Source organism: Dendrobates tinctorius, unplaced genomic scaffold (assembly GCF_039654945.1).
Source record: "Dendrobates tinctorius isolate UK_male_01 unplaced genomic scaffold, ASM3965494v1 ptg000017l, whole genome shotgun sequence".
Taxonomy (NCBI): Eukaryota; Metazoa; Chordata; class Amphibia; order Anura; family Dendrobatidae; genus Dendrobates; species Dendrobates tinctorius.
In genome coordinates this window covers 14391548-14463636 of record NW_027361685.1, presented here as the reverse complement: position 1 = coordinate 14463636, position 72089 = coordinate 14391548, and the positions used below count along the sequence as shown (strand labels likewise).

General features: G+C 46.0%; 1 protein-coding gene and 1 long non-coding RNA gene across 2 annotated transcripts; one reads left to right on the top strand and one right to left on the bottom strand.

Moving 5' to 3' along the window:
* Nucleotides 1-40119: 40119 nt before the first annotated feature.
* LOC141082299 (uncharacterized) lies at nucleotides 40120-59881 on the bottom strand. The gene is made up of 4 exons (XR_012230493.1): nucleotides 59677-59881; nucleotides 57648-57731; nucleotides 47225-47317; nucleotides 40120-40465 (listed from the first exon to the last, which is right to left on the bottom strand). It is a non-coding gene; the product is annotated as an uncharacterized lncRNA (long non-coding RNA).
* Nucleotides 59882-66697: 6816 nt separating this feature from the next.
* LOC141082294 (uncharacterized) lies at nucleotides 66698-68010 on the top strand. The gene has a single exon (XM_073566247.1). The coding sequence runs from the start codon at nucleotides 66833-66835 to the stop codon at nucleotides 67955-67957; it is 1125 nt and encodes a 374-aa protein (XP_073422348.1). The 5' UTR covers nucleotides 66698-66832; the 3' UTR covers nucleotides 67958-68010.
* Nucleotides 68011-72089: the final 4079 nt, after the last annotated feature.

Sequence of the window (72089 nt, the reverse complement as noted above, 5' to 3'; positions counted from 1 at the left end):
CAAGCAGTAGATTTCCCCCACATATGGGGTATCGGCATGCTCAGGAGAAATTGTAAAACAAAATGTATCGTCCATTTTCTCCTGTTACCCTTGTGAAAGTAAAAAATAATTAGGTCTAAATGAAAATTTTTGTGAAAGAAAAGTAAATGTATATTTTTTCCTTCAACATTCCATTCATTCCTGTGAAGCACCTGAAGGGTTAATAAACTTCTTGAATGTGGTTTTGAGCCCCTTGAGGGGTGCACTCTTTAGAATGGTGTCCCTTTTGGGCATTTTCTGTCATATTGACCCCCAAACTCACTTCAAATGTGAGGTGGTCCCTAAAAAAATGGTTTTGTAAATTTTATTGTAAAAATCAGAAATTGCTGGTCAACTTTTAACCCTTATAACTTCCTAACAAAAAAAAATTCATATAGTTGATATAGAGGCTACTGCGCAGGCGCCGCCATCGCCGGTGACATTTTGCTGGATGTAATTTTTTTCTAAGCCTCACAATAGCCACAATATTATAGGCATTATCAACAATAATATCAATGTTATTATATGCATTATGTAATAATGGGGGCAGGTCAGTGAGGGGTCAGCGACCTGTCATAAGCCAATACAGAGGAATATGTAATCAGAGCACCACATAAAGCCCCGCCCACAGCCCCGCCCCAGAGCACGAGAATATCATTAACTGAAAACTACAAATACAGATTACACAACAGTAAACCAGAGTTGCCCTCATTTATGGTGGATCATTGGAGCTACTATGGATCCTGAGCAGAAGATTAGAGAAAATAATATCGCTCCCCATTTCAGGAGAGATTGTGCAGTAATCTGAATTCCTTAGGATCAAAAACAATGTAATTGGTTGTAAATTCTATAGAAAAGGGCTTTCACTGCCCAAAGTCATTTGAACAGTTTTGGGTGGAGGAGAATGTTGTGGTCTAGAGGCAAAATGGTGATCATGGTAATATGGCAGGACTACACCACCGATAAAGCAGCCACAGCCGGTGACTGAGAGGAATCTGTGACTTCTCTGCATTCAGTGGTCACTACTCACCTGGGTAGTCATATGTGGGAATCTCCTCTTTACACCGCTCATCACCCCTCACATATGTCTCTGTAGTATTAATATGGGTCAGATCTTCACCCTGAAACAAATATTGTAAAAGTCACCGACAGATGGAGAAGTCCCATCTATGATCAGCTCTAATCCTGCCATCTCCACCGTTCTCATTACACAAGTATAAAACATATAATACTGGTGGATAAAACAAGACTGAGCACAAGACCTTCACAGCCGTCTACACATCACAGGGGAGATCTCCTGACACCTTCTCTCCATCTACCTGATGATCCTGAGGAGCACTGGGATCTTCTTGGTTACAGTCCTGTGGAAGAAGAGGACGGGGACATCTCTCTGGTGTTGTCCTCTTACTGGAAAGATCTGGAGGAAACACATACAGGGACTGAATTCATTCTCTACATACAGATAATTATAGGCTGTGTGTATTTAGTCCTGTCTATTACCTGGAGATGTGAGGGGCTGGGGAACCTCCATTATGACGTCCTTGTACAGATCTCTGTGTCCTTCTAAATACTCCCACTCCTCCATGGAGAAATAGACAACGACATCCTGACACCTTATAGGAACCTGACACATACAATGATACCGTCATCCCCCCCGATCCCTTCATAGTGTTACTGTATAATGTCCCAGCATTCCCAGCAGTGTCACCTCTCCAGTCAGCAGCTCAATCATCTTGTAGATGAGTTCTAGGATCTTCTGGTCATTGATGTCCTCATGGATCAGAGGGTGAGGTGCAGGCCCCGTGATTGGGCTCAGGGGTTGTCCCCATCCCTCAGACACAGGGTCCTGACAGCGATCACTAGAGGTCTTCTTCACCACTGTGTAATCCTGGTAATGGAGAGACACATTAATAAATCTCACTACAGACATTTCCGGAGTCCTCACCTCTCCAGTTCTGTCCATCTGTTATTCCCATAGATAAGAATGATGTAATGTGACGTCATCAGAATCTCTCACCTCTCCAGTGAGACGGAAGAGGATCTCTAGGGTGAGGTGTAACATCCTCTCCGCCATCTTGTCTCTGTCCATATCCATCCTTGATGGGTAAATCAGGAAAATTCTCTTTTGTAGAAGATCTTCACTGAGAGGATCCGATATTGTAGAGACCTGAATGAGAAGAAGATGATCCGATGTAACATCATAAGAATCCTGTGTAATAATACAATTACTGGAGATAATAAGGGAAACATATGAGGAGATTTATTATCTTACAGGGTTTAGTTTTCTTCCCTGACATCTACTAATAAAACCTATATATTTAGGCCACAGACAACAAGCAGTTTCCTCCTCGGAGTCGGCAGCTGAACACGTTCCTCATAGACTCATCTTCCATAACGCTAATTCTTGTCTCATTACCGACACTGGAATCGGCATTAGCAATACTGCAGGAGATATTCATTACACGCGACATGAGAAATAACTCCTTCATGATGAGGACGACATCTTCATCTTCTACTGCGGCTCTAGAGACAGATTTGGCCAGAGTCGGTCACTGCCTCCATCCCCACCGGCCGTCTATATGAAGGTTTCCCGTCTTCCCCGCACTGGAATCTTCTCTCACGTTAGATCTCAGCTCTGAGTCACACACAGAAGTTTGAGGCTTTTAGAAAAGATTTTTTGTTTCCACAAACACAACGGACAGAAATGATCTGATCCCAAAGTCTCCATGTACAGTGATTTATGGGGTTTATTTCTGGCCTTAGTCTTTCCTATATTACAAGAAAAACTCCAGAAAAAGCCGATATTAACACCTTTCCTACATTAGACGTACTATTCCGTCCATGTGACCTGAGACCTAAGTCCCAAGGACGGGATAGTACGTCTAGCGCGATCAGCTGCGGTCACGGGGGGAATGCAGCTGATCGTGGCCGGGTGTCAGCTGATTATCACAGCTGACACCCGACACTATGTATCAGGGGCGGTCACGAACCGCCCCGACACGTTAACTCCTGGCACACTGCGATCAAACACGATCGCAGTGTATCGGGGGTTTAGGGAAGCATCGGCAAGGAGGAGGCTCCCTCCATGCTTCCCTGAGACCCTCACAGCAGCGCGATGTGCAGCACTGCTGCGTGGGGCTCCTTCCCTGCAGGTCCCCGAATCCAAAATGGCGGCGGGGACCTTCGGGGGCCTGCAGGGAGGCGGCTTCCTCATGCCTGCAAAGCGCCAGCATGAGGAAGAGTGCAGCACTGCCTGTGACAGATCGCTGATCTCTCACAACGATCTGTGATGTGACAGATCAGCGATCTGTCACATGACATTTATGTCCCCCCGGGACAATGTAATAAAGTTAAAAAAAAAAAAGTTTAAAAATAATTTATAAAAAAATCACTAAATAAATAAAAAAAAAATATATATATATATTCCCTAATAAATTCATTTTTTGAAAAAAATAAAATAAATAAAAGTACACATATTTGGTATCTCTGCATCCGTAACGACCCGCCCTATAAAACTGTCCCACTAATTAACCCCTTTGTTGAACCTCTTAAAAAATAAAAATAAAAAACGAAGCAAAAAATAATGCTTTATCATCATACCGCCGAACAAAAAGTGCAATAACGCGCGATCAAAAAGACGGATATAAATAACCATGGTACCGCTGAAAACGACATCTTGTCCCGCAAAAAACGAGCTGCCATACAGCATCATCCGCAAAAAAATAAAAAAGTTATAGCTCACAGAATAATTATTTTTTATATAAAATTGTTTTCAGTGCATAAAAGCGCCAAAACATAAAAAAAGAGATAAATGAGGTATCGCTGTAACAGTACTGACCCGAAGAATAAAGCCGCTTTATCAATTTTCCCGCACGCGGAACGGTGCAAACGCACCCCCCAAAAGAAATTCATGAAACGCTGGTTTTTGTTCATTCTGTGTCCCAAAAATCGGAATAAACAGCGATAAAAAAAAGTCACGTGCCCGAAAATGGTACCAATAAAAACGTCAACTCATCCCGCAAAACATAAGACCTCACATGACTCAGTGGGTCAAAATATGGAAAAATTATAGCTCTCAATATGTGGTGATGCATAAACTATTTTTAGAATAAAAAGCGTCTTTTAGCGTGCGACAGCTGCCAAACATAAAAACCGCCATAAATAGTAAATCAAACCCCCTGTTATCACCCCCTTAGTTAGGGAAAAATAATAAAATAAAAAAAAAAATGCCATTTTCCCATTAGGGCTAGGGTTAGGGCTAGGGTTAGGGCTAGGGTTAGGGGTGTGTTGGGGTTAGGGTTGGAGTTAGAATTGGGGGTTTCCACTGTTTTGGCACATCAGGGGCTCTCCAAATGCAACATGGCGTCCGATCTCAATTCCAGCCAAAAAGGTCAAATGGCGCTGCTTCCCTTCTGAGCTCTGCCATGCGCCCAAACAGGGGTTTACCCCCACATATGGGGTATCAGCGTACTCAAACAAATTGCACAATAACTTTTAGGGTCCTGTTGCTCTTGAGAAAATAATAATTGGGGGTAAAAAGATCATTTTTGTGGAAAAAATATGATTTTTTAATTGTACAGCTGTACTTTAGAAACTTCTGTGAAGCCCTTGGGGGGTTCAAAGTGCTCACCACATATCTAGATACGCTTCTTGGCGGGTATAGTTTCCAAAATGGGGTCACTTGTAGGGGGTTTCCACTGTTTAGGCACATCAGGGGCTCTCTAAACGTGACATGGCATCCGATCTGAATTCCAGCCAATTTTGCATTGAAAAAGTCAAACAGCGCTCCTTCCCTTCTGAGTTCTGCCATGCGCCGAAACAGTGGTCCCCCCCACATATCAGGTATCAGCGTACTCAGGACAAATTGCACAATAACTTTTGCAGTCCAATTTCTCCTGTTACCCTTGGTAAAATAAAAAAAATGGACCTGAAGCAATTTTTTTGTAAAAAAAAGTTAAATGTTCTTTTTTTTTTTTTAAATATTCAATAAATTCCTGTGAAGCACCTGAAGGGTTAATAAACTTCTTGAATGTGGTTTTGAGCACCTTGAGGGGTGCAGTTTTTAGAATGGTGTCACTTTTGGGTATTTTCTATTATATAGACCCCTCAAAGTGGCTTCAAATGTGATGTGGGCCGTAAAAATAAAATGGTGTTGTAAAAATGAGAAATTGCTGGTCAACTTCTAACTCTTATAACTTCCTAACTAAAAAAAATTTTGATTCCCAAATTGTGCTGATGTAAAGTAAACATGTGGGAAATGTTATTTATCAAGTTTTTTGTGTGCCGTATCTCTGTGATTTAAGGGCATAAAAAATTCAAAGTTAGAAAATTGCTAAATTTTCACAATTTTCGCCAAATTTCCATTTTTTTCACAAATAAACGCAATTTATATGAATGAAATTTTACCACTATCATGAAGTACAATATGTCACGAGAAAACAATGTCAGAATCACCGGGATCCATGGAAGCGTTTCAGAGTTATAACCTCATAAAGGGACAGTGGTCAGAATTGTAAAAATTGGTCCGGGCAGTAACGTGCAAACCACCCTTGGGGGTTAAGGGGTTAAAATGTTTCTAAAGAAAAATTGGCTCCAACAATTCTTGTAAGAAGAAAAAGATAAGCAAAAAGCAGAAGACACATGTGCACACACTGCGGATTGGTCTGCGGATTCTTATCTGCGGTTTTACCTGCGGTTTTGCCACCTGGACAATGGAATAGGTGGCAAACCGCAGCAGAGTCCGCAGAAACCATTGACATGTCAATTCTTTCTGCGGATTCAAAACCGCAGCTTTTCCGCAGTTAAAAATCTGTAGCATCTGCACAGCAGAATGTAAATCCCATAGGATAACATGCTACTGTCCACTGTCTGCAGAACTGCTGCAGATCCGCAGCGGCCAAAACCGCAGCAAAAACCGCAGCAAAAACCGCAGCGTGTGCACATAGCCTGAGGCTTCAACAAAAACCTGGACAGTTTAACCACTTGCTGCTGTGAAAAGCAAACATGGCATCTAAGAAGGTGTGACAGAGTTTGGCTGAATGCCCCCCGCCCCCAAGTACTCGATAGTATGGGGCGGCCTAGTTACTCCGATACTTACATGCCTAATAATGGTGTCTGGGCTGCAATGTATGAAAGTCTATTAGGCCGGGCCAGAGGCAGCGTCCAATAAGTTACCTTATAACGCCCCCATATACAGCAGACTAAAGTTCTATGAAAGCTCTGATTTCGGGGGGTTTGGCCGACCATATAATGTATTTGGGGGCCTCCCGACAGATGATGTCAGGGCAGAGAAGGATCTGGCATCCTGAATTTCAGAGGATAATCCGTTTGTTCTTCCTGTAGATAATCCTCCTCTAGAGGAGTCTGGAGGCGACTCTCTCATACAGACCACAGGAAAGCTGGAATATTTGTGTGTATGGGGGAGTCGGGAGAGATCGCCGTCTGCCAAATGACCGTTTAGCCAACTCTGATCTCATGTGTATGGGGCCGTTAGTATTACACTGACAGGCAGTGATGATACACGGCACTACAGTAGTACAGGGCATCACCGGAGCCATCAGAGGCTTGTATGTTGTGTGATCGCACTGATCAGAGGGGTTTAAAAAAGGTTTAAAGTGGAAAAATATCACAGTTTCAGTAACAAGAAACATCCATCACTATATGGAAAGCAGAGTCACTGCACAATGTTAGTTACGTCACGTCCATAACTACTTTATTATACTCTATTATCCTGTACACAGTGGAGTAGATAGAAATCACAGATCCCACAGCAATAGCTGGAATTGGACCCTCCAACGCAAAGAAAAAAAAAATCTATCTCTCTATATACACTGTTCAAAAAAATAAAGGGAACACTTAAACAACAGAATATAATTCCAAGTAAATCAAACTTCTGTGAAATCAAACTATCCACTTAGGAAGCAACACTGATTGACAATCAATTTCACATGCTGTTGTGCAAATGGAATAGACAACAGATGGAAATTATTGGCAATTATCAAGACACCCTCAATAAAGGAGTGGTTCTGCAGGTGGGGACCACAGACCACATCTCAGCACCAAAGCTTTCTGGCTGATGTTTTGGTCACTTTTGAATGTTGGTTGTGCTTTCATACTAATGGTAGCATGAGACAGACTCTACAACCCACACAAGTGGCTGAGGTAGTGCAGCTCATCCAGGATGGCACATCAATGCGAGCTGTGGCAAGACGGTTTGCTGTGTCTGTCAGCGTAGTGTCCAGAGGCAGGAGGTGCTACCAGGAGACAGGTCAGTACACCAGGAGATGTGGAGGGGGCCGTAGGAGGGCAACAACCCAGCAGCAGGACCGCTACCTCCACCTTTATGCAAGGAGGAACAGGAGGAGCACTGCCAGAGCCCTGCAAAATAACCTCCAGCAGGCCACAAATGTGCATGTGTCTGCACAAACGGTTAGAAACTGACTCCATGAGGATGGTCTGAGGGCCCGACGTCCACACATGGGGGTTGTGCTCACAGCCCAACACCGTACAGGACGCTTGGCATTTACCACAGCACACCAGGATTGGCAAATTCGCCACTGGCGCCCTGTGCTCTTCACAGATGAAAGCAGGTTCACACTGAGCACATGTGACAGCCGTGACAGAGTCTGGAGACGCCGTGGAGAGCGATCTGCTGCCTGCAACATCCTTCAGCATGACCGGTTTGGCAGTGGTCAGTAATGGTGTGGGGTGGCATTCTTTGGAGGCCACACGATGTTGGACTGTGAGCACAACCCCCATGGAGACACAATTGTGCCTTTACCTGGAGATAAATTCCCAGTGGGGGCAATTTCCAAAATGCAATAACTTAAGTGGGGAATTCAGCTCTTTTCACACTTAAGGGATCTGTATATGGAGTCTACAAACTACAGTGGGGAAAATAAGGATTTGTAACGCTGCCAATTTTGGGGCTAAAGTCACATTTTTGTGAGGAAAAAAGTAAAATTGTCATTTTTTCCTTCCACATTGCTGAAATTCCTGTCACACTGTCCGAATTCAGATATTGTCCTGTCAGAAAGGAGAATACAGGGAGCGAAAGGGTTAATAGGACTCACAGGAGGAACCGGCCCAGAAAGCTGAAGATCCAGGAGTGTCCGCCACATATATGACTGCTCTGTGCACAGGACCTGTGATGAGGTCACAGGAGGGGAGGAGTCAGGGGTCACATGATCAGGGGCCTCAGTGTGTGCAGGACTCAGTGTGCTGGAGGGCTCCCGATAATCAGCTGCGTGTGTCGTGCTGTGTGATAGTCACAGCACCTGCATGGAGGGCGACACATGCCGCTGATTATCGGGAGCGCTCCAGGGATCCGGGGTCCCGATGCAGCTATTCGGTAAGCGATATTAGCCAATAACAACTTCTCCGACGATATTCGCTCATCTCTAGTAATAACAGCTCAAAGAAATTCACCAAACTCTTCATTAAGTTTAATAGCGAGACCCTATTAAATATTGAGCACCAGCGGGATGAAGCATTGACAGTGGCATGTAAAAGTGTGGGCGCCCCTGGTCAAAATGACTGTTATTGTGAGCAGTAGTAAGATGAAGATGAAATGATCTCTAAAAGGCCGAACCTCTACAGCTGTATAATGAGGCCCAGGCTTTATAGTGAAGGGACAGGAGTGAGGGCCTGTTCCCAGGAGCTACAGTCTGAGGAAAGGGCTAAAAAGCCTTCACTAGACCCCTGTACAGCTGTATAATGAGGCCCAGGCTTTATACAGAAGGGACAGGAGTGAGGGCCTGTGCCCAGGAGCTACAGTCTGAGGAAAGGGCTAAAAAGCCTTCACTAGACCCCTGTACAGCTGTATAATGAGGCCCAGGCTTTATAGTGAAGGGACAGGAGTGAGGGCCTGTTCCCAGGAGCTACAGACTGAGGAAAGGGCTAAAAAGCCTTCACTAGACCCCTGTACAGCTGTATAATGAGGCCCAGGCTTTATAGTGAAGGGACAGGAGTGAGGGCCTGTTCCCAGGAGCTACAGTCTGAGGAAAGGGCTAAAAAGCCTTCACTAGACCCCTGTACAGCTGTATAATGAGGCCCAGGCTTTATAGTGAAGGGACAGGAGTGAGGGCCTGTGCCCAGGAGCTACAGTCTGAGGAAAGGGCTAAAAAGCCTTCACTAGACCCCTGTACAGCTGTATAATGAGGCCCAGGCTTTATAGTGAAGGGACAGGAGTGAGGGCCTGTTCCCAGGAGCTACAGTCTGAGGAAAGGGCTAAAAAGCCTTCACTAGACCCCTGTACAGCTGTATAATGAGGCCCAGGCTTTATAGTGAAGGGACAGGAGTGAGGGCCTGTGCCCAGGAGCTACAGTCTGAGGAAAGGGCTAAAAAGCCTTCACTAGACCCCTGTACAGCTGTATAATGAGGCCCAGGCTTTATATTGAAGGGACAGGAGGGAGAAAAGTGGGGAAAGGAGCCAGAAGAGCCGGACTGCCATCACTAACCTGCAGAGCCGCACTCCACATATATGGCTGCTCTGTGCACAGGACCTGTGATGAGGTCACAGGAGGGGATGAGTCAGGGGTCACATGATCTCCGGAGTGAAGACGCTCCATGGAGGCTTCTCCTCAGTCAGTGACATTCCCACCATTATTCGCCCCTCACTACTGGCACAATTACCCCGCTCCGCGTTTTCTACACAGTGTTATGTGTGGAATGTAACGTGTGATTTCTCTGGAGGGAAATAGACCCCACACAGGAGGGAATTATCACCAGTTACCGGCCGTCTACTATATGGCGGCATATGATTGTGCTATCGACTCCACACCAGGAGATAAAATGCCCAAATCTCGGTTATTTCCCCCCTTCCAGAGTCCGGCTGAGGCCGGGGTCACACTTGGGAGAATCTCGCCCGAGTCTCGCACCTCAGTGCCCTTGTGGTTTATCCTCTGTAGGGGAAGCGACACCGGCTGTCAGGGACAGGGGGACCCAACATAAATCCGATATTCATTGTAAGAAAACCCAACCTGATGCCGCCATTCGGGGTAACCAATGCTCCGGCAGTCTGTGACAATGTCAGTAATTATATTTTTCTCACTGATTGGTAGATTTGTGGTCATTTTCCTGGATGATATAGTGAGTTACTCCCGTCCTCTGGAGGAGCATGCTGAGCATGTCAGACAGGGTCTCCAGGTTCTGCGTGACTATTTATTTGGTAACCTGGAGAAATGACAATTTGTGGTCCAGCAGGTCCAGTTCTCAGGACATTTGGCTTCTGCATTGGGGTCTCAGATGGACCCCGTTACGGTCCCAGCAGTCCCTTCATTGGTTTTATCCAAGTTACCTTTTTATTTATATAGCGCCAACATATTCCGCAGCACTTTACTGGTTGCACACATTATCATCGCTGTCCCCCCTATCAGTATGTCTTTGGAATGAAAAACGCCAACAAAGCACAAGATGTCAAAGTTCATGAGAAAGTCCGTCACACACAGATAAATTATAGATCATGAGAAAACAGAACACACTTACATACAATAATTATATTATAAAGTGCCTATGAATGAAGTGAGGTCACCTAAAAGAATGAATAAAAATATACTGTATCTTTCGGACTATAAGCCGCACCGGGCCATAAGACGCACCCCAAATATTCAGGAGGAAAATAGGGTAAAAGTTAATGTGTCAAATGGGGGTCTGTCCCACAGTCTGAATTCAGTAAACCCGGGGGGATCGGCAGCGCTGGTGGAGCCGGGTCACAGGAGGTGTTCGGTGATCCGGCGATGATCTGACTTACCCCAGGCTGGTGCAGCAGGAGCCTCTGTAACATTTGTAATCTCACTGAGGCCATTTGGAGTAAGGGGGTTTAGTTTATAAATCCAGAAGATTTCTTCCCGACGTAGTTGTCCAATGCGATTCTGATCCTGTGGGGGAATCTCCTCTGTGGGGAATATTCTCAGTTGTGTGGAATCTTTCTTGTGTTTGATGGTGCAGTGACGTGAAAGCCCATGTTGGAGAAAACCCTATGGAGTATTGGGACGGTGTGAGTTCAGCCTTTTGTGGAGGGGTTGGGTCGTCCTTCCCACATATAATTTCTGGTATGAGCATATAATCACGTATGTGACATAACTGGTGGGACATGACATGGGAGTTTTGGTCGGGAAAATTTCACCAGTAGAAATAAGGGTGAATTCAGAGAGACCATGGCAGATCGAGTCACAACAGAGGCAAGTTTTCAGATTGCATGTAATGATTTTATTCGGGAGACAGGCGATTTTTAGCAAATCTTCCTTCTTCTCTTTTATGTTTCTTGGTGCTAGGACATTTTTCAATTACGGAAGTCTTTGAAATGTCAAAAAGGGATTGCTGGGTAATGTTTTTCCCATTCCAGCTGTCTGACATGCTCATGATGCTCCTGCAGAGGACGTGAGTAACTCAATATATCATCCAGGTAAACTACCGCAAATCTACCCATCAGTGAGAAAAAAAATGAAATTTTCAAAGACTGCCGGAGCATTGTTTAATCTGAATGGCATCACCAAATTTTCAGTATGCCCCTCCGGTGTATTGAATGCGGCCTTCCATTCATCACCATTGTGTATACATATAAGAGTAATCATAAGGAATTGAAAGAATTGTCACCCAGATCCTTTTTGCAATTTTATTCCATGGTGAAACGTGACATCAAACCATATTAGAGTGCGGCGTGCAGGTAGCAGGGAGCTATACAGAGGAGAGAGCCTGACGGACTACGGCCGTTTCGCACTTGCTTAGTGCTTCTACCGGTCCATGCTTGTCAGTGGGTTACACCACTTCCTTAAAACAAGGGTTAGGAAATGGTTAACTGAGAAGTGCAAAACATTTACAGTGAGTACAGTGAAATGATTAATATAAAAAATTAAAAGAAATATAACATAGATCATAGCCACACAGACATATTCAATGTATCACTGAGGCCAAGGGGAACTTGTGCATCGCAATCCACAATCCATGCTGCTTCTCTTGTTAGTAGTAATCTATTCTGGTCACCGCCTTGTACAGGATAATCAGCGGGCTCAATTCCTGCAGATCTCAGCACATCGGGGTCCGCATTATGGACCTCTCTTATATCATTAATGTCACAGATCCTTTTCCTGTGTGACTGAATGGAAATGTTCTCTGAGCCTGATGTGCCGCGGTCTAATAGTCTGGGCAATATAAGAATTGTCCTGGGCAGTATATGACATAAAGCGCTTGCTCTGTGTGGCCCGTGATTAGTTTATCTACCGTCATCGCCCCGATCCTCAGATTTCTCCTGTAAGATGGAGATGACAGAAGGAGCAATCCCCACAATGGAAATGGCCTCTTGGGCGTCTTCCATGTAACCAGGTGACTTTATTGTTCTTCTCCTGGAATCTTTCCTGTAGCGATAAGTCATCTAAGTCACCGCTTCTTCTAGAAGCAATCGAGGGTTGTTCTTTGCTGCTACGGCTAAATCTTTATCTCCTAACAAATGCCAATTCCTGTTTATCGCTGATTTTATTACATTCATATTGGGATTAGGTGTAAAAGTAACAATAAACCTTTTATTATCTCGTCCTTCTTTCTGCTCTTCCTCCTGGATCTTGTAACTAGACCCACATGGGTTCCTCCATCGCTCTAGCACAGTGTAATAATGTTGGCGGATAACCTCTGTGTAATAAGTCGTCTGTCAGATCATTCGCTTGTTGTAGGAAACCTTCTTCTTTACTATTCATTGTTCTCAGCCTCAGATACCGGCTGTATGGTCGGCCTTGATATAGAAGAGTTAATGGTTTGCCTTTATATCCCTTTAAATGCCTTTAAGACTTCAATTGCCTTTTGCCTATTATTGCTAGAATTATTCTTATGTAGGCTATTCGCCTCTGTTTTCAAGGAAACTATACTTGTTATCATATTTGTTCTCAATAGTCAGTAACAACATGTTCTGGGTACGTTGTAAACATGGTATAACCCTGAAGGTGATGGTGGGGGCTACATGAGCTCCATAGAATTACATATTGTTGTAAATGGTATAAAAGATTGCCTTGTATTTCATTATGTCAGATAAAGTGATTTGACCACGGCTCGTGTGTGTTGAGTATCTTTGTCTCCAAGCGCTTGTGAACAGAAGGGCGAAAACCTCCTAATCCGGACTCACTGGTGATCTGGCATACCTGACGCTTGGTCATAACAAAAAACAGCTACAACAGTTTTCACACCCAACGGGGACCGTGGAAACCAGCCTATTCGGAATCCGTATGTGGGAGCTTCCTGGGAGGTTGAATATGCAGAATCCAGGCTGCAGCAGGTGAGAACATTTATTCTTACATTGATTCTGTGTCTGCAACCTCTCTAGGGATCTCTACATATCTCTGGGTAAGACTGTATGACACGGTTCAAAAGAACCCACATCACCAGTGAGCAGTGAGTATGTCTGTATGAGAGTTGAGTAATAAGATAATAATTGTCATCTGTATTATCTGTCAATCTGCTCTGGCAATATCCTAATATACTAACTGGTTGTGTACTGGTGTACTGTGTAGAAGCCTGGGATAGAATTTGTGCAGCGACTATTTTGGATTTTCAGTAAATCATATGAGGCTGTATTTTATATAGGACTGTGTTTTTTGGTTGTTCTGATTTTCATTGATTCTTGTTGTTTAAGTTGGCTTTGGTGTTCTCAGAGTTTCAGTGGACACTGCTGTGGGTTAAGGTGTCAAATCCAAAGCGCAAGATAGGCAGGCTGTGTGAATCCTTGTATATATGTCTATAAGAACCTCCGAATGAGATGAGTAATTGAGATAAGGGATTTTTTGTTATCTTCTCTTTGTAAAATCAAATGACCACTGAAAAGTGAAAGAGGAGAAAAAAAATCAATCCCTGAATGAGCACGCATGAATGAATTTGATGAATTTACACCATTCTGTGAAGACTGCACAGGAGTTCTAGGGGTACTTTACAGATATTTCAATCTACATCTGAGATTGAATGAATTGAGTAATGATATAGCTCGTGTTATATGTGGTATGACATTGGAAAGTTTTCTGGAATCATTTGGCCAGAAAAGGGCAAGGCGTGGATACTCACATTATACAGTTATCTGCTCTTACTGTACAGTGAAATCCCGTGATGAAGGACACTACATTCTGATGGGAGGGGGAATGATGCTGCTGCGCAGTTTCTCTTCTCCCCTCGCTCCTCTCGTCTTATCTCTGCTGAGTGTCTAATAGGAGGGGGCACGGAGCCGCGTTCAAGATTCTCTGTAGTTCTGAAATGCTCGCTGCTAGATTTGTGCATTTTAAAGCAACAGTACTTAATTGAAGTGGAATGAAATTTTGTAAGTTGAAGTTGAAAGTAAAATATGTGCCTAACTTAGAAGGAAATTGTAAGTGATTGTTTGGTCATTAATGTGTTTGAACCTGCTTATAGTTGTTTGATTAATTTGTATGGCATGTTGTGGATCAACAAAGGAGGTAGCCGACTGTATGGCTGATAAAGTAGGTTAGAGGCCTATCACACCTGGGCCTTCTTACTTTAGTCAGTGGGTTTTTTGTTGTGGATGAGAGGCGAGGGCAAGGAGCCTTCTGGATATACCTTGGCAGGCTCACTCTGACTTGCTATGTGTGGGCTGTAAGACAGAGGTCCAGACACACAGAAGAGCATTTCAGAAGAAAGATGAGCTGTCTAAGTTGAAGCAGCCTTCCCACAATCCATGGAGCTGGGCTGGAAGAAAAAAGGCCTATTCCTATCTAGCCAGCTGATCTAACGGGTGAGAGGCAGAGAGCCTTCTCGTTACATCCTGTAGGACTACCGGGTGAGAGGCAAGGAGCCTTCCCGCTACACCTTGGCAGGCTCTCTCTGATTTGCTAAGTGTGGCCTGTAAGACAAAGTCAGGCACACTGAGAGGGCATTTCAGAAGTAAGGTGAGCTGTCGGCAGAGAAAGGTTGAAGCCATGGGCAACCTTTTTCTGCGTACAGTCAGTGCCCCCAATGGGATCTGGGACAGCTATGCAAATTGAAAAAGACAGAGAAGAAAGGAAGCAGTAAAACAAGTGGGACCAATATTGAAAAGGGCAAAAATACCAGAGTGTGAATGTTTGGATGTACAAAAAGGCACAGACAAGGTAAGAAAATAGCAAGTGAATAAATGATGCTTGAGAATGTGCAGCAGTATAGAAGGTGTATTATGAATGTTTTGATTGACAAAATTTAACCAGAGACCCAGACAAAACAGATGGACTTGTAAACACTGTGATCAGACTCAGACAAACCCAGACTGAATAGCTACTTGTGTGACCTGTGCTACTGACCTAAGCGAGTTGCGCTAAATCCTGTCCAGACTAGTGTGAATGGTGGGTAGTGGGGACATTGACCTTTGAGGAGTGAGCTGACTGTAGACATCAGACGACCAACCACATCAGGACCTAGAAGGGCGACTAGAATAAGAAAGATTCAAGTGTATTATCCCTGGAGCCCCTCTGACCAGTTGGCTATGCTAAAGCAGTTACCTGACCCTGAAAGCCAACCATTCCCATTTTACAGACACATAAAGGAAATACAGAAGACATATAAGTGTACCTGGGCAGACCTAGAGAGGTTGGTGAGTTTAAAGGCAGGTGACGCACTAGGACATATAATTAATGCACACACAGATGTGGCAAAGAATCAGGCTTGGGGCATGGATGATAAATCTGCACGGTCTGGGGAGACGTACTGTGAGTCACTAAAACAATGGGCTACAGTAGAACAATCAGAGCAGTCTGTACTCCTGACTAACGTGACACAGCAAAGAGGAGAGAGTGTAGAGATGCACTTTGGACGGTTACAGCTGAAATGGGCAGACATGGGTACATTTGCATAAACCCACTTGATGTTAGAATACTGGTGAATGTGTGGCGCCCCTGAGGCTTAAGTCGCCACAGAGGTACTGCACCTCCACCTGAGGTGTGGTGCCCCACCATCTAGGTAAGGTGGAGGCTCCTAACCACGCTCCAACACCTGCATCCCACACAACACAGTAGTTCAGCAAAGCCACATTGCGGCTCCCTGCTTGGAGTGTAGCAGAGCACCTTTGGTGTCTCCCTGCTTGGAACAGTAAACGTGCTGGGAGGCGGGTGGAGTTTAGAATACATAAATAGCGGGAAGGTTTAGGATTAGAGGAGTTGGGCTAGAGTGAGAGCCAGAGATGGATGTATGAAGGAAGTGCTGCAGCAGGTCACAGTGACCTGGGCCTGCTGGCACGGGAAAGAGAGAAAGAAGGAGAGAGACATAGACTGACATCCTAACCTTACATAAGAAGGGAAGAACAGTACGGAACATAAGGAGAATAAGAGGACGGTGGGAACCGGGTTAGAGGAGAACCCCTTCCAGTCCTAAGCGCAAGGCCGGGGCCCGGACCCGAGGTTGTTCGGATACTGATGATCCTGCAACAGACACCGGAGGAATAGGAAGCTGTAAATGCTATATTCACATACCAGACTTGGGGGCACAACAGCAACTTGGATAGTGAGCCGGGGCTCAGGAGTAAGGAGTCGCCGAAACAGGCTACAGATGTCTGCCATACAAGTAGAGTTCATAGGAACATCTGTCAGGAGGAACTCCAGTGTTACTCAGTACTGGGAGTACTTCACTCAAAGGCGCTATAAGAGGAGATGTTCAGAAAGGTACATGATGGCGGAGTGTTGGAAGGGAGCATTCCATCTTGCCTGGAGGTTGACTGAGTCCCTGGCCCGGAGGACACGGCACGGAGGCAGGCACCTGTGTGAACTGCAGACTGTGAGTAAAGCCTTGGAACTACATGACCCGGTGTCCTCCACTTATTCCCGCACCAACACACTCTGCACTGCTACATATGGGTAGCAGCTTCTACACTGCCTGTGCCTCTTCTCCATTACCAAATCTACACTGCCCTGGGACTACAGCTCCACCTGTGGGGAGTTCCACCATCTTGGCTGCACCACACCACCAGTCCCAGAGGATCTGCATGCAGCGTCGGCCTAACATCTTCATTGCCGCACACCACAGGTGGCGTCACGAACTATTCTATTCTATTATCCATTCATTCCCCTTTTTGCCATGGAGCCCCAGGGCCACGGACCGGGTCACAGTTTCCGTGACAACTCCCATTGAGATCAACGGACCCAGTACCGAGTACCCCACAGCCCTGGCCACCGAGGGCGCTCCATTTTGGCGTCATGAACAGGATGACGGGACCCAATGCCATCGGGTTCTGTGTGCCTAAGATTTGTTGGACTTTAAACTTTTGAGAATGTGCCGAAGACCCATTTTAATAGACTGTACAATGAATGCCAAAAATGGCCGCCAGCATGATGAAGAAGGGCGTGATAAGATGGGTGGTCCCAAGAAAAGACCGCGAACTGTCCTGGGCCTCCCCTGCCTTAATTTCTATGCAACTGCAACATGGCATACCCCCCGAGGGGTACGGATACTGGCCTGGTATGGAGGAGTTGGAAGAAGATGCCGCCCCCAGAAGGAGGAGCGAAAGCCGGCGGCGGGAAAGGAGCCGAGACCGGAAGAAGAACGCCAGAACGCCATGATGGAAGAAGAGAAGGGGTCGGAAGAACGCGAAGGGGGGCAACCTACCCCCAGGCCGCCCCTGCGGAGCATACGGCCGCTACGGCGCCATGTGCGGCTCCCGCCACCACCTCCCGGCCGATACTGCCTTTGGATGCGGCCCACGAGAAGGAGGTATATGAGGGCCCTGGAGCAGAATGGAGGACCGGGCCCATATTCCCGTCTAGACCTGGCGCGGCTGCGCGGGTCTCCCCCAATTGTCTTGGAGGACACCAACTCTGCCCCCGCCCCCATCCAACTGTGGCCTTCCTCAGCAACAACCCCAGGAGTTGCGGCCGCCATCGTTCATTACCATGTACCCGTACTGGATCCAGAGTCATCTCCGGGAGTGGTACCGGCGAGCCGGAATGGCCCGATTACACCCTGTCTGTAACCCCAGGCTGCGGCACTGCCAACTGAGGTCCCGATGGACACCGCAGAGTCTGATTCTGAGTCATCAGTGGCCACGCCGACTGGATCACCCACAGCAGCAGAAGTACCCTTGGCAGTAGCGGACCAGCTGTCCCCGCAGGCGGTTGATCTCTCTATGGCCCTGTCCTTTACCCCAACAAGCCCCTACCTTACCCTTTGGGAAGTGGAGTACCTATGATTGGTAGACCAAGACCGCCAGAAACAAGATGAAGAAACCCAGAGCATCTCCTCTGGAAGCCGTCCCCAGCAACCAGTTTCCAGAACCCCAGGAGGGGACAACTAGTTAAGATACTTTCTTAAGTTCAACTATCGTTACCCAGGAGGGTATTTGCACAGTTGTGCCTTTTTCCAGTTTTTTCTGTTTTTGATATCATGTTCTAGTTTTGTTCTTCCAGTGTTGCCCAGTTTGTTGGCAGCTTCCATATTGAACTGTGGAGATCATGAACCCTGAATGGTCCAGAACTGTTTTGTATATAGTTTGCACCTCTTTAGGTGCTCTCTCTTGGTTTTACATAGGACACTCTTCTTGAAAGAAGACCTACCTCGTTATAGGGACATTTCCAGACATGTTGGCCGGACCAGTGTCTATTCTCGCACTTATTGATAATGTTCAGTTTTTTGCTAGAAAGTATTAGCATATAATGAAAATCTTAATGACAGATTTTATAGGAGTATAATGAGAAAAAGACATAGTGAATGTTTTATAGAATTTTGAATAGAGATGTTGAGGATGTGAATGCAGAATTGGAATTACAGGTGACGAACCAGGTATCCACGGTTGTCATCTTAAGTCTAGAAGAGACAGTAGAAAGTAGAAAATGTGAAAGGTAACAGAAAAGAGATGTGTTGCTAGAAAATGTGAATTAATGCTGAGTTTGCTACTACAGCACTTTAAATTAGGTAGCATAATTTAAAATTTAGATAGTTAACTTGTTTGTAACGTTCAAGAAACTGTGCCTCCTATATTAGGAAGTTTAGTATAAGTCATGTTTACATAGCAATATAAAAATTTTGTATGTTCCCGTATTGTTTATCTCTGTTTGACTTGCAGCCCGCGGACGTGCTGTGTTTAATGGGGGGGTATGTGGCGCCCCTGAGGCTTCAGTCGCCACAGAGGTACTGCACCTCCACCTGTGGTGTGGTGCCCCACCATCCAGGTAAGGTGGAGGCTCCTAACCACGCTCCAACACCTGCATCCCACACAACACAGTAGTTCAGCAAAGCCACATTGTGGCTCCCTGCTTGGAGTGTAGCAGAGCACCTTTGGTGTCTCCCTGCTTGGAACAGTAAATGTGCTGGGAGGCGGGTGGAGTTTAGAATACATAAAGAGCGGGAAGGTTTAGGATTAGAGGAGTTGGGCTAGAGTGAGAGCCAGAGATGGATGTATGAAGGAAGTGCTGCAGCAGGTCACAGTGACCTGGGCCTGCTGGCACGGGAAAGAGAGAAAGGAGAGAGACATAGACTGACATCCTAACCTTACATAAGAAGGGAAGAACAGTACGGAACGTAAGGAGAATAATAGTACGGTGGGAACCGGGTTAGAGGAGAACCCCTTCCAGTCCTAAGCGCAAGGCCGGGGCCCGGTCCCCAAGGTTGTTCGGATACTGATGATCCTGCAACAGACACCGGAGGAATAGGAAGCTGTAAATGCTATATTCGCACACCAGACTTGGGGGCACAACAGCAACTTGGATAGTGAGCCGGGACTCAGGAGTAAGGAGTCCCCGAAGCAGGCCACAGCTGTCTGCCGTACAAGTAGAGTTCATAGGAACATCTGTCAGGAGGAACTCCAGTGTAACTCAGTACTGAGAGTACTTCACTCAAAGGCGCTATAAGAGAAGTTCAGAAAGGTACATGTTGGCGGGGTGTTTTGGAAGGGAGAATTCCATCTTGCCTGGAGGTTGACTGAGTCCCTGGCCCGGAGGACACGGCACGGAGGCAGGCACCTGTGTGAACTGCAGACTGTGAGTAAAGCCTTGGAACTACATGACCCGGTGTCCTCCACTTATTCCCGCACCAACACACTCCGCACTGCTACATCTGAGTACCAGTTTCTACACTGCCTGCGCCTCTTCTCCATTACCACATCTACACTGCCCTGGGACTACAGCTCCACCTGTGGGGAGCTCCACCATCTTGGCTGCACCACACCACCAGTCCCAGAGGATCTGCATGCAGCGTCGGCCTAACATCTTCATTGCCGAACACCACAGGTGGCATCACAAACTATTCTATTCTATTATCCATTCAATCCCCTTTTTGCCATGGAGCACCAGGGCCACGGACCGGGTCACAGCTTCCGTGACAACTCCCATTGAGATCAACGGATCCAGTACCGAGTACCCCACAGCCCTGGCCACCGAGGGCGCTCCAAATGCATTCATTGACGGCATGAACAAAGACTTACAAGACGCAGTACAGACAGCCAGACCTGAATGGAGATATGTAGATCCGAAAGACCTCCTTAAGGTAGCTAAAGAAGTTGAGCAAACAAGGACGGTAAGACAACCTGTCATGTATGCTGGAGCACAAGGAAAACAGTGGAGACGTAATAGGGGACCAAGGGACCTAGAAACAGTGAAGTGCTGGAATTGTGGTACTTACAAAACTTATTGTTAGTGACAATACCCCTATGAATTTGCTGTCATGATTAAATTGGGGGAAAAAAAAAAAGGAACCAATCCTCCTTGTTAAAGCAATACCCCTTGAGCCTAGCCAAATCAATGGCCCCGAGCAGAGATATTAGAGAGTTTGTTAAGGCAGGGCGGTTCTAGTGCAAAGATCTTCCCCCTGCAACACCCCTTTGTATCCCATTAGGGAAAAAGGACTCAAGGGTTTGCTGACACTTACAGAAAGGTTCATGACTTAAGGGCTATTAATGATGTTACAGAGAGTGTGACCTCAATCGTCCCTGATCCACACACACAATACTGTCACAGATCCCAGCAACGTCAAAATGTTTCGCAGTCATTGATTTAGCGGGTGCATTTTTCTCTGTACCCCTGCACCCTGACTGTCAGTATCTTTTCCTTTACTCATAAAGGTAAACAATATTGTTGGACAGTTCTCCCACAAAGGGGGAAAGAAAACCCCTGTCATCTATTCAGCAGCGATGGCAGGTATCCTTGAGTAGTGGTAATCACCTCATCCGCTGATTGTACTATTACAGTACGTGGATGACCTTTTGCTGTTCTGCCTGGACCAGAGGTCCTGCAGGGAAGCCACAGTCTCCTTGCTATGTTTTTTTAAGCAGAAAAGGGCTGCAAGGTCTCACGTGACAAATTACAGTATTACAAACAAAAGGTGACATTTTTGGGACATTGAATTGCCGAAGGTACCAGACACCTGACTGAAGACAGGAAACAGGCAATTCAAAATCTCCCTCTACCCAGGTCACATCAGCATCTACGCACTTTCCTAGGCTTAGTGACCTACAGTAGGCCTTGAATAAGGCCTGCTTCACAAATGTTGCAACCACTTTATGACTGTTTGTCATCAGACCCCTATGATCTCATTCCTTTGACAATTTATTTCCCACATGACATCCATTCCATACTCGTACAAGTTCAACCAAGACATCTGTCTATGACCAGACAGCTCCGACTTGAGTGTGCTCTACAAATTCCTGATTATGTCTCCCTCAAGAGATGTAATGTTCTGAATGCAGCCACCCTCCTGCCTGTGGATTCAGAAAAGTGGGAATTGGTGACCGTATTAGCAAGTGAGGAAGAATACTTTGACATGACTCATGAACATGACTGCATAGAACTGTTCCTAATGCAGATTTTGAGGTTTTTTTTGTAGATGGCTCCAGATACCACCAGGATGGATATGCAGTAGTATCCTCACATGAGGTAATCCGAGCTGAACCACTCCCTCCTCAAATGTCAGCACAGGAGGCAGAGTTGAAGGCACTCACTGAGGCGTGTAGAGCTGGTGCAGGTAAAGTCGCTAATATTTACACAGATTCGAATTATGCATGGGGAATAGCCCATGATTATGGCCCTATATGGAGAAGCAGAGCATTCCTTACATCAGCCGGTAAGCCCATTAAAAAGGCAGAGCTGGTGAAACAATTAATGGAGGCATTGATGTTACCAGTCCAGGTTGGCATTGTCAAGGTAAAAGCACACACAAAAGGTGACTCCGTGGAGGTAGAGGGCAACAGAAGGGCGGACGAGGCTGCTAAAGTAGCAGCAAGGCGGCCTAGAGAGAGCAGTGGACAGTGGCGGGGAGTCAGCGTATTCCAGTCACACTGAGCCTAGATGTCCTGAAATCTCTCCAGCAACAGGCTGCCCAAACAGAGAAGGTACACCGGGGGAGACTGGGAGCTGAGCTGAACTCAAACGGAGTATGGGAGAATAAGGATAAGTTGTGCCTACCGAAGTCCCTGTTCCCGATTATGGCGCAAGCAACACATGGCCCCACTCACGCCTCAAAAAGTCACATGTGTGCCATGGTAGATGCCTTCTGGATCGCTCCTGGTTTCAGTTACGCAGCCGCAAAACTTGTACATTCATGCCTCATCTGTGCACAGCACAACCCAGGTAAAACAGTAAAAGTCCCTAAGAAAGCGACAACTTGGCCTCTCTACCAGTTTCAGAGACTGCAGATTGACTACAGCTACCAAGGTAGGAGTGTATGCAAATGTCCTAGTATGTGTAGATCTCTTCTCTGGCTGGCCGGAAGCCCATCCGGTAAAATGTGAAAATGCTAAAACGACTGCAGATAAACTGATGAAAGAACTGATCTGCAGGTATGGTGTCCCAGAATCCATAGAAAGCAATAGGGGTACACACTTCACGGGAGAAATAATGAGGGAAGTCATGCAGGCCCTGGGTGTACAGCAAGTATTTCATACACCATATAGGCCACAAAGTAGTGGGAAAGTGGAAAGATTAAGCGGGACCCTTAAACTGAAAAGTCAAAAGGCCATGGCAGACACAGGAAAGAGCTGGGTAGAGTGCTTGCCTCTTGCACTCTTTCCAGTCAGACACACTCCAAATAGAAAGACAGGCTTGTCTCCTTTTGAAGTCCTGTTTGGTAGTGCAGCAAAGACTGGTCTGTACTTCCCACAGGTGCTACAAATGCAACACGGTTCTATGACAGCCTACGTCCAGGCCTTGCGGGAAAGTCTTAATGTGGTGCATAAACATGTGTTCTCATCCATTCCAGATCCTAATGCCAGTGCAGATGTGCATCAGTTGAATCCAGGTGATTGGGTGGTTATACGCAGACACTTGAAAAGGAGCCTGGACCCATGATTTGACGGCCCCTTCCAAGTCCAGCTTACCACATCCATCTCAGTAAAACTTGAGGGAAAGCCCACCTGGATCCACGCCAGTCACTGCAAGAAGGTCCTGTCAACAGCAGAATGACTGTTCTCCTCATCACCTTGCTGGCAGTGACAGGGTTACTGCACTCTACAGAGACACAGGACAAACTCTTAAATGCTGATTGGGACAACAAACTTATTCGGCATCATGCTCTTCTTATAAAGGACATGGAAGGACAGAAACCGAAGGACTGTTGGGTCTGTACACACAGCCCAGTATCTGCGAGGACCATGCTGTACTTATCCTTACCTCTGGAGCCATGGGAGGTATTAACCCCACACTGCTTACACAATGAGACTTGGACTCAATCTAGGTTTTGGGGAAAAGATGTGCCCCGTGATATATCTGCCTCATTGGCTTTAACTGGATGGGTCTCTAATCCCTGGTTTCAGTTTAATGTAACGCGGCCTAAAGGTACAAATGTGGCGGGAATATGACTCAGATGTCGGAGATATGGTCGCCAGGAGGAGGACTGAAATCCCTCACTCAGACCCTATTCCCAATGATGGACTGTGGTTCAGTCTTCAACACACTGGAGCAAACACCTGTGGTGAGGACAATAATTGCTTCCGCATATACACTCGCGATCAAACACAGGTTAATGATACGGTGTACCAGGATGGTATTGAAGGCTGTAAAGCATCTGCCGGTAAAATTATAAGGAAAGAAAGGGGTAAATGTATATCTGATATGAGTGGAAAACAGATGAATAATACTTGGTGCGCCCATAAGCCTATGTCAGGACTTTTGAGTTTATACCAATGTATACAGACCCCTGGTCACGTTTGTGTTCTCCCTGAAGGAGTATTCTTGGTTTGCGGACATTGTGCCTACAGGTGGGTAAGCCCAGACATAAGGGGGGTTTGCACTCTTGCCAAACTAACACCAGCCACTTTCATAGTTCCTCATAGTAAAATAGACACAGCAGCAGTTCCAATTCACACTTTGTATAGAAGGGCTGCAGACAATAAGCCCCGGCCAAATGGTAGGCCGCATCTAGTAGAAATGGGGAAATAAATAAAATATTCAGTAGTATGCTAATATACCCCTTCATAACCCAAATGTGGGACAAATTAGTGGAAGCTACCGACTATCTGGACGATCAGATATTCCAGATTCTTGAAGTTCTTAATGAGACTAATACAATACAGAGACAATTAATCGTAGTTACTAACCAGCATACTATAGTACTAGATTACCTGACTGCAAAAGAAGGAGGAATGTGTCAGATAATTGGTCCCACCTATTGTAATTATATCGACCCTGCTGGCAATCTCACGATCAGGGCCAGTATAGACAAAATAGGTGAACTCAGAGACCAATGGTTAAAACAACACAGTGCAAAAAGAGACTCCTGGTGGGGTAACACATTCTCTTTTCTAAATCCAGCAAATTGGTTTAATTGCCTTGCAGGAAGGATTTTTGGCATTGTACAGACTTGTATGCAAATTTTGTTGTTTTGCTTATTGGTTTATGTAGCCGTAAAAGCGCTAATATATGTATTACTTAAGCTACTGAATAATGTATGCATAAAAAAGAATCTAAGGCTGAACCTTCTGTAGTGTATCATAGACCCCAGGTAGCCATTGCTGATGGGGAAAGTGAGTGTCCACACTGAGGGTGGATGGGCGAAGCAGGTAGGAAGCCCCCGTATGGGTACTAGACCCATGAGACAGTAGCTCCTTTGTGGACATCAGTTGACCCTGTGGCAAAGGTTATACCATTTACAAAAGGGGGAAATTGATATGGAAGGTTTGCCTTCATATCCCTTTAATTGCCTTTAATTCTTGATTTGCCTTTCATTTATTCTTATGACTCTGCAGTTTGCCAGTCTCCTCTTCAAGGGAAAAATGCTTCTTATCATATATGTTCTCAATAGTCAACCATAATGTGTTCTGGGTACATTGTAAACATGGTATGACACTGAGGTGATGGTGGGGGCCACATGAGCCCCATAGAATTACATATTGTTGTAAATGGTATAAAAGATTGCCTTGTATTTCATTAAGTCAGATAAAGTGATTTGACCACGGCTCGTGTGTGTGCAGTCTCTTTTTTTCTCCAAGCGCTTGTAAATTAAGGGCGTAAAACTCCTAATCTGGCCTCACTGGTGATTTGGCAGATCTGACTTTGGTCAGGACAAAAACAGCTACGACACTACTCAGACAACACACATTGAGGGTAAAACAGTGTGGCAATGCTTTATTGAACCACAAAACAGGCAGATAACACATAGAACATTCCCAGCACAGTACCCAACAGAGTGCACATTACAGAGTCTCACCCTTCCGCTGATTCGCTCCCAGGGTCGCTACCCCACCTGTGGTTCGCACAGAGAGGAGGTAAGGACAAGCGAAGGAAGATGACAATCCATTCAGTCCATACAAGGTAAAATGCCAGTTGATCTGAGGATCACAACCTGGCATCTCCATACATATCCATGGTTCAGCGATGGTCAATGGAGCAGATCTGTATTCTTCCAACCGTGGCTGAAAACCCCTAGGTTGTTTCCTGTAGAATGATAGATCCGTGTCCCTCGAGATGTAAAAACTATACGAAGTATATAGTTTGAAGCCTGGGATCTGCCTATATGTGGCTAGTTTTCTGTTTCGGATAACATGATACATGATTTTAATTTTTTTTTCGTCTAGTCTTGCTTGAATATAGGTCAATATTAAATAAAATCTCCTGATGAGTCGCCTTTGGTGAGGACGATGAAACCCGTAGAAATGAGAGGCTTGGAGAATGTGGTTCAACTCCCACCAAGGACAACATCTGCAAGGAGTTTGTATGTTCTCCTCGTATTTGCGTGGGTTTCCTCACACATTCCAAAGACATACTGATAGGTAATTTACATTGTGAGCCCCATTGGGGACAGCGATGATAATGTGTGCAAACTGTAAAGGGCTGCAGAATATGTCAGCGCTATATAAAAAAGAAAGATTATTATTATTAGAAAGATTCCATTTCTGGTCAAAATATTTCCCACATTCTGAACAGGAAAAAGGCTTCTCCCCTGTGTGAGTTCTATGGTGCTTAACCAAATATGATTTCAGTGTAAAACATTTCCCACATTCTGAACAGGAAAAAGGCTTCTCCCCTGTGTGAGTTCTATGGTGATTAACCAAATCTGATTTCTGGTTAAAACATTTCCCACATTCTGAACATGAAAAAGGCTTCTCCCCTGTGTGAATTTTTAGATGTATATTAAGATTACATTTTTTTATAAAACATTTCCCACATTCTGAACAGGAAAAAGGCTTCTCCCCTGTGTGAGTTCTATGGTGATTAACGAAATGTGATTTCTGGTTAAAACATTTCCCACATTCTGAACAGGAAAAAGGCTTCTCTCCTGTGTGAGTTCTTTGGTGTGCAAGAAAACGTGATTTCCATATAAAACATTTTCCACATTCTGAACATGAAAATGACTTCTTTGCTTTAGGAGAAGTTTGTTTTTTATTGCCTCTTTTGTGACTTTCATTTTCCTTAGTAGTCAGTAATGAATCAGAAGATGGGACCTGTTTCATAGGACCAGATGACAGATCTTTGCTGTGAATGGATGATGGTGTATCTGGAGTAATGGCATTCACTTCAGTTGTATCTTGTAGGATCTCAAGATCTTCTGATTTCAAAATTGAAGATGTCAGCTGTCCCTCTGATCTCCTGGTACAGTCATCTGCTAAGATAAAAAAATATTTTTTAATAAAATATAATTGAGTTTTAAATTTTTGAACATTTCTACTTAAACTGTCCATAAAAATGGCAAGCTATGTAAAAAACTTTATTTACCAAGACAATGACAGTTCACAGTCTAATAGAAAACCTTGTTTAATGAGCCAGTAGTGTGCGGTGTTCAACACTTTGTTCATTCTGCCTCCCAAATATCAAATAAAAAGAAACCAATCAGTGTTATGTAGGTGAAAATATTACCAATTCTCTTCTCACAAAAAAACAAGTCCCCACTCAGGGCCATCATCTGTCAATGGAAAAACAGAGGTTCCCACACTATTAGTGGCTCAAAGGCTGCTGAAAAGCAGCAGAGTTTCTATAAACCAATCCAGCAAAATCCGCTCTCACTTCGGAGTCTTGCAGTGTGCACAAACAACATTTAGGATCCCTGTATTTAGCAATATTATAGTGAGAAGAATCCACTTAATTTGCGGTGTCTCCTGGAGCACAATCTGGGCACTATGTGCTGGGTAATAAAATGGCAAATGTGTAATTTTCACTCTCCAACATCCACTGCGTGTTAATTTCCGGAAAGTGGCTGTGGAGTCAAAATATTCACTCATCCTACACACGTGGTCAAAGTTGTCGATACCCCTCGTTTAATCACAGAAAAACCCACAATGGTCACAGAAATAACTTGAATCTGACAAAAGTAATAATAAATAAAAAATCTATGAAAATGAGCAAATGAAAGTCAGACATTGCTTTTCAGCCATGCTTCCTCAGAATTTAAAAAAAAATAAAACTCATGAAATAGGCCTAGACAGAAATGATGGTTCCCTTAACTAACATATTTTGCTCCACAACCTTTTGAGGCAATCACTGCAATCAAACGATTTCTGTAACTGTCAATGAGACTTCTGCACCTCCCGACAGGTATTTTGGCCCACTCCTCAAGAGCAAACTGCTCCAGGTGTCTCGTGTGTGAAGGTTGCCTTTTACAGACGACATGTTTCAGCTCTTTCCAAAGATGCTCATTAGGATTTAGGTCAGAGCTCATAGAAGGCCACTTCAGAATAGTCCAATGTTTTCCTCTTAGCCATTCTTGCCTGTTTTTAGCTGTGTATTTGGGTCATTATCCTGTTGCAAGACCCATGACCTGCGACTGAGACCAAGCTTTCTGACACTGGGCAGCACATTTCTCTCTAGAATCCCTTCATAGTCTTGAGATTTCATTGTACCCTGCACACATTCTAGACACCCTGTGCCATACGCAGCATGGAAGCATGGTTGAAAAGCAATGTCTGACTTTCATTTGTTCATTTTCATAGATTTTTTATTTATTATTACTTTTTTCAGATTAAAGTTATTTCCGTGACCATTGTGGGTTTTTCTGTCATTAAACGAGGGGTACCAACAATTTTGACCACATGTGTATAGATTATAACCCTCAGTGAATTAATTAATAACATGGAATCACTTTATGGGGATTTCGACTATTCTGGTTTTCTGTCATTTAGTTATATTAGGGCTTCTGCATATGGTGTGTCCAATCTCATCTGGGATCTGTTCCTGCTGTCCAGCTGGAGTAATCTGCTCCCTACTTCAGCCAATTGGAGAGTACCACACCCTACTAAAGCGCAAAGCACATGGCCGGAATCTGCCAGATACAGCGCTGTTCTCCTCTGGTTCAGTCCTCTGTGCTCAGCTTGCGGCTTGTGTATTTGTTTCCTGCTGTGACTGTGGCCCGTTTACTGACTACTCTTGTGTCTTCTGATTCTGTATTCTGTCCTTCTGGTTCTGACCCAGCTACCTGACTATTCTTCTTACCATCTAACACCACAGAATAGCAGGTAACACCATGGTCCAAGCCTAGGGGTCCCAGTGTAAGTCCAGATCCATGTAAGGGTGTTATAGGGCGATGAGCAAGGCAATCCTTGGGATATATAAAGCAGAGAAGATAGAGCCAAGCATGTTCATGGTGGACATCTTTTGAGCTGCCAGGTGACCATGAACAGTGCTCCGAATACATTGTGTCTGCAAACTATTCCAGCTAGATCTGCATTCAAATAGCTAAATGGCGCTCCTTCCCTTCTGAACACTGCCATGTGCCCAGACAGTAGTGTACAACCGTATATAGGGTATAGTGAGAAGTTGAAAAATCAGAGTATTTTGGACACTTCTGTAATCAAACACTGTGACTATAGACAATAACATCTACTGAAATGATCAAACTCCACAGTCTCCATCAGTAATAAATGAGCAGCTAGTGGTGAAACCTTTCTGGGGTAATTAGAGTATGGGGCTCGGTGACGTCACAATCTATACTATCGGAAGTTCCAATATTTTCTGTCAGATGAGTTTCAAGAAGAAATATTACACATTTATAGAGAACTGTGTATAATAGTGCAGGGCTGAGATGTCTTAAAGGGAACCTGTCAGCAGGATTGTGCTCAGTAACCTACAGACACTGTCAGGTCAGCGCCGTTATACTGATTACAATGATACCTGGTGATGAAATCCGTCTTGTGGTTGTTGTTTAATGTGTATTTGTAGTTTTCAGTAAATGATATTCTCGTGCTCTGGGGCGGGGCTGTGGGCGGGGCTGTGGGCGGGGCTTTATGTGGTGCACTGATTACATATTCATCTGTATTGGCTTATGACAGGTCGCTGATCCCTCACTGACCTGCCCCCATTGTTACATAATGCATATAATAGTGTTGATATTATTGTTGATAATGCCTATAATATTGTGGCTATTGTGATGCTTAGAAAAAAATTACATCCAGCCAAATGTCACCGGTGATGGCGGCGCCTGCACAGTAGCCTCTATAAGTAAGAGATAGAGGCTAGACTTCCGGTTCCGGCGCCACCATGTACGGACGTGGGTGAAGGAGCTCCCGCCGACTGCCGCCAAAAATCTGTTATTGCACAGAGCCCTGAACTAAAACTGACACTGGGAGTGCAGCGGTGTCATCTGAGAGCGGCCATGACATGGACCGATTTATTACCCTCATTTCTGTCTATCGGCCTAGCCGATCGCTGCGCTCTGCAAACGACTTTCGACTAACCTCTGCACTAATCCGTACCTCCCACTCCCGACTCCAAGACTTCTCCCGTGCTGCTCCTATCTTCTTGAATGCTCTACCCCAAGAAATTAGGACTAACCACAATTTGCATAGTTTTAGGCGTTCCCTCAAAGCACATTTGTTCAGAGCGGCCTATCACATTCACTAATCACAGTCATTCTATGTGTAAGTGTGCGTGTGTAGCCCATTCACTATCTCCATCCATCCCTCACTCCCTCAGGATGGCTGGACCATCACTGTAAATACACCAGTGTGAATACACACCTGTACTCTGTACGTCTCCCACCTCATTGTAGATTGTAAGCTCTCACGAGCAGGGGCGGCTTATTTTGTCTTATTTTGCTTAAATTATTGTATTGTTAACGTTGTTACTTATGACTTGTGTTTTGAAACTGTTAAACTGTAAAGCGCTGCGGAATATGTCGGCGCTATATAAATAAAGATTATTATTATTATTATTACCAGAGGCGCGGGGAGAGAGAGGGAGGAGGAGGAGGAGGAGAGCAGAGGCAGCCTGCAAGGTGTAGGTACAATAATGGCGCCGGAGACACAAGCGGGACAGGATAGTCAGACAGACCAGGGGATGAGAGGAACAGGGCAGGAGAAGGGGAAGAAGGCCCCTGGGACAGAAGAGGAACACAGCCTTAGGAGCAGATTTAGGAGGCTTGGTGGAAAACCAGCTCCATACACAGGGACAAATGAATTTCAAGCTGTTAGCAAAAGAAATGGCTGTGTACCTGACTGAAGATTTCAAGCAGGCTGTAGCTGACATGATACAAGTCACCACCAAAGAGCTGCAGTGCAAAATGACTCATCAGGAAGGGCAGCTACAGGAGGAGAGCACAGGATCTCAGAGGCTGAGGACAGGCACAGGTTAATGATTTAAAGAGACAGTCCTCTTAGGGTACCGTTACACCTAGCAATGCACCAGCGATCCCGACCAGCGATATGACGCGGTCAGGATCGCTGGTGCATCGCTAGGTGGTCGCTAGTGAGCTGCCACTCAGGCAGATCTCACCAGCGACATCGCAGGGGACGGGGGTCGCTACTTACCTGTCAGACGAGGCGATCCTGCATCCTCCCACCCGGCTCCACGCGCTGCTCATCGTCACAGCAGGAAGCGCCGCAGGAAGTGACCGACGAGGAATGGTCCAGGAGCTTCTCGCGCGATCAGCGATAACCAGAGGGGGAGCCGGTCGGAGGTAAGTATCACATGCAGCGATATCGCTAGCAATATCGCTGCAACGTCACAAAATCGGTGACTTTACAGCGATATTGCTAGCGATATCGCAGTGTGTAACGGGGGCTTTATACTATGGATAAACTGGACAATTTGGAGAATAGGTCCCGCAGAAATAATTTGAAGCTGATAGGTCTCCCAGAGTCAATAAAAGCACAACAATTAAATGATATATTTGAGATAGAACTGTCAAAGGAGTTGGGTTTGGCATACAAGTGCAGAGTCGAACGTGCCCATAGAATCGGCCCCCCTAGAGCCTGATAAAAGCAGGAGTGGACGAAATAACAGGGAAACACTAAGACAGCGTCAATCTGTGGCAAAATATCTGAATTTTAAAGATAAAGAAGAAATACTGAGAGCCTATAAGGGGAGGCGACGATCACTGATAATACAGGGGCACAAAGCCCTTCTGTTTGGAGATTTTTCGGTTGAAGTGACACGAAGAAGGAGAGCTTTCAGTGAAGTATGTACTACACTGTTCAGACGCAATGTAAGATTCCAACTGAATTACCCAGCAACTTTGAGGTTCAGAACAAGAGAGGGTACGATGAAGTCGTTCATAGATCCTAAAGAGGCCATGGAATGTATAAACCAACAAATGCCCTCATCCGGCCACCAATCACCAGCAAACGCCAGCCCCCCCCGAGAGAGGCAGCGGAAAGGAACATAGAAGAGGAGAGAGGGACGACTCAACCCCACACCTACAGACTAAGATCGGAGGTGCATACAGAGGGGGACAATGAAAGAGTCTCAATGGCAAAAGAACAGAGACCCCCCAGTGACAAGGTCGACCAAGAAAAGCCAAATAAGACAAGACGCAAAATGAAGCGAGGACGTAAAAACCGAGATAAAGTACATCTTGTGATTGGTAAGGACGTCCAGTTAATGTTAAAGCCATACAAGATGCACTTGAGAGATGGTGATGAAGACTAAGTGTGATAAATAATGAGCTTAGTAAGGACTGTTTGTTATCTCCAACTCTCTGAGAAAAAGTAGCTGAAAACCGACAAAAGACTGCATCTAAAATGCGCACGAAGACGCAACAATCACCAATATGTTCATTAGCCGGTTTGTGAAGGGACGCTTTCTTTCACCTACAGATCTCATAATCTACCCATGTCCCCCCCACCCCCCCCGTGGAATCCCTTTTTCTTGTTTTTTTTCTGTTATGTCTTCCTCCCCCCACCTTTTTTTTTCTCCTCCTCCCCTTTTAGGCTATGCAGATACAGCTGAGACAAAAGAAAGACCCAGGATGCGTATTTCATCAATCTAGGATATGGAGTGCACCAGCGGCTGTCGAGCTTTGTGTTCTCTTGTTCCAAGGGACTAAGGTACTGAGATGTCTCCACAGGAGAGAACTTTATGCCGACTCTTGACAATCCCGGCTGGTGGCGACCAGTATATTAGGAAGATGGACAAGGACAACACTAGTTGTATTGCTTTGTTCTGAGTTGAGAACTTTCTAAGGGTGAAATTGCCCCATATTTGTTAAAAGTATACTGTTGGGGCTCTCTTGGGGGGGAACAAACTTCATGCTTCTTTGGCTTCATAGATGGGGCGATGAAAGGGGCTTTTTTGGTACTGTTGGGGGGAGAAGTTCAGGAATTTTAGAACTGTTGTAAGTATACAGAAGTTTGGGGGATGTTTAGGGTCTAAAGGCTGGAAGTTTGATGTTTACAAGAGGTTTAGGGCTCAGGGTCTAACTACATATAAAATCAACGGTTAAGGTGAGATGTTTGAAATACGGCGCACGGAGGATAGTTCGGTCTGGAAAGTGGTGGAAAAAAAGAGAAGTCAAAGACGTGGTTTCTACAGGGGGAGGGAGGACTGGGGAATGGGGAAAACGGGGGGGGGGATTTCCGTGATTCTACTTGTTATAAACTTATGAGATTACTACTGGCTAAAAAGTTACTTAATGACATAAAGTACCCGATTAAGGTGCAGTTGAATTTCACCTATACCCGCAGAAGGAAATATCTTATACTAAAAAATGGTTAGGTTAATAACTTGGAATGTAAAGGGATTACGTTCACCAAACAAAAGGCTGATGGTACTCCATCATTTGAAACGACTAAGGGTAGATGTAGCCTTGCTTCAAGAGACGCATCTAGCCAAGGGAGATATTTTTAGGATGAAGAAACTATGGGTGGGAGAAGTTTATGGCTCTAGTGCGTCAGACAGGAAAGCAGGGGTCCTAATACTCACACATAAAGCGTTGGCACATAAAGTGACATCTGTAGAGACAGACCAAGAGGGCAGGATAATACATTTGAAATTACAAATACATAACGACATTGTTAGTTTATATAACATATACGCCCCAAACACAAACCAAAAGATATTCTTTACATCTTTACAGAACACAATACTTACGGATAAGAATGATAACATAATTATAAGGGGAGATTATAACGAGGTACTTAGAGAGGACGAGGATAGAAAAGGGAGGTTAGCGGGATTAAACCTGGGTCAGGAGAAAGTGCACACGGGGAGAAAAGGGTACTTAGAAGACATGATAATGAATTGGCAGCTAAAGGATGCGTGGAGATCAACGCACCCTATGGACCGGGAATTTACACATTACTCTCATGCGCATAAGACATGGTCGAGGTTAGACATGTTTATTCTTTCAGACAAGCTTTTGCTTAAAATGCTGGCTGTCAATATTGAAGACATGGTGATCTCGGATCATAGTCCTGTAACTCTGGACCTGGCTGATATACACCAGAAAGGGACAGACTACATATGGCGTTTTCCGGGAACCATGACGAAAGATTATGATTTTGTTAAACGGATGGGAGAATGGTGGACAGAATTTACATCCCATAATGAAGAACACAAATCCAACCCTAGACTTTATTGGGAAACAGCGAAGGCGGCATTAAGGGGAAACATCATAGCCCACACACAAAGATTAAAGAAGCAATTAAAAGACCAATTTTTAAGGGCAATTAACGAAGTCAGGACAACATATACAAAGTATAAAAACTCCCTATTGGATGAGGATAAAAACAATTGGATGAGAGCTAAAAAAGATTTTGAGGAATGGGCAGAAAAAAGGGAACAAATACATAGGAGCTACTTAGACATAGAATTAAATAGGTATGGCGACAAAGCAGGGAAAGTAATGGCCAATTTAGCCAAGGGAAGGTATGCTCCTACATCTATAATGGCAATTAGGAATAAGGAAGGACAACGACTGACGGACCCTATAGATATAAATAGGGAGTTAGGGAAATTCTACGCTGACCTATACAGAGAGGAAGGACGACAAGACGCAACAGGGGATGACGCATGGCTTGACAAAATTAATATCCCGAAACTCTTACGGATGAGGAGTTACAGGACTTAAATGGTTATATCACAGAGGAAGAAATAAGTATGGCAATAAAGGGGTTGGGGTCCAATAAAGCTCCTGGACCCGATGGGTTTAATGGATCTTTCTATAAATCATTAAATGGACAAATAACTCCCATACTTAAAGATCTATTTAACAGTATTCTGCAAGGGGAAGCCCTGTCAGAAATTATGAATACGGCTTACATAAAACTCCTCCCGAAGGAAGGGAAAGATCTAGAAGATCCCTCGGGATATAGGCCAATATCATTAATAAACCAAGATGTCAATCTCCTTTCAAAAATAATGGCCGATAGACTGGCTAGAATACTACCTAGGTTAATCTCGAATCATCAAACAGGCTTTGTAAAGGGAAGGTCAGCCGTTACTAATATTAGGAAAGCTATGCTGCTACTAGTCGTGACTAGAAATAAACACCTGGAACGGGGGGAAGATCCAGCCATGGTCACACTAGTCGCAGAAAAAGCGTGTGACAACGTGAGGTGGCCGTGGCTGGGTCAAGTATTAGACAGAATACATTTGGTGGGCCCATTTAGGGATTTTGTGACAGCTCTATATCATAACCCAAGAGCAAGGATATATACGCCCGGATTTTTGTCAGAAACCTTCAAGCTGAAAAAAGGAACGAGGCAGGGGTGCCCTCTGTCTCCTCTACTGTTTAACCTGGCAATAGAACCCCTGTCAAGATATCTAAATGATCATGATATATACAGGGGAGTGGCGGTGGAGGGACAGATGGCTAAATCTGCATTATTTGCGGATGACATAATTGTATTTATGAGAAATCCAGAAGAAGATCTCCCTAGATTACTATCAGAGATTGAAAAATTTGGAGAATTTTCGGGCTTTCGGTTAAATAAGAGTAAATGCGAGATTTTGTTTATGAGAAATGGTGAGAAACGAAGCCAGGAAAATAATATAGTGAGTATCCCGAAAGCGACAACATCTATAAAATACTTGGGAATAAATCTGGGGACATGCCCGAAACAGATATATGATCTAAACTATAAACCAATTACTGACAAAATAGAAAAAGAATTGGAAAGATGGGGGAGCTTACCCCTCTCACTATTAGGAAGATGCCATCTAATCAAAATGACAAGTTTTGCAAGACTTTTGTACCCATTGCAGACTGTTCCAATGCTGATCAGACACGTGGATGTTCTAAGACTGAATAAGGCCTTTTCTAGGTTCATATGGAGAGGGAGAAGGGCGAGACTTGCTTTGAGAGTTCTAATGCGCTCAAAAGAGGGAGGGGGGTAGGATTTCCAAACTTTAGAGGCTACAATCTCTCATGCTTAATGAGAAATGTAATTGATTAGATTAAAAAGACGGGGCGTTATACTGATTATGCGCTAGAATCGGAATTTTGTGGTCCATGGGACCTGACGGCATTGCTTCACACACCATTGTCACCTATTCCTCCAGATATTATGCACTCGGTAATCTGTAAGGACACCATTGCCACATGGAAGGCAGTACGGAAAAAACGGAAAATGTCATGGAGGGTATCAAAACATCTTAATTCTTGGGCGTTCCCAGCTTTTAAATTGGGTAGAGAAAATAAACTATATTCGGAATGGATCCAATAAGGTATACAGACGTTAGATGACTTAATACATGTTCAGGGATGTCATTGGTTGACGGGACCAGAGGTGATAGACAAATATAAAATGCCACGTTTCCATCTGATGCTCTATAGTCAATTAAAGCACTATGTATTAGATAATTTGCAGGATGTGAGGAAGGAAATTGACTCCGAGGTATGGGGTGACATGGTTACCAGGGACATTGGGGAAGTATCGATCTCCTCAATATATGGGGAACTGAGGGACACGCTACGCCCATCGGGAACAGACAGAGTTTTTCACAAATGGGAAAAACATATACAAGATGGAGAACTCAATCATAAAATACTACAAGGTTGGGAACTGGTAAGGAAACATATTATCAATGAGCAGTGGAGGGACAGCCAGTTTAGGATAATGCACAAAACGATATGCGGATGTAATATACAGCCTACTCCACAAAAACCTGATAGACAAACGAGTTGTCCTAAATGTAACACTCCTAAAACAGACATGGAACATGGAATATGGTCGTGCCCTAAAACACAAGAACTCTGGGTCAAGATCCAAGACATGTATTTACAGATATGTGGGATTCGGGTGGATATCGATCCAATGAGCTGGTTGTTTCACTAAACGATAGGCAAAACAAGTGGTGGAAAACTGCTTATACTCTGACTCTGGTAACAAAGCGTCTAATTTTACAACATTGGCTTGCCAAAACGCTTCCAGGGGTAAAAGACGTAAAGGCAGGGCTGCTTTCTGTCTTGTATTTGGAAGAAAAAGAGGCAGAAAGACAGAAAGATAAAATTACAGAAAAGTTTTTCAGAAAATGGAAAATGTTCATGGAATCGATGTTGTCTACTGGAGAAATACAGGGGATAACGGTGTCTTTCATTAACTCAGATTGGTAGCTATTAGAAGACTTGCACTCTCTTTCAAACCACATATCCAAACCCTCGCCTCCTCCCGCCACCTCAAACTCAAAAATATTTCCCGGATCCGCTCATTCCTCAACCACGAAACCACAAAAACACTAGTGCATGCTCTTATCATCTCCCGCCTCGACTACTGCAACCTCCTACTCTCTGGCCTCCCCTCTAGCACTCTGGCTCCACTCCAGTCCATCCTGCACTCTGCTGCCCGACTAATCCACCTGTCTCCCCGCTATTCCCCAGCCTCCCCCCTATGCCAGGCCCTTCACTGGCTTCCTATTGCCCAGAGGCTCCAATTCAAAACCCTGACCATGACATACAAAGCCATCCACAACCTGTCTCCTCCATACATCTGTGACATGATCTCTAGGTACCTAACCGCACGCAACCTTCGATCATCTCAAGATCTCCTTCTCTACTCCCCCCTTATCTCCTCTTCCCACAACCGCATACAAGACTTCTCCCGTGCTTCCCCCATACTCTGGAACTCTCTGCCGCAACACATCAGACTCTCACCATCAACGGAAACCTTCAAGAAGAACCTGAAGACCTACCTGTTCCAACAAGCCTACAGCCTGCAATGATCCTCGGTCTACTGAACCACTGCACGACCTGCTCTACCCTCTCCTACTGTATCCTCATCCATCCCTGTAGACTGTGAGCCCTCGCGGGCAGGGTCCCCTCTCCTTATGTACTTGTGTGTCAATGTCTTACACATGTTTACTATACTTGTCTATATTTCCCCTTTTCCACATGTAAAGCGCCATGGAATAAATGCTCGTAGCTATTGCACTGTATACAATGGTCTTTATGTTGTATTCTATATAAATTCAATAAAAAAGAAGTTTTTTTTTAAAAAAAAGAGATAGAGGCTACTGGACAGGCGCCGCTGGTGTCATTTTGCTGGATGTAATTTTTTTTCTAAGCCTCACAATAGCCACAATATTATAGGCATTATCACCAATAATATCAATGCTATTATATGCATTATGTAATAATGGGGGCAGGTCAGTGAGGGATCAGCGACCTTTCATAAGCCAATACAGAGGAATATGTAATCAGTGTACCACATAAAGCCACGCCCACAGCCCCGCCCACAGCCCCACCCCAGAGCATGAGAATCTCATGTCAGCACATTCTAAGTACCCTGTCATTTGGCTTTATAGTTACAGATCTGGGCAGGTAACGGTCAGCGTCTCTTAATCCCAGGGGGTAGGTGAATCCTCCAGGTTGTAAGTTCTATAGAAAAGGGCTTTCAATGCCCAAAGTTACTTGAACGGTTTTGGGTGGAGGAGAATGTTGTGGTCGGGAGACAAAATGGTGATCATGGTAATACGGCCGGACTACACCACCGGTGACTGAGAGGAATCTGTGACTTCTCTGCATTCAGTGGTCACTACTCACCTGGGTAGTCATATGTGGGAATCTCCTCTTTACACCGCTCATCATCTCTCACATATGTCTCTGTAGGATTAATATGGGTCAGATCTTCACCCTGAAACAAATATTGTAAAAGTCACAGACAGATGGAGAAGTCCCATCTATGATCAGCTCTAATCCTGCCATCTCCACCGTTCTCATTACACAAGTATAAAACATATAATACTGGTGGATAAAACAAGACTGAGCACAAGACCTTCACAGCCATCTACACATCATAGGGGAGATCTCCTGACACCTTCTCTCCATCTACCTGATGATCCTGAGGAGCACTGGGATCTTCTTGGTTACAGTCCTGTGGAAGAAGAGGACGGGGACATCTCTCTGGTGTTGTCCTCTTACTGGATAGATCTGGAGGAAACACATACAGGGACTGAATTCATTCTCTACATACAGATAATTATAGGCCGTGTGTATTTAGTCCTGTCTATTACCTGGTGATGTGAGGGGCTGGGGAACCTCCATTATGACATCCTTGTACAGATCTCTGTGTCCTTCTAAATACTCCCACTCCTCCATGGAGAAATAGACAGCGATACCCTGACACCTTATAGGAACCTGACACATACAATGATACCGTCATCTCCCCGATCCCTTCATAGTGTTACTGTATAATGTCCCAGCATTCTCAGCAGTGTCACCTCTCCAGCCAGCAGCTCAATCATCTTGTAGATGAGTTCTAGGATCTTCAGGTCATTGATGTCCTCATGTGTCAGGGGGTGAGGTGGAGGCCCCGTGATTGGGCTCAGGGGTCTTCCCCATCCCTCAGACACAGGGTCCTTACAGCGATCACTAGAGGTCTTCTTCACCACTGTGTAATCCTGGTTATGGAGAGACACATTAATAAATCTCACTACAGACATTTCCAGAGTCCTCACCTCTCCAGTTCTGTCCATCTGTTCTTCCCATAGATAAGAATGATGTAATGTGACGTCATCAGAATCTCTCACCCCTCCAGTGAGACGGAAGAGGATCTCTAGGGTGAGGTGTAACATCCTCTCCGCCATCTTGTCTCTGTCCATATCCATCCTTGATGGGTAAATGAGGAAAATTCTCTTCTGTAGAAGATCTTCACTGAGAGGATCCGATATTGTAGAGACCTGAATGAGAAGATGAGCCGATGTAACATCATAAGAATCCTGTGTAATAATACAATTACTGGAGATAATAAGGGAAACATATGAGGAGATTTATTATCTTACAGGGTTTAGTTTTCTCCCCTGACATCTACTAATAAAACCTATATATTTAGGCCACAGACAACAAGCAGTTTCCTCCTCGGAGTCGGCAGCTGAACACGTTCCTCATAGACTCATCTTCCATAACGCTAATTCTCGTCTCATTACCGACACTGGAATCGGCATTAGCAATACTGCAGGAGATATTCATTACACGCGACATGAGAAATAACTCCTTCATGATGAGGACGACATCTTCATCTCCTACTGCGGCTCTAGAGACAGATTTGGCCAGAGTCGGTCACTGACTCCATCCCCACCGGCCGTCTATATGAAGGTTTCCCGTCTTCCCCGCACTGGAATCTTCTCTCACGTTAGATCTCAGCTCTGAGTCACACAGAGAAGTTTGAGACTTTTCTGGAAGAACAGGACAGGAGAGATCTGAGGCCGATGTCTCCATGTACAGGGTTCCCCTCGGGATAAGAGGCTTTTCTATCCCTTTCCCCCAATTAGAGGGGACACCTGTGGATATCGGGGTCTTTACCGGCTGCAGTCCTGGGGGGATTTACTCGGTAACGTGGACGTTGGACAAACGTCACCATCAATTCCCATCAGAGTGAAGGAACATCGCTCCTCTATTCAGCTCTATGGATCCAGGATGAAATCCACTGCGGCCCCTGCAAGAAAAGAGCGAAGTCTGGTGAGACCCCCGAGGCCGGAGATTTCTACAGCTGCTCTGTGCACACAGGACCTGTGATGAGGTCACAGGAGGGGAGGAGTCAGGGGTCACATGATCAGGGGCCTCAGTGTGTGCAGGACTCTGCTGTGCTGGTTGTCATGGTGCTGGATGAGGAGAAGTTTATGTGTGGGGTCAGGAGGGGTTTACAGGGTGGATGTAGCAGAACTGTGTGTGTACGAGGTGTACGGAGCGGAGCCGCGCGTGTACGAGGTGTACGGAGAGGAGCCGCGCGTGTACGAGGTGTACGGAGAGGAGCCGCGCGTGTACGAGGTGTACGGAGAGGAGCCGCGCGTCTACGAGGTGTACGGAGAGGAGCCGCGCGTGTACGAGGTGTATGGAGAGGAGCCGCGCGTGCACGAGGTGTACAGAGAGGAGCCGTGTGTGTACGAGGTGTACGTAGCGGAGCCGTGTGTGTACGAGGTGTACGGAGTGGAGCCGTGTGTGTACGAGGTGTATGGAGAGGAGCCGTGTGTACGAGGTGTACAGAGCGGAGCCGTGTGTGTACGATGTGTATGGAGCGGAGCCGTGTGTGTACGAGGTGTACGGAGCGGAGCCGTGTGTGTACGAGGTGTACGGAGAGGAGCCGTGTGTGTACGAGGTGTACGGAGCGGAGAAGTGTGTGTACGAGGTGTTAGGAGCGGAGCTGTGTGTACAAGGTGTTAGGAGCGGAGCTGTGTGTACGAGGTGTACGGAGCAGAGCCGTGTGTGTACGATGTGCACGGAGCGGAGCCCTGTGTGTACGAGGTGTACGGAGCGGAGCTGTGTGTGTGCGAGGTGAACGGAGCGGAGCTGTGTGTGTACGAGGTGTAAGGAGCGGACCCGTGTGTGTACGAGGTGTACGGAGCGGAGCCGTGTGTGTACGAGGTGTATGGAGAGGAGCCGTGTGTACGAGGTGTACAGAGCGGAGCCGTGTGTGTACGATGTGTACGGAGCGGAGCCGTGTGTGTACGAGGTGTACGGAGCGGAGCCGTGTGTGTAAGAGGTGTACGGAGAGGAGCCGTGTGTGTACGAGGTGTACGGAGAGGAGCCGTGTGTGTACGAGGTGTTAGGAGCGGAGCTGTGTGTACAAGGTGTTAGGAGCGGAGCTGTGTGTACGAGGTGTACGGAGCGGAGCCGTGTGTGTACGAGGTGTACGGAGCGGAGCTGTGTGTGTACGAGGTGTAAGGAGCGGACCCGTGTGTGTACGAGGTGTAAGGAGCGGACCCGTGTGTGTACGATGTGTACGGAGCGGAGCTGTGTGTGTACGAGGTGTACGGAGCGGAGCTGTGTGAGTACGAGGTGTAAGGAGCGGAGCCGTGTGTGTACGGAACGGAGCCCTGTGTGTACGAGGTGTACGGAGCGGAGCCGTGTGTGTACGAGGTGTACAGAGCGGAGAAGTGTGTGTACAAGGTGTACGGAGCGGAGCCCTGTGTGTACGAGGTGTACGGAGCGGAGAAGTGTGTGTACAAGGTGTACGGAGCGGAGCCCTGTGTGAACAAGGTGTACGGAGCGGAGCCCTGTGTGTACGAGGTGTACGGAGCGGAGCCGTGTGTACGAGGTGTACGGAGTGGAGCCGTGTGTGTATGAGGCGTACGGAGCGGAGCCACGTGTGTACGAGATGTACGGAGCAGAGCCGTGTGTGTACGGAGCGGAGCCCTGTGTGTACGAGGTGTACGGAGCGGAGCCGTGTATGTACGAGGTGTATGGAGCGGAGCCGTGTGTGTAATAGGTGTACGGAGCGGAGCTGTGTGTACGAGGTGTACGGAGGCGAGCCGTGTGTGTACTAGGTGTGCGGAACGGAGCCGTGTGTGTACGAGGTGTGCGGAGCGGAGCCACATGTGTACGAGGTGTACAGAGCAGAGCCGTGTGTACGAGGTGTACGGAGTGGAGCCGTGTGTGTATGAGGTGTACGAAGCTGAGCCGCGTGTGTACGAAGTGTACGGAGCAGAGCCGTGTGTGTACGGAGAGGAGCCCTGTGTGTACGAGGTGTACGGAGCGGAGCCGTGTATGTACGAGGTGTATGGAGCGGAGCCGTGTGTGTAATAGGTGTACGGAGCGGAGTCCTGTGTGTACGAGGTGTGCGGAGCGGAGCCACGTGTGTACGAGGTGTATGGAGCGGAGCAGTGTGTGTACGAGGTGTACGGAGCAGAGCCACGTGTGTACGAGGTGTACGGAGTGGAGCCGTGTGTGTACGAGGTTGCGGAGCAGAGCCATGTGTGTACGAGGTGTACGGAGCAAAGCCGCCTTTGTGCGGACCCTTCTGTGTACTTTGTATACCCCAGCTTCAGTCACAGACACCACTGCATAATCTGTATACACCCGTATACCCCCAGCTTCGGTCGCAGACCCCTGTGTACACTGTATACACCCGTATACCCCCAGCTTCAGTTGCAGACCTCTGTGTACACTGCATACACCCGTATTCCCCCAGCTTCAGTCGCAGACCCCTGTGTATACTGTATACACCCGTATACCCCCAGCTTCGGTCACAGAACCCGCATCTCTCACACTGTAGAACTGATGTCAGACACCAGGGGCGTATCCAGGGGGGGCAGCTGGGGCATTTGCCCAGAGTGCAGCCGACAGGAAGCACCATCGGGCTGCCTGATGCGGTGGTCCAAAGAGGAGACTCCCCGCTGGCAGCATTCTGCCGCCCCCACACTCAGATTCTCCAGTTCTCTGAGCTGGCTGTCAAACTTGCAGCTGGCGCAGAGAAAGTGCTGCACGTCTGTGTACTAGTACATACACTGTCTGACTCACTTGGAGAGGTGTAAGCGCCGCTACGCCGCCACTGCCAGCGGCGCCTCACCGCCGCCGGCACTTCCGCATGCACCAGCAGCATGATCAGGTCACATGATCACGCTGCTGACATCACATGCCAGCTCTACAGAGGCGAAGACTCGGGCAGTGAGGCAGCGTTGCGGTTGGTGCGGTAAGTGCTTCAGACGGGTAATGGAGCTGAAGACACCACCGACTGTGCAAGGGAAGATTGCGGGATGGCTGCAGAGTCCCATGGAATGGATAGGGAGGGAGCAGGGGGAGTAAATTTACTGAGGACAGTGTATGAGGACTCGGCGCAAGGCCAGGATGCAGACATATTCATGTGGTGTGGTGGAGAAAGATGAGGAACATATGGGAGGAGGAGAGGGAAACCTGAGGACATTATGGGGGTTAATGTGGGGTTGGGGGATTAATGAGGGGGGAAGGGGTTTAATGAGTGGGGGGTTAATTTGGGGAAGGGGGTTAATGAATTGGGATGGGAGGTAATGTGTGGGGGGTTAATGTGGGGATGGGGGTTAATGAGTGGGGATGGGGGTTAATGTGTGGGGGGGTTAATGTGTGGGGGGTTAATGAGTTGGAATGCGAGTTAATGTGTGGGGGGTTAATGAGTGGGGATCGGGGTTAATGTGTGGGGGGGGTTAATGAGTGGGGATGGGGGTTAATGTGTGGGGGGTTAATGAGTGGGGATGGTGGTTAATGTGTGGGGAGTTAATGAGTGGGGATGGGGGTTAATGTGTGGGGGTTAATGAGTGGGGATGGGGGTTAATGTGTGGGGGGTTAATGAGTGGGGATGGGGGTTAATGTGTGGGGGGTTAATGAGTGGGGATGGGGGTTAATGTGTGGGGGTTAATGAGTGGGGATGGGGTGAATGTGTGGGGGGTTAATGAGTGGGGATGGGGGTTAATGTGTGGGGGGATTTGGAGTGGGGGTACATAATGTGTTGGGGGATTTGGGAGTAGGGACGGGGGTTATTTAATGTGTGGGGGGATTTGGAGTGGGGATGGGGGGTTATTTAATGTGTGTGGGGATTTGGAGTGGGGATGGGGGGTTATTTAATGCGTGGGGGGATTTGGAGTGGGGATGGGAGGTTATTTAATGTGGGGGGGATTTCGAGTGGGGATGGGGGTTATTTAATGTGTGTGAGGGATTTGGAGTGGGGATGGGGCATTTAATGTGGGTGGGGGGATTTGGAGTCAGGATGGGGGGTACTTAATGTGTGTGGGGAATTGGGGATGGGGGATTTAATATGAGTGGGGAGATTTGAGGACACAAATGAAGAGTATGTATGAGGAAACAGTATGGGGGATGGGTGCAGACAGTATGGGGAGCAAACGGGTTAATGTATGTGGACACAGTATGGGGAGTGAGGGTGATGGGATGTGTGCAGACAGTATGGGGAGTCAGGGGTATGTGTGAGCAAACAGTATAGAGAGTGAGGGGGTAAATATATGAGGAGACAGTATTGTGAACAGAGGGATGATAGAGGAGACAGTATGAGGAGGGAGGGGAATAGTGTGAGGCGACAGTATATTGCAGATATTTGTATTTAGGAGCTTTATAATGACACTTCTATCTTTAAGGGCGTCATGTGGAGATTTGCTGCAGAAGACCGGAGAAGATGGAAGTCTGCAGAGATGAGATGTGGATGAGAAAACTCATCATGGGGTCTGGACAAGATGAAGAAAAGGAGAACGACTCCAGAGACGACATCATCTATAAGGTACCTGGAGGTAAATGTTATTTGTGATACTGACTTATTCTCATGTTTTTATTTGTTAGTAACATTAAAGGGGTTCTCCAGGTTTGTGCTGAGTCTGCAGACATTCTATGTGACTGCAGACGTCTGAATTCTCACAGTGCTCACTGCACGCTGTCAGGATTCTCTCGTGCCGGTAATTTACATACATGCGGTCACATGCTGACGAGACATGTGTGGCCTCACTCAATGAAAATGAACAGAGCGGGGCAGGGCACGTCTAGTAGGAATGTGGCCAGAAGTATATAAATCACATACTTGTGCTGACATGACTGTACATCGGCAAGTGAGAATCCTAAATGTGTGCAGTGCATTCGTTGTGAGAATTCAGAAGCTGCAATGTCAGGATTCAGCTCTGCAGGTTCCAGTGTCATCACACGGACACGTCACTCATATGTGACTCTCATAGTTATGGTCCTGTGACAACGAGCTTCTCTTCCTGCTTCTCTCAGATTCTCACTGAACATTGAGGGCATTAGGGAGAGCAGCTCGTGGGTACATGGCTAAGTGTGCAAGTCGCATGTGTGTGTGTGGGGGGGGCGAACCAAATTCTTGCGCCGGGTGCCAGAAAGCCTAGATACGCCTCTGTCGGACACACACGGTAAAACTGCGGTCGTCGGTCTCTCATCTCTCGCACTTATACTAATATTGCTGTAAAAGAGAAATAGCGCAATAGTGCATTATCCGGAGTGCAGATAACAATCGCAAGTAATACACTCGCCAAATGGAGATTTGTAACCGGCAATGGAGGATTCGCTGCTGCAGAACCACAGATCCACGAGGGACCAACATAGAAGATTCAGGACAGGAAAAATGTGGTCAGTCAATCCGCGCTGTGAAACACGAAAAACTCAGATTATTAATACAGTGGACTTTATTCTACGCGTTTCAGAGTCTCACAGAACTCATTCCTCAGTGATTCACAGCGTGGATTGACTGACCACATTTCTCCTATCCTGCACTTATACTGATAACATAAGATGGAGTCAGATGAACCCTCCTACAAAACGTGAGAACAAAGTCATTACTACAGGACTGTGTGAGAAAGGGATTTATTCTACAGGAAACGCTGGGGCCACAAATGAGAGAATCCGGGCCCCGTGGCTGGATACTCCGGGCCCCCAGCGTGTTAGAACCAGACGGGGTCTTTGTCCCTGGAGCTTCTCTACTCGGGATAATGAGACTCTGATCTTGGTCATCCGTATGGATAATGGAAATGGAATTATAAAGCTTCTCATAGACTTTCCATGTTACACACGGACGGCACATGTACAACACACGGACGGCACATGTACAGCACACGGACGGCACATGTACAGCACACGGACGGCACATGTACAGCACACGGACGGCACATGTACAGCACACGGACGGCACATGTACAGCACACGGACGGCACATGTACAGCACACGGACGGCACATGTACAGCACACGGACGGCACATCTGCAGCACACGGACGGCACATCTGCAGCACACGGACGGCACATCTGCAGCACACGGACGGCACATCTGCAGCACACGGACGGCACATCTGCAGCACACGGACGGCACATCTGCAGCACACGGACGGCACATGTACAGCACACGGACTGCACATGTACAGCACACGGACGGCACATATACAGCACACGGACGGCACATGTACAGCACACGGACGGCACATTTACAGCACACGGACGGCACATTTACAGCACACGGACGGCACATTTACAGCACACGGACGGCACATGTACAGCACACGGACTGCACATATACAGCACACGGACGGCACATGTACAGCACACGGACAGCTCATGTACGGCACACAGATGGCACAGGTACAGCACAGGTACAGCACACAGACGGCACATGTACAGCACACGGACGGCACATGGACAGCACATGGATGGCACATGTACAGCACATGGACGGCACATGTACAACACGCGGACAGCACATGTACAGCACATGGACGGCACATGTACAACACGCGGACAGCACATATACAGCACTTGGACGGCACATGTACAACACGCGGACAGCACATGTACAGCACACAGACGGCACTTGTATGGCAGACAGATGGCACAAGGACAGCACATGTACAATACACGGACAGCACATCTACAGCACACGGACAGCACATGTACAGCACACGGACTGCACATGTACAGCACACGGACGGCATGTTTATACGGACCCATAGACTTGTCTTGGTCCTTTGTCATCTGTGATGCTGGGAAAACACGGACATGAGAGCAGCACCGTAGGTCAAATAGGGGACACGTGGCATCTGTGAAAAACATGACAGGTCGTGTGAAGGGGCCGTACAGTCACATAATAGAAAACATTAGCAGAATTGCCGTCTTTTTCTACATCCTACCTCACAAACAGCAGAATAAAAAGAGATTAAAGTCCTATATGTCCCCCAAACTACTCTGCTAAATCCCCTCTGGCTCCGTGGCCGATGGTTCGGGGGCCCTGATGGTTTTTATTCATTTTGCAGCTATAATATAAGGTGAAGCCACAAGACCCCTGCAGCCCAGTGCTAAGACTGACGGAGAACCCCAAAGCCACAAGACCACTGCAGCCCAGTGCTAAAACTGACAGAGATCCCCGGTGCCACAAGACCACTGCAGCCCAGTGCTGAGACTTATGAAGATCCCTGGTGCCACAAGACCCCTGCAGCCCAGTGCTAAGACTGATGGAGACCCCCGGAGCCACAAGACCACTGCAGCCCAGTGCTAAGACTGACGGAGACCCCTGCAGCCACAAGACCCCTGCAGCCCAGTGCTAAGACTGACGGAGACCCCCAAAGCCACAAGACCCCAGCAGCCTAGTGCTAAAACTGACAGAGATCCCCGGTGCCACAAGACCCCTGCAGCCTAGTGCTGAGACTGGCAGAGACCCCCGGAGCCACAAGACCCCTGCAGCCTAGTGCTGAGACTAGCAGAGACCCCTGGAGCCACAAGACCACTGCAGCCCAGTGCTGAGACTGACGGAGATCCCCGGTGCCACAAGACCACTGCAGCCCAGTGCTGAGACTAGCAGAGACCCCTGGAGCCACAAGACCACTGCAGCCCAGTGCTGAGACTGACAGAGATCCCCGGTGCCACAAGACCCCTGCAGCCTAGTGCTGAGACTAGCAGAGACCCCTGGAGCCACAAGACCACTGCAGCCCAGTGCTGAGACTGACGGAGATCCCCGGTGCCACAAGACCACTGCAGCCCAGTGCTAAGACTGACAGAGACCCCTGGAGCCACAAGACCCCTGCAGCCCAGTGCTGAGACTGGCAGAGACCCCTCGAGCATCGGTGCTGGAGCCACGGGGAATTTATCAGTTCATGCTAATTATTTTTACATTCTCAGAAATCCCCTGTAGTGTCTGTTCACACCCACCATTGTTGCTGTGGATTTATTTACAGTGTTGGCAGGAAATATTCTGAAAGACAACAGCAACAGATTTATAAAAAAAAGTGTCTTCTGGCTGATGTCCGTGTCTGCCAGGTGTCCATGTCTGCCTGGTGACCGTGTGTGGCCGGTGTCCATGTCTGGCTGCTGTCCCTGTCTGTCTGCTGTCTGTGCCTGGCCAGTGTCTGTGTCTGGCCGGTGTCCATGTCTGGCCGGTGTCCGTGTCTGGCCGGTGTCCGTGTCTGGCTGCTGTCCGTGTCTGCCTGGTGTCCGTGTCTGGCCGGCGTCTGTGTCTGACCGGTGTCCTTGTCTGCCCGGTGTCCATGTCTGCTTGGTGTCCGTGTCTGGCCTGTGTCCATGCCTGGCTGGTGTCCATGTCTGGCCGGTGTCCATGTCTGCCTGGTGACCGTGTGTGGCCGGTGTCCGTGTCTGGCTGCTGTCCCTGTCTGTCTGCTGTCTGTGCCTGGCCAGTGTCTGTGTCTGGCCGGTGTCTGTGTCTGGCCGGTGTCTGTGTCTGGCTGGTGTCCTTGTCTGCCCGGTGTCCTTGTCTGCCCGGTGTCCATGTCTGCTTGGTGTCCTTGTCTGCCCAGTGTCCATGCCTGGTTGGTGTCCGTGTCTGGCCGGTGTCCGTGTCTGGCCGGTGTCCGTGTCTGGCCGGTGTCCGTGTCTGGCTGCTGCACCTGTCTGGCCAGTGTCCATGTCTGTCTGCTGTCTGTGCTTGGCCGGTGTCTGTGTCTGTTCGGTGTCCGTGTCTGGCTGCTGTCCGTGTCTGGCCGGAATCCGTGTCTGCCCGGCGTCCGTGTCTGCCCGGCGTCCGTGTCTGCCCGGCGTCCGTGTCTGCCCGGCGTCCGTGTCTGGCTGCTGCACTGGGACAGTGTGAATAGTATAGTAGACAGCACTATTCCACACAATAGGATATTAAGCCCTGTTCACACTGCGCTTCTGCAGTGCGTCCGGGGGCTCTGCCTGAATCCCCCTAAAATAGGAATCACATAAATCCCCGTTGGGGCCACAGACGGCACTGACACCAGCAGAGGTCAGAGGAATTTGTTTTTTTTCTGAAATTGACTGATTTATTCCCTTAGGCCGGTGCACACGATCAGGAATTGGCAGCGCTTTGTACGCAGCACATGTCCGCTGCCGGCTACTGAACGCAGGTGACTCCACATGTGATCACTGAACCGTACGGATTCACTGCATACAATACATTGTAGGGTGAGATTTATCGCGTCTCCGCAAATAAACAGACATGTTGTGATCTGGAAAGACGTGCCCCATGTCCGTCTCTAAAGATAGGGAATGTAGATTGTGAGCCTCATTGGGGACAATGCCACTAATGTCTGTAAAGTGCTGTGGAATTAATAGCGCTATATAAATGAGTAAATATAAATATATAAACTGCGGGGGTTCTGTCCTTTCACAAAATGTCGGCAGAGCCCCAGCAGCACCGTACACCCACAGCGGCGCGCCACACATTCAAATGACCCCTCATCCCAGCCTGCGGCCGGCAGCAATGCTCCCCTCTTGGCTCCTCCAGCAGTGTCCCTGGGTGTTATAATAATTGTAATAAAGTTCTTTTTTTTATGTGCATGTATATATATATATATATATATATATATAATTTGCCTATTGCAGGAGCCTCTGCGGTTTCCAAACACTTTGCTAATGTGCATAAAGGAGATTTAAAAAGCTTTTCCTTTAGGGGAATAGAGGTGGTTACAAAACCACGTAGGTGTGGTGAGTATAAAAGTAAAATCCTCTCTAGAGAAAGTAGGTGGATCTTTTTATTAGAGACTAGAGTTCCTGATGGATTGAACAGTAGAATGGATCTCATTACACAATATTAAGTAAGAAAATAAGAGTAGAATTTTTTTTTTTTTTTTTTTTTTTTTATAGAGTGCATATATTAGTTTTCAAAAGATTATATCTCTATCTTATACCTACTCCAATATATTATTCCTTTTGAGAGTTATATTTGTGATTGTCTCTGATATTTAGATTGCGCCTACTACTTGATGTATTTTTTCATATATGTTTATAAAATAATTTTTTTTTTTTTTTTGTGGCAGTTATTCCACATCACTGTTGATTTATTACCAAATGTTTATATCATTGGTCTATGTATAAAACATGTTCAATATATGTATTTTTCTAGCAATATTTTTGAACTGAGTTTCAACCATCTACTCAGGTGTTTTTAATTGGTTTGTTTCACTGCTTTTAATTAAGGGTCATTTGAATATGTTCCACAAAGGAGGATATATTGTCAGTGTTGGAGCTCAGTTCAAATAGGACCGTGAAGAAGGCACATAGTGCTGAAACATGTAGTCCCTTGCTGGAATGTTACCAATTGTTTGGAGTTCCTCATATATTTTTTACATGAATTAATGGATAAATAAAGAAAAAGATTTTATAATTCTGGTGAACTTTCATCTTTTTGCTGGATCCCAATTCTCTTATATTTATATATATACATACACTCACTGGCCACTTTATTAGGTACACCTGTCCAACTGTGTGTTAAGACTTAATTTCTAATCAGCCAATCACATGGCGGCAACTCAGTGCATTTAGGCATGTAGACATGGTCAAGACAATCTCCTGCAGTTCAAACCGAGCATCAGTATGGGGAAGAAAGGTGATTTGAGTGCCTTTGAACGTGGCAAGATTGTTGGTGCCAGAAGGGCTGGTCTGAGTATTTCAGAAACTGCTGATCTACTGGGATTTTCACGCACAACCATCTCTAGGGTTTACAGAGAATGGTCCGAAAAAGAAAAAAAATCCAGTGAGCGGCAGTTCTGTGGCCGGAAATGCCTTGTTGATGCCAGAGGTCAGAGGAGAATGGGCAGACTGGTTCGAGCTGATAGAAAGGCAACAGTGACTCAAATTGCCACCCGTTACAACCAAGGTAGGCAGAAGAGCATCTCTGAACGCACAGTGCGTCGAACTTTGAGGCAGATGGGCTACAGCAGCAGAAGACCACACCGGGTACCACTCCTCTCAGCTAAGAACAGGAAACTGAGGCTACAATTTGCACAAGCTCATCGAAATTGGACAGTAGAAGATTGGAAAAACGTTGCCTGGTCTGATGAGTCTCGATTTCTGCTGCGACATTCGGATGGTAGGGTCAGAATTTGGCGTAAACAACATGAAAGCATGGATCCATCCTGCCTTGTATCAACGGTTCAGGCTGGTGGTGGTGGTGTCATGGTGTGGGGAATTTTTTCTTGGCACTCTTTGGGCCCCTTGGTACCAATTGAGCATCGTTGCAACGCCACAGCCTACCTGAGTATTGTTGCTGACCATGTCCATCCCTTTATGACCACAATGTACCCAACATCTGATGGCTACTTTCAGCAGGATAATGCGCCATGTCATAAAGCTCGAATCATCTCAGATTGGTTTCTTGAACATGACAATGAGTTCACTGTACTCAAATGGCCTCCTCAGTCACCAGATCTCAATCCAATAGAGCATCTTTGGGATGTGGTGGAACGGGAGATTCGCATCAGGGATGTGCAGCCGACAAATCTGCGCCAACTGTGTGATGCCATCATGTCAATATGGTCCAAAATCTCTGAGGAATGCTTCCAGCACCTTGTTGAATCTCTGCCATGAAGAATTGAGGCAGTTCTGAAGGCAAAAGGGGGTCCAACCCGTTACTAGCATGGTGTACCTAATAAAGTGGCCAGTGAGTGTATATATATATATATATGTATGTGCGTATGAGTATGTGTATATATATATATAATATACACATGATGATTGCATTCTTATGCTTCGACTGAAACTCTTTTCAGCTGGTGTAATGAGAAGACATGGGTGTAATGCTTAGTTTGCTATCCTTGTCTTGCATGCAAATAAAATGTCATACTTCTCTGGTAACATAGATAAGGATTGCTAACAGCTAAGCATATTTCAATGTATGTACTATTTTGCAAACGTAGTATTTTGAACGCCCTCCTCTTTTCTTATTTAAACTCTTTGAATTTGTATAGAGTCAGACAGATGACTGCTCACATATGGTGTGGCTGTCATTCTGCCTCCATGCCGGCATGATCAATAAAGAAACATCTTACTTATTCAGGTCTGGAAGATTTCTAATTGGAAGACTAAAACTCCACTGACATTACTGAGATCTCACTGTAAAGACCTTATTTTGCGGCCTCCAGTCATTCAGCAGAGTATGGGGGTCCGGCACTGTGGGGGCTCTTGTTATCACCGCCTCGCTTACAGATGGGGGCGCCCTCCCTACTGGCTGTGTTACAAGGTGAGCTGGACAGGATATAATCAGCCCTTTTATCAATCCCACATCTGCAGGTCATGTGGACCACAACGATTCTGGGTATGTGATCAATTCTTCCTCTAATTCTAGGAAAGGATCAGCATTTCTCACTCGTTCCCCTGCCTCGCTGCAGGTGGACACTGGGTTTAGAAATGGTGTTCCACTTTAGAACTTGTGAACATGCCTGCAGTCTGGTATTGTAAAATAAGCCATCACCCAAATCCTCCCATTGTTACTTTCCTTACACTCTTTAACAAAATCACAAAGGAATTTCCATGATCTACTTTACATCTGGAGAGGGAAACATGTGGCACAGAACCTCTAAAAAGCAAAAAACAACAATTTAATTAGTTCTGCCAGTTTAAAACTGATGACACATTTCCCTTCATGATCCCAGTATAGAGTGTCCAAGAACAATCTAGAGCATGGAAATTCTCATATTTTACATCAGGACCCCTAAATACCTGTAGTACATGGTGCAGTGTAGTTCTTCAGGTGTGTGAAAATCTACATTTGTATACCTTTATCTATTGCTTCCTTGATAAAGGATGGTCCTGCAGTTACTAGATCTAGACTGTAAAAGTATCTAGATTCCCCATACCCCTGGATCACCATTGTCTCAGCCATGGATTTCACCTATAGTCCGGCAGCAGTAGGAATTATTCCCAGGCTCAGGGCTTGCATCATATCCCTCCCACACAGTTGATATTATAATTTGTATAATTGCACTTTTACCTGTGCCGAGGGCCCGGTGTCTCCACAGGCGTAGACAATGGTTCTCTGTGGCCCTTACCACTTGCTCCTTTTACCACTATGCAGGCAGCAGACAGTCCAATAGTCGGTATCTCTTCTGGATGTACTAAGGTTCTAGTGCTGCTGCTGAATCAACAAGAAAAGTGACCTCATGGCTTACCACAAGGACGGTTACTTCTGGAAATACAGTGTTTTATAAATGTATTTCTACTTTAGCCAAATTAAATTTTTCCTCTCATTACCCCTTTCTTGTACCAAATTTTCACATTTTATCAAAGTAAGTTTTATCATCAAATACAACCCATCTGGTCAGGGGACACCCTCAGCTCTTCTAGTGGTCCCTTCTTATCTTAAAACCACAAACAACCACATTCCAAAACATTTCTCATGCTCACAGCTTATCTCCCCACCTCAGGACTGTGTGCTCTGGGTGGTGCCTTCTCCTAGTTTTTCAAGATTAAAAAGACAATGTCAGGGATCTACAATGTTTACTCTCTATTTGTTATAATATATAAGAGTTAGGCCTATAAGTTACCAATAAGGACACATTGCACATCTGATCTGAAGACTGTTCTCTCTGGGTACCCGATGAGAAAGGACCATATCCAGTTTCATTCCATGGATACCCTCTTGGTACAATCTTAATAACTTTCCAGCCATCACATGAAATGGTCAATAACATTACTGCCTTACAATGAGGACAAGACCTTAAAATATATATATCTGTATCTATGGGATAAAGTCCCATAATGATGTTACATAAAATTCTTAAACACAAAAAGACAAACAAGATGAGGACTATACACAATATAAACCCTGGAGCACAATGGATTTCTACCCACTTATAAGAAGTCTGACAAATATCAGTGAAATTCATATGTCAACAAGAAGATAATAAACCAATAGCAACAATTCAATTACTGCTACTAATATCCAGGATCTAAATAATCCTCACTGATTACACCATGTCCTAGATATTTACCAGCTTGTATCGCTATATCCTGCCACCTCCACCCAATGAAGGCCTGTAAGGGGCGAGTGTCACAACACAGTGTAATAATAACAAAGTTCCCCAAAGACTATGGTCACTGATATCACAAAGATACATATACTCACAAGGACTTCTGACTAGTGTAACAGTACAAACACACAACGATCTTCACAGTTAGGGACTGGACATACACACATACGCAGAGACATATAAGACAAGAGAGTAAAGTTCCCTCGTACTCCTACACCTGAAGTGCTGAGATAAAGTCCAATGACACCGCCTCTTTATAAACAGAGACGTTCCTGTTCTTAATATCAGGTATTCAGAGCACCACCGGCGCGGACTCTCCTCAGTGAAACGAGGAGGTTCAGTCACTCTGTGCTATTAAAAGAAAAACATATAACAAAACTACATAGAATATTCTCTATGGGAATCAGGTGGCGTGTATCTAGGTGATTTATACCACTATAATAAACTATGATTTGTCTCCAGTCCACAGGTGAATGTCAACCACGCCTACTGGACTCCCTTATACACCCAGGATTTTATATTCCAATCCTTATACATTCACTCAAGAGATCACTCAAGGAGTCTCATGTGTAACATAAAACATATAGTTATGGCGTTTTCGTTCTATGTAGTTTTAAAAGACAGACAAAACAGCACACTTACCAGAAAACAACATTCAAACAATACCGGCAAAATTTTATACTGGGTTCTATTTTAATGAAACATACTGATCATTGTAGACAATACGCTACTTCCTGATCAAAAAAGTGTGATAGAAATACTCATTAAAAATTCCAATCTTTATTCCAACATATACATATAAAATAAAGTGCCTCATACCATAGAAAGATCAAAATTTAGCGTATACACAAGTTTCAGGGACATAAAAGGAGTCATATATACCCAAATGCATATAATAGTGCAAAAAATATTTACTATAATATCTACAAACATATAAGACCAAAATGTCTCTAAGATCTCACATTATTAAAAGTATATTATTTAATTTGTTATACAAAGTTAAATTGCCTCTTACAGCTTATTTCTCCATAGCAAATATTTATTTTATCTTTGTAATAACCACATGGCTTAATAAATTACAATTCACATAATATTTTAGATTAGCACTGTAGTAGTCACATATAACATAATGAGAACCGTATCCACTAAATATTTTGCACATCAAAGGCGTATAGTAAATGCTCCTATTAATAACAAAATTCTTTATGACGTGCTTCTTCCTATTATGTATATTTAGCCATATGGTCTACTTTAAAGTTACCAGCTCAATCTTTTCATGGCCAAGCTTGAAAGCGACTTTCTGTCCTCATGCCCCATCAGGCCCCTGGCCTACTACCGCTTCATTGATGATATTTTAATCATCTGGACGGAGTCTGAGCAACAGCTAAAGACGTTCCACGAACAGTTTAATCAATTTCATCCCACCATCAATTTAACATTCAACTACTCCAGCACTGAGATTAACTTTTTGGACACCATCATTAAGCTAAAAAACAATGAAATAGAGACATCCCTGTATCAGAAGCCAATCGACCGTCCAACATACCTGAAATGGGACAGTTTCCATCCAAAACACATAAAGAACTCTATTATCTATAGCCAAGCCATCAGATACAATCGTATATGTTCCAACCCCATGGATAGAGACAAACACCTTGGTCGCCTCAAAAAGTCCTTTTTGAGTCAGGGCTACCATCCAAGAACAATTCAAAACCAGATTACAAGAGCCACCAGATTATCAAGGAATCACCTGCTACATTACAAAGCTGAAGAAGAGAATAACCGGGAGCCTCTAGTGGTCACCTACAACCCAAATCTGGAAGTGCTAAGGGGAGCGGCACGGAAATTACAGCCTTTACTGCAAAAAGATGCCCGATTACAATCCATGTTTCCAGACCCCCCACTGCTGTGTTTTAGGCAGCCCCCAAATGTAAGAAGCATCATTGTCAGAAGCTCCCTGTCCTCTCCAACAGCTGCAGGAACCTTTCCTTGAAACCAGAAAAAAATGTAAAACCTGTCCATTTATAATGACCACGGACAAGATAAAGATCCCCAACTCACATCAGGACTACAAGATCCCAGGTACTCTCAGCTGCATCACATCTAATGGGGTGTACTTAATTATCTGTACTAAATGTCCAACTGGGAGTCTGTATGTGGGGGAGAACGGGCAAAAGCTTAGAACAAGGATGAATGCTCATCATCACACAATAAGAGAAAAAAGAAGGGATCTACCTGTGGCAAAACATTTTTGTATGATGGACCACAACACCACGGATATGAAATTACTGGTATTGAAAGGTAACTTCACATCTCAGAGAGAGAGAAGAGTCTGTGAGTATAAATTTATGACGACCTTTGACACTCTCAGTGCTGGAATGAAAGTGTCGCATGGATTTATGTCTTTTTACATCAATTAAGGAATTTGCTTCCAAGACCTTGTAGGGGCATCACAACACATTAGGAGACCCCAATCAGAGGACTGTAAAACTCCTTATCTATGTACTGGTCCAATATTTATGTTTCTCCCTCTCCCATATTGATAGTTCTGCTTCACGTCACTTGTCTCATCTATTGCATTTTTTCTGTGTTGTATTGTGCATAAATATGTGACTCTTCAGATTTTGTATTAGTCTAGCCTGATAAAGAGACCTGAGTAGTCTAGGAAGCTTGCAATGTGTTACCATCTTTTCAGTTAGCCATTAAAAGGTATCAACCACTGAGGACTCTCAATTCTGAATATTTTTCAGCTCAATATAGACATAGTATAGCACACTCAAAGCCGCACTATTAAATGAGTGTGTATCCTGCATTGAAGACACAGGAATCTCATTAAGGCAGTTCCCAATGCTGCCATGTGCCTTGCATAGTGCAAAGTCTCATTATAGACCTAAGCATATAAGGCGGCTGCAAGTGCTGCCATTGTATTACACAGAAAGCTATACTTATGAAGGCTAACAATCAGATATGCGAATAACGCTATAGATGTCTCATAAATACATATTACCTGTTCCCAGCTCTTGTTACATAAATGCCAAGTGGCCCGCTAAAAGATCCTAAACCCCGACGCGCGTTTCGCTGTCAATGCTTCCTCAAGACGGAGGACTTACTTAAGGAGTTCCAGACTCCCCCGTGCATGGGTTACAGTACTCACCGGTGAGGGAAAGGTGTTGGATTTCCTGGCCAACACACCAAATGTCAGTGGAGTTTCAGTCTTCCAATTAGAAATCGTCCAGACCTGAATAAGTAAGATCCTTTATTTGGTCATGCTAGCATGGAGAGAGAATGACAGCCACACCAGATGTGAGCAGTCCTTTGTCTGCCTCAATACATATTCTTAGAGTTTAAATAATAAAAGAGGAGGGCGTTGAAACATACTTCGTTTGCAAAAATAGTACATACAATATACTTAGCTGTTAGCAATCCTTAATAATAATAATACATTTTATTTCTATAGCGCCGACATATTCCGCAGCACATTACATTTCAGAGGGGATTTGTACAGCCAATAGACATTACAGCATAACAATAATCACATACAGTAGATTATAACAAATACCAAGAGGAATGAGGGCCCTGCTCGCAAGCTTACAGTCTATGAGGAAAGAGGGAGACACGAAAGGTGGGTGGTAACAGTTGCCCTGATTGTATGGACCAGCCATAATGTTAAGTGTGTAACAGTACAGACACAGAGGGCTAATGGATGCATAAAGCATGTGGGAACACGATGCGAGGAACCTGGTTATGGCAAAACTTTTGGCTGTGCCACCCAGGGATAGATTAGGTTAATGTGTTGAGGCGATAAGTCAGTCTGAATAAATGCGTTTTCAGGGCACGCTTAAAATTGTGGAGATAAGATATCCTTATCTACGTTACCAGAGAAGTAAAGGTATGACTTTTTATTTTTGTACGTTAGATAAGGATAGCAAACTAAGCATTACACCCATGTATTACATCAGCAGAAAAGAGTTTCAGTCTAAGCATAATAATGGCATATATGCAATCATGTGTATATATATATATATACTCACACACATACACGTATGGATATATATGTCTATATACACGCACATAAAAGAAAGAACTTTATTACAATTATTATAACAATCACACACCCCCTGCACCCTCTTGCTCCCCTCTATCACACACCCCTGCACCCTCTCGCTCCCCTCTATCACACACACACCCTGCACCCTCCTGCTCCCCTCTATCACACACCCCCTGCACCCTCTTGCTCCCCTCTATCACACACCCCCTGCACCCTCTTGCTCTCCTCTATCATACACCCCCTGACCCTCTTGCTCCCCTCTATCACACACACTCTGCACCCTCTTGCTCCCCTCTATCACACACCCCCTGCACCCTCTTGCTCTCCTCTATCACACACCCCCTGCACCCTCTTGCTCCCCACTATCACACACCCCCTGCACCCTCTTGCTCCCCTCTATCACACACCCCGTGCACCCTCTTGCTCCCCTCTATCACACACCCCGTGCACCCTCTTGCTCCCCTCTATCACACACCCTGTGCACCCTCTTGCTCCCCTCTATCACACACCCCCTGCACCCTCTTGCTCCCCTCTATCACACACCCCGTGCACCCTCTTGCTCCCCTCTATCACACTCCCCCTGCACCCTCTTGCTCCCCTCTATCACACACCCTGCACCCTCTTGCTCCCCTCTATCACACACACCCTGCACCCTTTTGCTCCCCTCTATCACACACTCCCTGCACCCTCCTGCTCCCCTCTATCACACACCCCCTGCACCCTCTCGCTCCCCTCTATCACACACCCTCCTGCTCCCCTCTATCACACACCCCCTGCACCCTCTCGCTCCCCTCTATCACACCCCCTGCGCCCTCTCGCTCCCCTCTATCACACACCCCCTGCACCCTCTCGCTCCCCTCTATCACACACCCCCTGCACCCTCTTGCTCCCCTCTATCACACACCCCCTGCACCCTCTTGCTCCCCTCTATCACACACCCCCTGCACCCTCTCGCTCCCCTCTATCACACACCCCCTGCGCCCTCTCGCTCCCCTCTATCACACACACCCTGCACCCTCTCGCTCCCCTCTATCACACACCCCCTGCACCCTCTTGCTCCCCTCTATCACACACCCCCTGCTCCCTTCTATCACACACCCCCTGTCCTCCCCATGTTCCCTGTTCCCGCCATTACCTCTCACAAGTTTCCCATCTCCTTCAGCTTCCAGCCTGCAAATGCTGTGGCTCCTCCCCCTTGAGTCACATGATTGTGATGTCATTGCAGGTCCTGTACCATTCCTCCACTGTGGAGAGCGCGCAGCAGAGTAGCAGAGCAGTCAGCTCGGCACAACACACCAAGAAGCCCGGAGGAGGGAGCGGCCGACACCCCGCAGAGGACAGAAGGGAGACGGTGTGTGGAGGGGGGAGGAAGAGTGTGGGGGGAGCAGAGGCTGGGCATGGGGAGGAGCAGAGGCTGAGCATGGGGGGGAGGAGCAGAGGCTGCGCGTGGGGGGGAGGAGCAGAGGCTGGGCGTGGGGGGGAGCAGAGGCTGGGCGTGGGGGGGAGCAGAGGCTGGGCGTGGGGGGAGCAGAGGTTGGGCATGGGGGAGCAGAGGTTGGGCGTGGGGGGAGCAGAGGCTGGGCATGTGGGGGGAGCAGAGGCTGGGCGTGGGGGGAGGAGCAGAGGCTGGGCGTGGGGGGGGAGCAGAGGCTGGGCGTGGGGGGGAGCAGAGGTTGGGCATGGGGGGAGCAGAGGTTGGGCATGGGGGGAGCAGAGGCTGGGCATGGGGGGGAGCAGAGGTTGGGCATGGGGGGAGCAGAGGTTGGGCGTGGGGGGAGCAGAGGCTGGGCATGTGGGGGGAGCAGAGGCTGGGCGTGGGGGGGAGCAGAGGCTGAGAATGGGGGGTCAGAGGGTGAGCATGAGGGAGCAGAGCCAGAGCTGGCGTGTGGTGGACGGGAGCAGAGCCGGAGCTGGAGTGTGGTGGACGGGAGCGGAGTCGGCGTGTGGTGGATGGGTGTAGGGTCAGAGCTGGTGTGTGGTGGACGGGAGCAGAGCCGGAGCTGGTGTGTGGTGAACGGGGGCAGAGCCGGAGTCGGCGTGTGGTGGATGGGAGCAGAGCCGGAGCTGGCGTGTGGTGGACGGGAGCAGAGCCGGAGCTGGCGTGTGGTGGACGGGAGCAGAGCCGGAGCTGGCATGTGGTGGACGGGAGCAGAGCCGGAGCTGGAGTGTGGTGGATGGGAGCAGAGCCAGAGTTGGAGTGTGGTGGACGGGAGCAGAGCCGGAGCCGGCGTGTGGTGGATGGGAGCAGAGCCGGAGCTGGTGTGTGGTGGACGGGAGCGGAGCCGGAGCTGGTGTGTGGTGGACGGGAGATAAAACATACCCTTTAGTAAACATACCCTTTAGGGCGGCACGGTGGCTCAGTGGTGGCGCTGCAGCCTTGCAGTCTGGGGTCCTGGGTTCAAATCCCACTAAGGACAACATCTGCAAGGAGTTTGTATGTTCTCCCCGTGTCTGTGTGGGTTTTCTCCGGGTACTCCGGTTTCCTCCCACATTCTAAAGACATACTAATAGGGAATTTAGATTGTGAGCCCCATCGGGGACAGTGATGATGATGTGGGCAAACTGTAAAGCGCTGCGGATTATGTTAGCGCTATATAAAAATAAAGATTATTATTATTATACATATAAACAATGTATCGGTGAAGTCACAAATAGAGGGGCGTGAGGAGGAATGATTCCCACTTGCAATGGCTGAACTGCAATCAGCAAGTCCCAGAATCTCTCGTGGATCTGGGAGAATCCCACAGAACCCTGCAAACAACGACTGACAGATTCTGGCTGCATATAACAGTAATGACTGGAATCTGGATGAGATTAGTAGAGTTACACTTACCACCCGGAATATGCCAGAGCAATAAGTGAGAAAAAGCACAAGCTCAGCAATTCATGAAGCAGGTGCGGGAGGAAAAGTAGATCCTGGGTCCAGGATGATCCATGCAGGACAAGGGGAAGAAAATGCCCTACAAGACCCTAAAGGGCGAACCATAGTCTATCCCCAAGACTCCACCCTGACAGTCCACAGCTCCCCCTGTGCTAAACAAGCCCTGCACTCCCCCATGGAAGAGCCCAATGTGTTTCTTCCAAGCTGAGTCATCAGGGGACTTATCCTTGTGATAGGAGGTGAGGTGCCATAGTGCTGAGCTAGAGAGGAATGGATCCCTTGCACTCCCTGTCTAAAGTTGTGAGGAACGGGAGGGGACAAAAAGGGTTAACTTTAAATAGATGATGAATTACCACTGCACATTAGGAATTCCCACAGGTGTTAACATTGAACATACCCCATATGGTGTGCATGCCATTATGTCTCCAATCAATAGAGCGTCCTACAGACACGTGTTACCCAGAGAAAGGGGGAGTATGAAAAAACATACCATGGTACTTCTGGTGGATGGAACGCACGCCAGTGTGCCATAAAGGCGCATGAGCCGCAAGAAAAAAATCCGACACCCAAATGAAGGCGGGCTACTAATTGTGTCCAATGAGGCCGAGGTGTGCGCTCCACAACCTAGTGTTTCCAGCAAGTGTAACGCACGCCAATGCCACATCCGGCAAGTGGAACGCATGCCATCGCCAAATCTGGCAAGTGGAATGCACGCCAATGCCACATCCTGCAAGCGGAACGCACGCCAACACCACATCCTAGAAGCGGAACGCACGCCAACGCCACATCCTGCAAGAGGAACGCACGCCACATCCTGTCAGCGGAACACACGCAAACGCCACATCCGGCAAGTGGAACGCACGCCAATGCCACATCCGGCAAGTGGAACGCATGCCATCGCCACATCCGGCAAGTGGAATGCACGCCAATGCCACATCCTGCAAGCGGAACGCACGCCAACACCACATCCTAGAAGCGGAATGCACGCCAACGCCACATCCTGCAAGCGGAACGCACGCCACATCCTGTCAGCGGAACACACGCAAACGCCACATCCGGCAAGTGGAACGCACGCCAATGCCACATCCGGCAAGTGGAACGCATGCCAACGCCACATCCTGCAAGTGGAACGCATGCCAACGCCACATCTGGCAAGTGGAACGCATGCCAACACCACATCCTGCAAGCGGAATGCACGCCAACACCACATCCGGCAAGTGGAACGCACGCCAATGCCACATCCGGCAAATGGAACGCACGCCAATGCCACATCCGGCAAGTGGAACACACGCCAACGCCACATCCGGCTTTGATGGCACCTTCCCTTTAAACTGCCAGGGTTTTTGTTGCAGCCACTCCTGTGCTGTCCCTGTGGTGTACATCTATGTTATGGGGCCCAAAAGAGTTCATTTGTAAAAAAAATGTTTCACTTGTTGAAACATAATAAAATGTGTCTTCTGCTTTTTGCATATTTTTTTCTTCTTACAAGAATTGTTGGAGCCAGTTTTCTTCAGAAACATTTTAATATCGGCTTTTTCTGATGTTTCTCTTGTAATATAGGAAAGCCTAAGGCCAGAAATAAACCCCATAAATCACTGTACATGGAGACTTTGGGGTCAGATCATTTCTGTCCGTTGTGTTTGTGGAAACAAAAAATCTTTTCTAAAAGCCTCAAACTTCTGTGTGTGAATCAGAGCTGAGATCTAACGTAGATGGGGAGAGGGTTAAATTAACCCTTCACGGTTGATCCAGTGATTTCCAAATTAATCCACATGGCGTTCCTAGCAACTGGGAATGACCACACGTAGACGGGGGGTCTCTGTACGGGAGGATCAAGACAGATCACTAGTCCCCTTTATTTTAGTCACTTCTTTTATAATATTTTGCTTAATTATGCAAAGTTCTCAACTACCAAAAGCATCATGGTAATGCTTCACTTTATAAGCCAATAATATTGCAAGAAAACCGGAAACTACATATATGTCCGTCATAGAAAGGAGTATAATGGCATATTCTTCAGAGTATTACACCCCAGGGTCCCTTATCTTGTACCTGATGAGGAACAGTTTGGTTTCATAACAGCCTGAACTTTTCATCCCAATTACAAAAAAATTATCTTAAAGCAACAAAAATGGAGAAACGAAACCTTCAGAAAATGGAGAAAATAAAACTTCAGCTCTGATTTTAGTTTTAACCCTTCACAACGTGATAGAAGATTACAGTGCGGGGAAGACGGGAAACATTCATATAGACGGCTGGTGGGGATGGAGGCAGTGACCGACTCTGGCCAAATCTGTCTCTAGAGCCGTAGTAGAAGATGAGGATGTCGTCCTCATCATGAAGGAGTTATTTCTCATGTCACATGTAATGAATATCTCCTGCAGTATGGCTAATGCCGATTCCAGTGTCGGTAATGAGACGAGAATTAGCGTTATGGAAGATGAGTCTATGAGGAACATGTTCAGCTGCCGACTCCGAGGAGGAAACTGCTTGTTGTCTGTGGCTTAAATATATAGGTTTTATTAGTAGATGTCAGGGAAGAAAATTAAACACTGTAAAATAATCTCATATGTTTCCCTTATTATCTCCAGTAATTGTATTATTACACAGGATTCTTATGATTTTACATCGGTTCTTCTTTTCATTCAGGTCTTTATAATATCGGATCCTCTCAGTGAAGATCTTCTACAAAAGAGAATTTTCCTGTTTTACCCATCAAGGATGGATATGGACAAAGACAAGATGGCGGAGAGGATGTTACACCTCACCCTAGAGATCCTCTTCCGTCTCACTGGAGAGGTGAGAGATTCTGATGACGTCACATTACATCATTCTTATCTATGGGAATAACAGATGGGCAGAACTGGAGAGGTGAGGACTTTGGAAATGTCTGTAGTGAGATTTATTAATGTGTCTCCATAACCAGGATTACACAGTGGTGAGAAAGACCTCTAGTGATCGCTGTCAGGACCCTGTGCCTGAGGGATGGGGAGGACTCCTGAGCCCAATCACGGGACCTCCACCTCACCCCCTGATCCATGAGGACATCAATGATCAGAAGATCCTAGAAATCATCTACAAGATGATTGAGCTGCTGACTGGAGAGGTGACACTGCTGGGAATGCTGGGACATTATACAGTAACACTATGAAGGGATCGGGGGATGACGGTATCATTGTATGTGTCAGGTTCCTATAAGGTGTCAGGATGTCGCTGTCTATTTCTCCATGGAGGAGTGGGAGTATTTAGAAGGACACAGAGATCTGTACAAGAACATCATAATGGAGGTTCCCCAGTCTCTCACATCTCCAGGTAATAGACAGGACTAAATACACACGGCCTATAATTATCTGTGTGTAAAGTATGAATTCAGTCCCTGTATGTGTTTCCTCCAGATCTATCCAGTAAGAGGACAACACCAGAGAGATGTCCCCGTCCTCTTCTTCCACAGGACTGTAACCAAGAAGATCCTAATGCTCCTCAGGATCATCAGGTAGATGGAGAGAAGGTGTCAGGAGATCTCCCCTATGATGTGTAGATGGCTGTGAAGGTCTTGTGCTCAGTCTTGTTTTATCCACCAGTATTATATGTCTTATACTTGTGTGATGAGAACGGTGGAGATGGCAGGATTAGAGCTGATCATAGATGGGACTTCTCCATCTGTCTGTGACTTTTACAATATTTGTTTCAGGGTGAAGATCTGACCCATATTAATACTACAGAGACATATGTGAGGGGTGATGAGTGGTGTAAAGAGGAGATTCCCACATATGACTACCCAGGTGAGTAGTAACCACTGAATGCAGAGAAGTCACAGATTCCTCTCAGTCACCGGCTATGGCTGCTTTATCGGTGGTGTAGTCCGGCCGTATTACCATGATCACCATTTTGCCTCTAGACCACAACATTCTCCTCCACCCAAAGCTGTTCAAATTTGTTTGGGCATTGAAAGCCCTTTTCTATAGAACTTATAACCTGGAGGATCCACCTACCCCCAGGTATTAGTGTGAGGGTGATCCCTTAAAGCGAGATCTATATGATTGCTTGTACCTGACCCAATATAGGCCGAGTGTCACACCGAACACAGAGTTAGATGTCTACTTCTTTCTTAGCAAAGGCTTTTACACAACTGAAGTTTATTCTCAAGACAAAGAGACAGGAAACGGGTGTCACACAATCTTCTGAGTAGCCAGTGTCAGTCTATGATAGGTCCATTTCAACTTCACTTCCATATATGACCCAGCATAATAGGATTGTGAATTCTGGCTGATGAATTGGGACATATATAAATTTGTAGGATAATATGCTCTAGCAAGCTATCTGTCATAAACAAATGAAAAAAAAATTAGTCCAAATTTTTCCACCTCCACATTTACACTTGGAATGAAATTAAAATTAGGGATGAATGGAGTAGCCGAATCCGAAGCCTCCCATCTGGGAAATGCTTCATCAAGAGGCAAAGCCCCTTGGACATTGGTATGCGCCAATTCACGAGCACTAGGGACAGCGCTAGTACTGGGCATTGTTCCCTGAGTTGGAGACATTTCTCCAGAAGCGCTATTTGTCTTTCATGTTGTACTGGTCCTTGTGTCTGAGAATGGACCAGAATCACTGCTCATTTCTGAGCTATCACTGTCGCTGCTACTAAAGCCCTCGAAATCCACATCGCCATCTGACACTGCACTTTCTTCAATGTCAGAACATAAAAGTGCATAAACCTCCTCTGCACTATAATACTGACGGGCCATTTTATTCGTTTTGATTTTTTTTTTTCCGGAAAAAGAAAACTCTGACATGACTGATGTGACGTGACCCAATTATTGGGGAGACAATTGAGAAAAGCCTAATTCTTTGGCCTAATCCTAACTTTAGCCTAACAGTAACTCTAACTTTAGCCACAACATTAACCATAACTATAGCATTAACTCTATCCTGCCTTATCTGTTTTTCTATTGACAAATGATGGACCTGATTGGGGACTTGTTTTTGTGAGATGAGAATTGGTATTATTTTTACCTACATAACATTGATTGGTTTCTTTTTATTCGATATTTGGGAGGCAGAATGAACCAACAGTTGAACACCACACACTACTGGTTCATCCAACAAGGTTTTCTATTAGACTGTGAACTGTCATTGTCTTGGTAAATAATTAAAGTTTTTTACATAGCTTGCCATTTTTATGGACAGTTTAAGTAGAAATATTCAAAAATATAAAACTCAAGGATATTTTATTAAAAAAAAATTGTTTATCTTGGCAGATGACTGTACCAGGAGATCAGAGGGACAGCTGACATCTTCAATTTTTAAATCTGATGATCTTGAGATCCTACAAGATACAACTGAAGTGAATGCCATTACTCCAGATATACCATCATCCATTCACAGCAAAGATCTGTCATCTGATCCTATGAAACAGGTCCCATCTCCTGATTCATTACCGACTACTAAGGAAAATCAAAGTCACAAAAGAGGCATTAAAAAACACACTGCTCCTAAAGCAAAGAAGTCATTTTCATGTTCAGAATGTGGGAAATATTTTAACAAGAAATCTCATTTTGTTACACACCAGAGAACTCACACAGGGGAGAAGCTTTTTTCATGTTCTGAATGTGGGAAATGTTTTAACTGGAAATCACAATTGGTTAATCACCATAGAACTCACACAGGGGAGAAGCCTTTTTCATGTTCAGAATGTGGGAAATGTTTTAACTGGAAATCACATTTGGTTAATCACCATAGAACTCACACGGGGGAGAAGCCTTTTTCATGTTCAGAATGTGGGAAATGTTTTAACTGGAAATCACAATTGGTTAATCACCATAGTACTCACACGGGGGAGAAGCCTTTTTCTTGTTCAGAATGTGGGAAATATTTTAACCGGAAAGAACATCTTATTAGTCACCAAAGAACCCACACAGGAGAGAAGCCTTTTTCATGTTCAGAATGTGGGAAATGTTTTAACCAGAAAGCGATTCTTGTTACACATCAGAGAATTCACACAGCAGAGAAGCCATATTCATGTTCAGAATGTGGGAAATGTTTTAACAGGAAATTTCATTTTGTTACTCACCAGAGAACTCACACAGGGGAGAAGCCTTTTTCATGTTCTGAATGTGGAAAATGTTTTAACTGGAAATCACAATTGGTTAATCACCATAGAACTCACACAGGGGAGAAGCCTTTTTCATGTTCTGAATGTGGAAAATGTTTTAACTGGAAATCACAATTGGTTAATCACCATAGAACTCACACAGGGGAGAAGCCTTTTTCCTGTTCAGAATGTGGGAAATGTTTTAACCAGAAAGCAATTCTTGTTAGACATCAGAGCAGTCACACGGGGGAGAAGCCTTTTTCCTGTTCAGAATGTGGGAAATGTTTTAACCAGAAAGGAAGTCTTAATGAACACTATAGAACTCACACAGGGAAGAAACCTTTTTCCTGCTCAGAAAGTGGGAAATATTTTAACAGGAAAGCACTTCTTGATCGCCATCAGAGCAGTCACACAGAGGAGAAGCCTTTTTCATTTTCTTAATGTGGGAAATATTTTACTTGAAAATCAACTGTTAATAAACATCAGAGACGTCACATAGGGGAGAAGCCTTTTTTATGTTCATAGTGTTGGAATAGTTTTAACCAAAACTGAATCTCCTTAAATGGGTTGTCTCTTGTCACTCCTCATGTTTGCTGACAAAAGGATAAAACTAAACTTTATTAATTCCAAATGTAAAACTATACCCATAATTTACCCCCTGAGGCTATGTGTACACGTGTGGAATTGCGGGAATTCCGGAATTCCATTCCGCGGGATATATGCAAGAAAATTCCCACCTATTTCCCGCTTAAAAACTAGTGATTTGCAAGTGTAATTAGTTTTCCAAATGCTAGCGTTTTCCAAGCGATCTGTAAGGCCTCTTTCACACTTCAGTTTTTTGCATCAGTTCAAATCCGCCAAAAAGTCATACAAGCGGATCCGTTGTTAACTGATGTGAACGGATGGCACAGGATTCGTTTTGAGACGGATCCTGAAAATGAGGAAATTTAAAGGAAACGCTGGCCGGGAGCGAGAGAGAGATTTTTTTTTTCATCCAGCACCCAGAAAGAATTTCGGGTTAAATGAGTGTCTGGAGGATCCGCCAGAGGAAAAAACGTTACAAGGTCCGTTTTGAAATCTTTGAGGATGGTGACGGACTGCAACTTTTGGCAGATCCTCAAAAAAAACGGATGCAACGGACAGCAATCCGTCACAATCCGCCATTAATGCAAGTCAATGGGGAAAAAAACGGATCCTCAAAAAAAAATTTTTTTAAAAACCTGGCGGATTGTGACTGATTGTAAAAAAACTGAAGTGTGAAAGAGGCCTAACTAATCTCCAAGCAGTGAGGGAAAAACTATGCAAATAGTTTAAATAATCAAGTAATGCTATTTGATTTCATCTTCATTCTTACCCTTTAAGCAAATACTGAATGTGGGACACTTGTTAAGTCTAAAAATAGGTTACATACCTGTATATAAAGAGTAAAGAGACAGAGGGAAAAAGCCAGAGAGATTCTGCCAAGACATCCATACATCCCAAAAGGACCAGAGACAGGACGGCAGCCATTTACATCATGGCTTCATTGCGAGGGACACGGATCTATGATTCTATATAGGAAACAACCTAGGGGTTTTCAGCCTCAGTTGGAAGAATACAGATCTGCTTCATTGACCATTGCTGAACTATGGATACGTTTCCTGACAGGTTATGATCCTCAGATCAACTAGCCTTGTTCCTTGTATGGATTCAATGGACTGCCATCTTCTTGCACTTGTTGTCACTTCCTCTCTGTGTGCGTGCCACAGGTGGAGTAACCGACCCTGGAATATGAAGCCAGGTTGTGATCTTCGGATCAACTGGCCGTGTTTGGACTGTCATCTTCCTACGCTTGTTGTTACCTCCTATCTTTGTGTGTGCCACAGGTGAGGTAGCGACCCTGGAAGATATGTAGTCACAGCTGCTCTTATCCCAGCGGGTCAGTGGAGGGTGAGACTCTGTAATGTGCCCCATCTTGGGTATTTTCCTGGGACTGTTCTATGTGTTATCTGCCTGTTTTGTGGTACAATAAAGCATTGCCACACTGTTTTACCCTCACCCTGTGCTGTATGAGTAGCGTTTTGCCCACTAAAAAAGGAGAGCAGGAGTTTGGCAGGGGAAGAGTCCTGAGGAGATCATTTGCATATTCCCAGTGCCTTCTGGAATAAGTGAAGAGTCTCCGCGAGCTCAACGATCACTGGATTTTGGCCGTTGCAGCTGAAAAGAGGAAATCGGTAAACCGCGCGCCTATCAGCACGTGAATTTTGGCTCATTTTTCATCAATTCGAAATTTCTTTAACAATAATATGGAAGAGGCCAGGAGCCATTTGGTGAGCTGCATTTCTTGCTACATGTTCACAGACTTACCAGTGGAAAAGCCAAACTTCACCTGCCACAAATGCAAGCTTGTGACCCTGTTGGAGGAAAAGTTGCAAAATCTCGAAGAGAGGTTAACTACATTGAAGATCATTAAGGAAGGTGAAGAGTTCTTAGACAGAGCAGAATTATCTCTTCATGTTACAGAAAGAGAAGAAATTTGAAGTGCACCTGAAGAAACAGAGGAATGGAAACGTGACCCAGAGAAGCAGGAGGATTGGGAGGCAGTCAGCACCCACACTGCTAAGGAACCAGTACCAGGCTCTCACGCAGGAGAACGATGAAGAAATACATCAGGATAAGACTTTGCCCACAAACAGCAACCTTGTACGCCTTCAGAGTCCTCCTGGATGGAGAAAGAAAAATGTTGTGAAGAAGAAACGGAGATTGGTGGTCATGGGGGACTCCCTGTTGAGAGGAACAGAAGCCACTATCTGCAGACCGGATATAACTTCAAGAGAAATGTGCTGTCTTCCAGGTGCAAAAATTAAAGATGTGTCTGACAGGATATCAGGACTCTTCAGACCTACAGATGACTACCCATTCCTGCTACTACATGTGGGGACAAATGACACCGCAAGAAACGACCTGGAAACCATCTGCAGAGACTTTGAAGACTTAGGCAAGAAAGTGAAAGAACTGGGAGCGCAGGTGGTCTTCTCTTCCATCCTCCTAGTGGATGGCCATGGAACAAGGAGGTGGAATAAGATTCTGCAGGTGAACAACTGGCTACGTCGATGGTGCCGTCAGCAACGATTTGGATTTCTGGATCACGGAGTGAACTCTAACAAGCATCTCTATTCTTCCGACAGGTATGTCCATCCACCCAGCTCTCCTGCTGTCTGTCTATGAAGGACACACAGTGCGTCACCCAGCTTTGCACATAGACTTGCCTCTGCACCTAGCATTCACATGGTATGTCCATCCACCCAGCTCTCCTGCTGTCTGTCTATGAAGGACACACAGTGCGTCACCCAGCTTTGCACATAGACTTGCCTCTGCACCTAGCATTCACATGGTATGTCCATCCACCCAGCTCTCCTGCTGTCTGTCTATGAAGGACACACAGTGCGTCACCCAGCTTTGCACATAGACTTGCCTCTGCACCTAGCATTCACATGGTATGTCCATCCACCCAGCTCTCCTGCTGTCTGTCTATGAAGGACACACAGTGCGTCACCCAGCTTTGCACATAGACTTGCCTCTGCACCTAGCATTCACATGGTATGTCCATCCACCCAGCTCTCCTGCTGTCTGTCTATGAAGGACACACACTGCGTCACCCAGCTTTGCACATAGACTTGCCTCTGCACCTAGCATTCACATGGTATGTCCATCCACCCAGCTCTCCTGCTGTCTGTCTATGAAGGACACACAGTGCGTCACCCAGCTTTGCACATAGACTTGCCTCTGCACCTAGCATTCACATGGTATGCCTTTCAGCTAACCCCAGCTTACCCCAGTGTTATTTATGACCTTGTTTACTCTGGCTTGATCATATACATCTGGTCCACTCTTAATTGTCTGGCCAAGATGAGCAGAGACCACTCCTCTCTGCTTCACACCTGACTGCACTTAGTTGTACATATATTGCAGAGTACAAGTCTGCATAGACTTCAGTCTGCATTGTGATTCCTATAAGTGTGTGCTAGAAGTGTGAAGATTAATTTAAGAATTAAAACCAGAAGTGAACCAGAAGGGAACTGAAGGTAACTGGACACAGTCACTGTAAACAATGTTTCTGCTTGTTTTCACTTTCACCCCAATAATCCTTCACTTTCTGCTAATTCCCCTAATCCCTACTCCTAGTAAGGAACTGTTCATCTCTTCTTCAATCCTCCCCATCCACCTCACCTCCGCCTCAAAACTGTTCCTTAACATACAATCCTCTGTCTCCAAACACAGACAGCCCCCTCATGCCCTCTCCTGCTCCCACCTGCTAACACTTTCTCTGCTCCTTCTCACTGCTGGTGATATCTCTCCAAATCCTGGTCCTCCTCACCACATTCCCACAGTCATTTCTACCTCCCATCCACGCTCTATCACAACCTTCCGTAACCTCTCCAACCTTATACCCATTCACCCAGCCCCCGCTTCCCCAGTCCCACTAACAGGAGCTCTGTGGAACGCTCGCTCTGTCTGCAACAAGCTTTCCTACATCCATGATCTTTTCGTTACTACCAAACTCTCCTTCCTCGCCATCACCGAAACCTGGCTC

Bases quoted from the DNA above. Each gene is read 5' to 3' on its own strand.
- LOC141082294 (XM_073566247.1), top strand. From the start codon at position 66,833: ATGAAACAGGTCCCATCTCCTGATTCATTACCGACTACTAAGGAAAAT.